The 72089-nt window shown below is 39.9% G+C and overlaps 2 protein-coding genes and 2 long non-coding RNA genes across 9 annotated transcripts; 2 read left to right on the top strand and 2 right to left on the bottom strand.

Annotated features, from left to right (window-relative positions):
* The first annotated feature begins 13436 nt into the window (after positions 1 to 13436).
* Positions 13437 to 14094, top strand: LOC131220417 (uncharacterized). Its single transcript, XR_009158572.1, has 3 exons — positions 13437 to 13646; positions 13729 to 13836; positions 13922 to 14094. It is a non-coding gene; the product is annotated as an uncharacterized LOC131220417 (long non-coding RNA).
* Positions 14095 to 39780: 25686 nt separating this feature from the next.
* LOC131221135 (26S proteasome regulatory subunit 8 homolog B-like) lies at positions 39781 to 63636 on the bottom strand. The gene is made up of 3 exons (XM_058216287.1): positions 63489 to 63636; positions 50978 to 51087; positions 39781 to 40111 (listed from the first exon to the last, which is right to left on the bottom strand). The coding sequence occupies exons 1-3, from the start codon at positions 63531 to 63533 to the stop codon at positions 39928 to 39930; spliced, it is 339 nt and encodes a 112-aa protein (XP_058072270.1). The 5' UTR covers positions 63534 to 63636; the 3' UTR covers positions 39781 to 39927.
* Positions 58784 to 61844, bottom strand: LOC131221136 (uncharacterized). Of its 6 annotated transcripts, none has more exons than XR_009159019.1 (6): positions 61110 to 61844; positions 60373 to 60539; positions 60022 to 60174; positions 59721 to 59770; positions 59504 to 59607; positions 58784 to 58907 (listed from the first exon to the last, which is right to left on the bottom strand). It is a non-coding gene; the product is annotated as an uncharacterized LOC131221136 (long non-coding RNA). The 6 variants fall into 6 exon arrangements; XR_009159021.1 differs by having other exon boundaries at positions 60373 to 60530; XR_009159020.1 differs by having other exon boundaries at positions 60373 to 60516.
* Positions 63637 to 65834: 2198 nt separating the features above from the next.
* LOC131219990 (organic cation/carnitine transporter 3-like) lies at positions 65835 to 67397 on the top strand. Its single transcript, XM_058214971.1, has one exon. The coding sequence runs from the start codon at positions 65835 to 65837 to the stop codon at positions 67395 to 67397; it is 1563 nt and encodes a 520-aa protein (XP_058070954.1).
* The last annotated feature ends 4692 nt before the right edge of the window (positions 67398 to 72089 follow it).

Raw genomic sequence — 72089 nt, 5'->3', positions numbered from 1 at the left:
CAAACTCGAACCCGAACCCGAATTCCTAAACCTCAACCTAAACATATAACCTATAACCTATAACCTAAGCCTATACCTAAACCTAAACCTAAACCTATAACTTAAACCTAAACCTATAACCTATTCTCAAATCCCTAAACCATAACCTATAACCCAACCTAAACCTATACTTATAGCCTAAAACTATTCTCAAATCCCAAAACCTATAACCTAAACCTAACCTTTCCGTAAACCTATAACCTAAACTTATCATCTAAACCTAAATCTATAACCTCAACCTGAACCTAAAACCTAAACCCTAAATGTATTCTCAAATCCCTAAACCTTAACCTACACTTAATCCTAATCTCAACTCCCTAACCTAAACCTAAACCTAAACTTAAAAACCCAAACCTAAACCCAATCCCGAACCCGAACCCGATTTCATAAACCTAAACCTTAACCTATAACCTATACTTATAACCTTAACCTAAACCTATTCTCAAATCCCAAAACTTATATCTATAACTTAAACCTAGACCTTAACCTAAACATAAACCTATACTTATAACCTATAACCTAAACCTAAACCTATACTTATAACCTTAACCTAAACTTATAACCTTAACCTAAACCTATTCTCAAATCCCAAGACCTATACCTATAACCTAAACCTAGACCTTAACCTAAACATAAACCTATACTTATAACATATAACCTAAACCTAAACCTAAACCTTAACCTAAACCTATAACCTACAACCTATAACCTTAACCTAAACTTATCAGCTTAACCTAAACCTATTCTCAAATCCCAAAACCTATACTTAGAGCCGAAACCTAAACCTTAACCTTAACCAATAACCTATACTTACAACCTAAACCTAAACTTATAACCTTAACCTAAACCTATTCTCAAATCCCAAATCTTATACTTATAACCTAAACCTAGACCTTAACATTAACCTATAACCTATACTTATAACCTATACTTATAACCTTAACCTAAACCTAGACCTTAACCTAAACCTATAACCTAAACCTAAACCTAAACTTATTGTCACGCCCCAAACTCAGAAACTGGGCTCACAAAATTTTCGATTGCCAGATCCGGTGCTGACAGCCACCATATTACTCCATTCTCGGCTCCCAGCTCGCATGCGCCAGATTCCGATCCTGAGATCCTACAAGGAGGATTTTCAGTATGATTTTTTTTGTATGGAGCATAACCACAAGTTTACCCAAATCACAAAGGCAACATCATCATCACATATCCACTAATATAAATATTTGAATACAATGCTGAAAGGGAAATATATATGTCAAAAATCAAAACTCCAGAAGACCGTTGCACGCCCCAAGCTCAATGCTGCTGCAACCCAACGCCACCTGCACGCATCTATCGTGCATAAGCTTACAAAAGCTTAGGAGGTGGTGAAAGTGTGTGTCCAAGATAAGTATCAAGTATACCATAAAGCCCATAAATCATACACCATCGAAATAAGCGAAAATACTAATAAGATCATGAATCATACAATATCAAAGTAATGCAGAAATACGCGGTAAGTCCATGAATGCTATCAGCTGTACCAAGGCTATTTGATGTAAGGCATGAATGTTATCGGCCATACTAAGGCCATGCGATGCGAAACATAAAAAGACAATAACAAATGTTGAGGATGCAATGTAATATGTAAATCCTGATGAGTCGTGAATACCATCAACCTCATCTAGGCTATATAAGTACAAAAACATAGTAACCAAAAATACTAAGTGCTGCAGAAGCAATGTAATATGCAGTGCTAATGAAATGACCATGCTGGAATGTGAAGTCGGGATGATAGTACGAAGTATCACAGGTTATGGGGATCACAAGGGACTTCTATCCAAACCAGTCCCATACCTAAATTTGGATAGTCAGACACAATGTGGTAAACTCCTGATCTCAGGTTAGTCGCACGTCCAACCAAAATCCTAGCCATGCGATGGTACACGTAACAAATAGTTACGCACCACTAGCCCGAGTGGATAGTGAATGAATGAATGAATGGATATGCAATTCCTACTCAATAAATCCACATATCAGTACGGTTGCTTTCTGGGGAAATCACTAGGGTCTATTACACTCAACACCGATTGCCTCCTCCCTAGCTGCACAGCCCAGCGAGCGGAATAGACCTCACATTTGCCTGACCAGTAGTCTGCCAATACCTACCCGGCTCGTCGATAGCAGACCCATTTACGAGCTGGTCATACTCAGCCTAGCTTATAGCCCCCTCACTCGGGCGGATAAGGCCACACCCCCTCTCAACCGACCACGACACAATGAGAGACGCGGCCTACTGGTATTCGGCACTCGGGCGCTCATGTTCCACTCGGTCTAGACATTGGGGCTACTCCTGGCCTCGGAGGTTCTGGAATTTTCACCCAAGGACATCCTAAGTGCCCATAGTGTTAGAACCAATATTTTTAGTGTCCCATATGGCCATCCATGATGTGTCTGTGGAGGCCATGACCCTGATATCGCTAGGGCGTACAATGATCAAGTCACATATATACGAGATGCATGAGTCACACTATCCAGTCATGTAGTAATCCTGTGCATACAGCACGATAATGTGGGCACTATCTCATAAGGAGTCCCGTAAATAGTCTGCCCAATGGCATATGCAATGATCAGTCACTACTCATATCTAGCACACGGATGATGCATATGGCATGAGTCATGGAATTATACTAAGTATGTTATAAAGTAATGAACTAGCCTTATAATGCAAATGGGCCTAGACGGCTAACACATAACAAGTATGGGCCTATCAATGGGCCTTAGGGGAAGTTATAATACGGACATTTAACTAGCGTTATTCTTACAATGTGGACGTCAAACTAACATTGATCCCAAGGCATGGCCCGCCATAAATGTCATTAAATAACCCATGGTGGAATCACACAATGCAATAGACCTTGTATACATCCCAATGGGCCTCGACCCATGGGCCTCAAATACATCAAATGAGCCTCATCATATGGTCCTTATATATGTCAAGGTGGGCCTCAACAACGGGCCTCATACACATCACGATGGGCCTTAATAACGGGCTTCATACATATCAAGGTGGGCCTCAATAACAAGCCTTGAATACATCACAATGGGCCTCAACCCATGGGCCCTAATACATCACAATGGGCCTCAACCCATGGGCCCTAATACATCACAATGAGCCTCAACCCATGGGCCCCAATACATCACAATGGGCCTCAACCCATGGGCCCTAATACATCAAATGGGCCTCAACCCATGGGCCCTAATACATCAAATGGGCCACATCATATGGGCCTCATATACATCAAGTGGGCCTCAATAATGAGCCATAAACATATCAAAGGTGGGCCTCAGATGGGCCATAAACATATCAAAGGTGGGCCTCACAGATGGGCCATAAACATATCAAAGGTGCGCCTCACAGATGGGCCATAAACAAATCAAAGGTGGGCCCCATTGGATGGGCCATAACTACATCAAGATGGGCCTTAGAATACGTCAAAATGGGCCTAATCACATGGGCCACATGCATATCATATGGGCCTCAATGGACGACCACAAATAAATTAAGATGGACCTCATACACATACCAAGGTGGGCCTTAAGGGACGGCCATAAATAAATCAAAATGGGCCCCATACATATACCAGGGTGGGCCTCAATGGACGGCCATAAATAAATCAAAATGGGCCCCATATATATACCAAAGTGGGCTTCAATGGGCGGCCACAAAAAAATCAAGATGGGCCCCATACATATACTAAGGTAGGGTCCACTTGAACTATAGATCTGTCTAATCCTTTAGCTCATGCTACAAAATGAGCTTTTAAAATGGTTGAACAGCTTAGATGCAACACAGGCATCATGGTGGGGTCCACACACATGGACCATCAATTAAATGGGCGGTTTGGATATAATACAGATGTTAAGGGTGGGGCCTACTAGCCGTCCAGCAACTGCCTGGACGGCATTAATAAAACACATGCATCATGGTTTCCATCGTCCACTGCCGTGGACGGTGTGTGAACAAAACACATACATCCTGGTGGTTCCACTTGAGGCCCACCGTAATGTTTATTTGCAATCCGTTCCGTTAATAAGGTCACACAAGCCTGGATGAAAAGGATAAACAAATTTCATCTTGATCCAAAACTTCTGTGGCCCAGGAAAGGGCTTCAAGGGCAGACGTTCAACCCCACTGTTTCCACTAATGTGGGCCATCTAAGACTTGGATTGGCCTGATTTTTGGAGGGGGCCCACTTTCGGAAGTGGCCTACCATATGAATGGGTTGGATGACACATATACATCATGGTGGGGCCCACAGATGGAGCCGTGGGTCCCTGCCCGTTTCACGCTGACGTTAGCAACGTCCTGCTGCATAGCGGCAGCAGGCGCTACACCTAGATTTAATTATATATATATTTTTTTGAAATGTCATTTTTTCGAGGTTTTTCATATGTGGGGCCCGCTTAAGCTGAATCCACCCCAGCCACTGGATTCCATGGCCCGATACTGTCTAAAGGAGTCCAATATCCAGTATGATTTAGCTCAAGGTGGGTCCTACTCGACTTTTAACGGTAAAAATCAATACTTTCTATGCTATGGCCCACCAAAAAAATCGAATTAACATCATTTTTCAGCTCCACGCCTAAAATGATCCGTGGAAGGGAATGGACGGAGTGGATTGAATACTTACATCAAGGTGGGATCTACATAAGCGGAACACCTCAAAATCTTGTGAACCAAGCTAATATTTGTGCTTTCCCAAACCACGCCCAGCGTCCCTGGACACTGGACGGTTGGACGGAACACATGCATTCGAGGTGGGCCCGGCTTAGGTGGGCCACCACATGGAGGATGGTGTGGGTGCAACACATATAAGGTGGGCCCCACTTATAAATGGCTTAGGTAAAAGTCATGCCTCATGGTGGGGTCCATCCGGGTGGGCCACAAGGCCACATCATCACAAACAATAGGAACAAAGAAAATGAAAGAGAGAGGGAGAGAGAGAAAGAGTGGGACACATGTGTGATGGAGGGATCCCGACACTATGGGCCCTCCTTGCATTCAATCATACATCAAGTGGGTCCCAATACATGTGGGCCCACTAAAACAAAAATCAACAGTGGAGATCCTTTCTCCACCAAATGTAAGGTCTAGATGACCTCTTTTCATGTAAGGAAAATAAATATCATGATGGGGTCCATGGAGAATGACCCCATATGGAATGATCATGAGCATCAAGGTAGGCCATCGGCCACACCTAGGGTCCAAAGTGAGATCCATACCATCAATCGATAGGCTTCACTTGGCCCATCATCAAAAACATGAAAAATCTATCCTAATAAGCACCCACCATCGATCTTCTTGGTCCGTTGGAAAGCCGATCTCCTTGTGCTTCACTTAGATGGAGGGAGATAAGAAGTGGATGGCTTAGATGAAGGATTTTTGGGATGGAAAGGTGGGCCACCAAAAAATCATTTTTTTCTCTCCATGGGAAGGCTTGGACGTGTGCCTCTTCTCTTGCTTGGGAAAAGTGATGAGAAATGAGAGAGAGAGAGGGTTGTAAGGAGAGAGAGTGTAGCTTAGGTAGGCCATGATTACTTGTAAGGGAGGGTGGCTAGTAATAAATGTTTGCAAGAAGGCTAGGGGGTAGGGTGGCTATAACTAGGGTGATGTCATCCATCACCATCATGATTACCTAAAAATTGGTCCCACATGGGATGGGTGGGTCCCGCAATATGCTGTCCAGGCCATTATAATGCACGGTCCACATCTTATGATCTAAGCGTCGGGTTGGCGCACAAGACGCGGCGTTGGAACCGCGGCGACGGTGCGGTCGCAATGATACAAGTCTCAGATTAAGCCGACTCAAATCTATGGAATATGACTTAGGGTCATGCGTAAACATCGATTATACATCACAGGTTACCGAAATTCGATGGGAAGGATCCCGGGAGTCGTCGGAACAGTATAGGCTAGGATACGGGTCTTACACTTATAACCTAAACCTATTCTCAAACCCCAAAACCTATAACCTAAACCTAACCTTTCCCTAAACGTATAATCTACACTTATAACCTAAACCAAAATCTATAACCTAAACCTAAACTTAAAACCTAAAACCTAAATGTATTCTCAAATCTCTAAACCTTAACCTACACTTAAGCCTAATCTCAACTCTCTAACCCAAACCTAAACCTAAACTTGAAAACCCAAACCTAAACCCGATCCCAAACCCAAACCCAATTTCATAACCCTAAACCTTAACCTATAACCAATACTTATAACCTTAACCTAAACCTAATCTTAAATCCCAAAACTTATACCTATAACCTATACCTAGACCTTAACCTAAACATAAACCTATACTTATAACCTATAACCTAAACATAAACCTAAACCATAACCTAAACCTATAACCTATACTTATAACCTTAACCTAAACTTATAACCTTAACCGAAACCTATTCTCAAATCCCGAAACCTATACTTATAACCTAAACCTAGACCTTAACCTAAACATAAACCTATACTTATAACCTATAACCTAAACCTAAACCTAAACCTATAACCTATAACCTACAACCTTAACCTAAACCTATTCTCAAATCCCAAAACCTATACTTATAGCCGAAACTTAAAACTTAACCTTAACCTATAACCTATACTTAGAACCTAAATCTAAACTTACAACCTTAGCTTAAACCTATTCTCAAATCCCAAATCTTATACTTATAACCTAAACCTAGACTTTAACCTTAACCTATAACCTATACTTAAACCTAAACTTATAACCTAAACCTATTCTCAAATCCCAAAACCCATAAGCTAAACCTAACCTTTCCCTAAACCTATAACCTACACTTATAACCTAAACTTAAATCTATAACCTAAACCTAAACCTAAAACCTAAAACCTAAACCTAAAACCTAAATGTATTCTCAAATCCCTAAACCTTAACCTACACTTAATCTTAATCTCAAGTCCCTAACCTAAACCTAAACCTAAACTTGAAAACCTAAACCTAAACCCGATCCCGAACCCGAACCCGAATCTGATTTCGTAACCCTAAACCTTAACCTACAACCTATACTTATAACCTTAACCTAAACTTATTCTCAAATCCCAAAACCTATACCTATAACCTAAACCTAGACCTTAACCTAAACATAAACCTATACTTACAACCTATAACCTAAACCTAAACCTAAACCATAACCTAAACCTATAACATATACTTATAACCTTAACCTAAACTTATAACCTTAACCTAAACCTATTCTCAAATCCCAAAACCTATACTTATAACCTAAACATAGACCTTAACCTAAACATAAACCTATACTTATAACCTATAACCAAAACCTAAACCTAAACCTTAACCTGAACCTATAACCTTAGCCTAAACCTATTCTCAAATCCCAAAACCTATACTTATAGCCGAAACCTAAACCTTAACCTTAACCTATAACCTATACTTACAACCTAAACCCAAACTTACATCCTTAACCTAAACCTATTCTCAAATCCCAAATCTTATACTTATAACCTAAACCTAGACCTTAACCTTAACCTATAACCTATACTTATAACCTTAACCTAAACCTAGACCTTAACCTAAACCTATAACCTAGACCTAAACCTGAACTTATAACCTAAACCTATTCTCAAATCCCAAAACCTATAACATAAACCTAACCTTTCCCTAAACCTATAACCTACACTTATAACCTAAACCTAAATCTATAACCTCAACCTAAAACTAAAACCTAAAACCTAAATGTATTCTCAAATCACTAAACTTTAACCTACACTTAATCCTAATCTCAACTCCCTAACCTAAACCTAAACCTAAACTTGAAAACCCAAACCTAATCCCGATCCCGAACCCAAACCCGATTTCATAACCCTAAACCTTAACCTGTAACCTATACTTATAACCTTAACCTAAACCTATTCGCAAATCCCAAAACCTATACCTATAACTTAAACCTAGACCTTAACCTAAACGTAAACCTATACTTATAACATATAACCTAAACCATAACCTAAACCCATAACCTAAACCTATAACTTATACTTATAACCTTAACCTAAACCTATTCTCAAATCCCGAAACCTATACCTATAACCTAAACCTAGACCTTAACTTAAACATAAACCTATACTTATAACCTATAACCTAAACCTAAACCTTAACTTTAACCTAAACTTATAACCTATAACCTATAACCTATAACCTTAACCTAAACTTATAACCTTAACCTAAACCTATTCTCAAATCCTAAAACATATACTTATAGCCGAAACCTAAACCTTAACCTTAACTTATAATCTATACTTACAACCTAAACCTAAACTTAAAACCTTAACCTAAACCTAATCTCAAATCCCAAATCTTATACTTATAACCTAAACCTAGACCTTAACCTTAACCTATAACATATACTTATGACCTTAACCTAAACCTAGACCTTAACTTAAACCTATAACCTAAACCTAAACCTAAACTTATAACCTAAACCCATTCTCAAATCCCAATACCTATAACCTAAACCTAACCTTTCCCTAAACCTACACCTAATCCTAATCTCAACTCAAATTTCCTAAACCTAAACCTAAGCTTATACCTATTCTCAATTCCCTAAACGTAAACATATAACCTAAACCTATAACCTAGCCTAATCTTAAAGCTATTTTCATAAACTGACTTTAGTCGTTTCATTATAGCATGGATAAGAGTTGGATGCGAGTTAAGAACAGGTTTGGCCCAAAGTACAAAAAGGGGTTCAAGAATTCATGAAATTTGCCCGAAATCAGGCAAATTTGAGGAATAGGATTAGGTGTCCATGTCTAAAATGCAAGAACATGATATATAAGACTTTAGACAAAGTAGAGTATGATTTGTTCATAGTTGGGATTAACCAGGGTTACACTTGGTGGATTTATCATGGTGAAGATATGACCCATAGAGTTGAGCCCATTGAAGTCCTTACTGACTCAATTGTATCAGATGACAAGGATGAAGATGTTGACGAAATGTAAGATATCATAGGGGATGTGTTCAGGGGAACAGCTACGCATACTAATTTTGCAGCGACAAGCAGTAGCCAAGATATTCCTCCAATGGGTGATGTCAAATCAGAAAAGTTTAGTAGGTTGTTGAGGGATGTGCAATGTACACTTTATCCGGGGTGTGAGAACTTCTTCAAGTTGAATTTTCTTACAAAGTTACTTCATTTGAAGACAATAAATTGTTGGAGTAACAAATCGTTCGACATGTTACTTGAGTTGTTAAAAGAAGCATTACCGAACGGTGAGACATTGCTTAAGTCTCATTACGAGGCAAAATCCTTGATGCGAGACTTGGGCCTTTGTTATAAACTCATACATGCATGTATAAATGATTGTTTATTATATCGAAAAGAGCATGAAAAACTTAAAGAGTGTCAAGAATGTGGAGAGTCTAGGTAAAAGTATGACAAAGCCAATGGTAAGAAAATCCCGCAAAAGGTGTTAAGGTACTTCCCATTGAAACCCGGATTGCAAAGATTGTTTTTGTCTCATAAAATGGCTGAAGATATGAGGTAGCAAAGGAGAAACGAGTTTATGATGATAGTACACTGAGGCACCCTGCGGATTCTGAAGCCTGGTAAAATTTTGACAAGCAACATGACTGGTTTACAGAGGATTCGCACAATATTCGACTTGGTCTTGTAAGTGATGGTTTTAATCCATTTGGTAATATGAGTAGCTCGTACAGTATGTGGCCAGTAGTACTTATGCGCTATAATTTACCTCCTTGGTTGTGTATGAAGGAGTCATTTTTCATGATGTCATTGCTTATTCATGGACCCAAGTCACCTGAGAATGACATTAATGTGTATTTGCGATCGTTGGTAGATGAGTTAAATGAGTTGTAGAGTTAAGGTGTAGAAACGTATGACACAGTAGGACAGACATTTCGATTGCATGCAGCGGTCTTGTGGAGAATAAATGACTTTCCCGCGTGTGGAAATTTGTCTGGGTGGAGCACGAAGGGAAAGTTAGCTTGTCCTACATATGGTATTGAGACTTGTTCATTGTCATTGAAGCATGGTAGAAAAACGTGTTATATGGGCCATCGTCGTTTCCTTCCGAGCGATCATAGTTAGCGCAGGAAGACGATGATCTTTGATGGCAAACAAGATCATAGCCCACCCCCGAAAGAGCTATCTGAAGAAGAAGTGATGCAACAACTGAGTAACATTGGAAAAATTAGATTTGTAAGGCATCACACTTGAAGAAGAGGAAACGTACAGTATTGGACTATAACTGGAGGAAGAAGAGTATCTTTTTTGAGTTGCCCTATTGGAGTAATAAGAAATTGCGACACAACTTGGATGTCATGGATATTGAGAAAAATATATGTGACAATGTCTTTGAAACATTGATGAACATGGAGAAGAAAACAAAAGACAGTTTCAAGGCTCGATTGGATCTACTAGAAATGGGTTTAAGGAAACAGTTGCACTTGCAACCACATAGAAATTCGTATACTATACCAGCAGCTTGCTACACGTTGACAAAACTAGAGAGAAAGAGTTTATATGAATGGTTGAGATTGGTAAAGTTTCCCAATGGATATGCGTCAAACATATCTCAGCACGTAAACATTACAGACTGTAAGGTAACAGGAATGAAAAGTCATGATTGTCACGTCCTTCTGCAATGCCTACTGCTAGTTACGATTCGTAGATTCCAGAGCAAGGATATCAGTGCAGCGCTGATTGAGTTGGGGATATTCTTTAAGGATTTGTGTTCGAGATCGTTGAATGTAGATATTATTAAACGATTGGAGAGGGACATTACCGTAATCCTTTGCAAAGTTGAAAGAATATTTTCACCTGCATTTTCGATGTCATGGTACACCTAGCAATTCATTTATCGCATGAGGCGAAGCTTGCAGGCCTAGTACAATATCATTAGATATATTCGATCGAAAGGTGGTAGAGCCTATTAAAATTTTTATTCATTCCATAAACTACATATATCCATGTTTTCATACATATAACATAGTGGTTTTATGTACAGATACATTCACAGACTGAAACGATTTGTGAGGAATAAGGCACGACCGGAGGGGTCGATAGCTGAAGCATACATTGATAATGAGTGTCTTACATTTTGCTCCATATATCTTCGTGGCATAGAGACTAGATTTAACCGAGATGATTGGAATGCCAATGAAGGGCAGGAGCATGAACAAGGACTCATATCTGTATTTGCATATAACATTCGTCCTTTAGGATCCTCAACATTTCAGGATATGGACCTTGGGGATCTAGCAAAGGCACGGTGGTATGTGTTGCATAATTATAAAGAAATAAAGTCATACTTGGAGTAAGTCTTCCCTCAATTATTTTTTCTCTACATACAATGATCTTAATGTTTCTTGCTGATGACGTGCCATTTATGTGTAGCAAACACATACACGAGATGAAGTCCAAATTCCCCACAAAATATAATCAAATACATCAGGATCAATTTTCAGAATGGTTCGCCAAACGTGTAAGATTTCACATTGTATCTCACCACACTATGAAATTTTCATTGTATTGCACATTATTTCAACCTAAGAAAATCACTAAACAATTATATTTTGTACATGATAATAGATGAAGACGTTGTGCATGAGCAACTCTGTGGATGCATCTGATGCACTATACTCACTAGCGTGTGATCCTAATAGATGTGTATCTAGATATACAAGTTGTATTGTAAACGGGATTCGGTTCCACACCGAAGAACGTGAGAAGTATAGGACCACACAAAATAGTGGGGTGGTTATGAAGGGAACAAATGAGGAGGATGAAATTGACTTTTATAATATTTTGACGGATATTATTGAGTTGAGTTATTGTACGAGAAAGCGGGTGTACTTATTTAGATGTGATTGGTAGGACATTGGAAATAAGAAGTTGGAAATATAAACTGACAACTACTTTACGAGCATAAATTTATTTCGGAAGTGGTTTAAGGACAACCCATTTGTCCTCGCCAGCCAAGCCGATCAAGTATTTTACCTTGCTGACACCAAGTTAAGCGGCTCTTAGCACGTGGTGAAGAAAATAAAGCCCAAGAACGTATTTGACGTTCCCGTGCCAGAAGTTGAATATAGCGAGGATGGGGGAATGACACGTCTAGGGTTGAACAAGCATATCAAGATAACATGCCATCTAGGGATATAGGGACTGATTCAGGTGTTGATATTGATGTGGTGCAATTAGACAGAGATGATGTGCCACTTGATCATATTGATGCCTAAATAATACATCACATTGTTAGAGATGATAGCAGTTTTATTGATGATGACGTTACAGATAATGAGGAGGAAATACTGATCAGTGATAGTGATGGTGAATAAGAAATACCCCTAAGCGATAGTGATACAGACAATGATTATTAAATGTACACATGATTTACATGTCATTTTTCAATTCGAATAATTTATAGATTAAAGTTTACAGTTCTAATATATTCTGCTTGCATTATAGTGTAATGGTCTAATCATATTTTAATCATCTCTCTAAGCATAAGTACAAATGCATTGTGCCGTTAACTCTACTTGTATAATGTTTTAGTATATTCCACTTGTATTGACATCGTTTAAATTTATAAGTTCATAGCTCGCACATATTCAATGATGGCACCAGGTGGGAGAGCATGTCGTTCGCGCACTGGATCTACCCCTTCTACCCATGATGTGATGGAGCTAGCATCGCCATCACATGTTGCATCGCAGGTGTCTGATCCCTCAGTCGCGCATACACCAGGCACTGCATGTAAGTCTAGACATATATTTCTTTTAATGATTTCTGTTTATGTTTAGATTTACATATTTTTTTTACAACAACGTCATCAACCAGTTGACAAGGACATGGACCCACGCGTGGGTTACTTTTAGAGCGACTTACGTGTAAGGGTAGGGTGACGGTAAAGTTCCCACAGGACTGCATTAGACCTGTTGAGAACAATGTCATGTTGTTTACGTCAGAGGTCGATATCTTATGCCGATCTCTGATCCCCCCACCACCCTCTGTTGGGGAGACGTGATAGATGATGTGCAACAGCTCATTCGTCAGCGCCTTCAGGTAAATTTTAGTAAATTAAAATTTATTTTATAAAAGTTCATTTACAGTTAAGTTATTTTCTTAATAAGTTTATTGCCTTAATCTATTATTTACGAAGCTGCAGGATAAATTTGACTTAGATTTGAGTCTTCCACACATCTCCCATGTCGTCGACGACATGATCAAGGAGCGGTTCAAGGATTACCGCGGTAAGTTACACCAACGGTATAAGCGGTGCGCATGCTACGAGGAGGTCGGACAATCCGCACTAGAGCACGTGACCAATAAGGACTGGCGGATACTCTGCGATAGGTTTTCATCTGATTCTTTTCAGGTAATATTTACATATTTACGATATCTTAACTTAATAATTAAATTCGTAATTAATAACAATGTATTATGAATAATGTCTTCAGAAGAGGAGAAAAATAAATTCTGATAATAGGGGAAAGTTAGAAGTGAACCACGTAGCTAGTTCAAAGTTATTTGTACGACTTCGTCACGACATGGTAAGAAAGTACTAGTAATTATTACATTTATATATACTTTCCATGCATTTATATTAACTCTATTGTCCTTTTGATTGCTCAGGGAGATTCCGTCACTGGCCAGGAGCTCGGACCAGTAGACTTCTACAGAGGGACTCACTATCGGCAGGCGACAGGATCTTGGGTACATCCTAGAGCCAGCGAGATTTGGGTAAAAATCCTTACATTGTAAAATTTAATTGCATTAAATTATAATAATGTCATTTATTATAAAAATTTATATATTTTCATTACAGGAGGAGATGGACACCTTACGCAGTCAACCCACTCCCGATGGTACTTAGCGGAGTGAGCCAGAGATCTTGAGTCAGGTGCTTGGCACCCGTTCTGGATATGTGCGTGGGCTTAGCCATGGTGCCAAGCTCATGACACTCGCTAAAGCTACCTCTAGTCGATCCATCGTCGTTGGTGACAGTGCCATATGCCGAGCTGATATCGCAGAAAGAGAGGTTCAGCAGCTACGGGTCATCGTCGATAACATCAGAGATCAGTTAGACAGGCAGAGGGAGGAGCAGGAGAGGAGGATGGAGGAGGATATAGCAAGGCAGAGGGAGGAACAGAAGAGGAGGATGGAGGAGGAGATGACGAGGGAGAGGGAGGAGCAGGAGAGGAGGATGGAGGATCAGTTGGCGGGGTAGAGGGAGGAGTAGGAGAGGAGGATGGAGGAGGTGCGGGTGGAGCATGAGTGACGAATGATGGAGATGTTTCAGGCTCTCGCTTCACGCTTACCCACCGATGCCCCACCACCTCCGCCTTCATCTTTGTGATTTTTTATATATTTTTTTATGATGTTAAGTTTATATATATTTATATGTGAATGAATGTGATGTGGATACGATTGTTTGTTTTTGGATGAATGTAGTTTATGTTTGGATGGATTTACTAGTTTGGGTTTAGATGGATGTGAATGTGAATATGATGAAATATATTATATAACAGGTGTATATCAGGATGAATATGATGAAATATATTGTAACAGGTGTATATCATGAATTTTTTATGGAATTTGGTGCTGGATTATTTTTTTAAAAAAGAGACTTTTTACCTACGACAATTTCTTACGTACTTTTTAGTGTCGAAAATGTTTGTCGCTAAAAGTCTAACATTTATTTTTTAGCAATGAAAATGTTCATCGCTAAAAGGTTTGTAATTTTAACATTTATTTTTTAGTGACGAATATGTTCATCGCTAAAAGTTTTGGAATTATTTTTAACGATGAAAACTATCGTCGTTAAAAGTCTAACATTAATTTTTTTAGTGACAAAAATTTTTGTCGCTAAAAGTTTTATAATTTTTAAGATTTATTTTTTAGCGATGAAAATGTTCATCGCTAAAAGTTTTGGAATTATTTTTAACGACGAAAATTATTGTCGTGAAAAGTCTAACATTTACTTTTTAGCGACAAAAATTTTCATCGCTAGAAGTTATGTAATTTTTTTAGTGACGAAAACTATTGTCGCTAAAAGTTTTAACATTTATTTTTTAGCGACAAAATAATTCGTCACTAAAAGTTTCGCAAAAGTTTTTTAGTGACGAAAATTTTCGTCACTAAAAAACTTGCCTTTGGCGACGATTAAAATTTTCCGTTGCTAAAAACCATTTGCTTCGGTCTTTTAGCGACGAAAATTTTCGTCGCTAAAACTTTTTAACTACGAAAATTTAGCTTTTAGCGACAAAAATTTTCGTCGCTAAAGGTGGGATTTCTTGTAGTGCAAGTTGAGCCCATAGATAATTACATGAGCAGAGAAATCATTTTACCCCACATTTTCATAGTTCCATGTTATTTCATTCTTTCGATAGACGGTTCTTCGAAAATCTTATTTCTTTAACATTCAAATTAGGTTCAAAGGTGACTATTACATGAATTGATTGATGCACCATGGTTCACGTTGTTTCTAGTTCTAGCACGCTACTGGAGAACATTTTTTTTAGTGCACATAGGCAAGAGGATCTTCAAGTGCTGGGTTTCATCTCTTTCATTGTTTCACTATTTACCATAGTAATGCATGCCAAGAATATTTTATTAACATCTATAGAAATAACAATAAGCATTTACAGTCTATGACTTAATTAACAAATGTAAGAACTTCATCAATTCGGCATTTTAACTACTAAAAAATTCACCAAATATCCAATACCATTCTAAAAGAACCTTGTCACGCCCCAGACTCGGTAACCGAACTCAAAGGGAACACGATAATTGGTTCTGGTTGCAACAGCCTCCGTAGTATCCCATTCTTGGCTCCTAAGATAGGTTTCGATCCTGGGATCATATAAGGAAGATTTTCATAACAGTATAACCATTTCCAATACGAGCATACCCATGATTACAGCAAGTACATCTAAGAAAAACAAAGGCTTACATCACAAAATCCACTAGGAATTTGAACTTTCACAAGTTTTCATAAGGTCCAGAAGGACATACATAAGATAATAAAAGAGGGAGAGAAAAGTCTACAACACTGGGTTCCTCAAGCTCAACTCTACTCCAGGCTCTACCCCTACAACTCTTGCCTAGGATCTACTGCACGCATCAATCGTGCATAAGCTTATAGAAGCTTAGAGGGTGGTGAAAGTGTGTGACAATAGTGCGTAGAAGAATAATAGGAGGTACAGGAAGGGAAACATGCTCGATGACAATATCACCAGCCTTACTAAGGCTTGTCATGAATACAATGCAATGAGTACTGGGCGCCTTACCAAGGCAATGCATGAAGGGGCTTACACAACCTATGCGAATGCGATGCAAAGTAATGTCAGTGCTCATAACCAATCCACATATCAAGTATATTTTCAATCATAAGGAAATCACTAGGGTACATTACCCACTTGTGGATAGCCAATCACTAGCAAGGCCTAACGGTAGTAGACTCATTTATGAGCTAGTCAGACTTAGCCTAGCAATGCCTCCTTACATCAGGCGAGTAAGGCTACCCCCTACCCAACCGACTACACGATAGTAGGAGTCGCGGCCTAATGGCATAAGGCCCTCGTGCGCTCATAGTTTTCACTCGATCACGGTGTTGGGGCAGATCCGTGATACCAGGGAAGTTTTGGGAATTTCACCCATGGGCATCCTATGCACCGTGTATGCTTAAGTAACATTTCTGGTGTCTACACATACGTTCATCCATGAATATCCATGTGGAGGCAAAGCCCTGATGAAGCAAGGGCGATATCATCATGAAATGCGATGCCAATGTATGAGTCAGACATATTAATCATGCACTAGCTTCACGCACTCAATGTGCACAATGGGAGAAACTCCATCCCTCTATGACCACCACACAATGTAATCAATTCACACAAATGATGCATATGGGTTACAATGATGTAAGTGTGCTACCTGTAGAATACCTTCCTCCTTCCTAAGGAGGGACAAGGTCTAGATACATAGACAGGTATTCTAAGAAGAAGTGAAGTCCTCTAGTGGGGGCCCAATATTTTGGGATGACCCACAAGCTAAGAGAGTCATAAAGCCTCAAGGAGGAAACGGTCCTATTAAGGTCTAAGGTGGGCCTTCAACCACCAATGAGGACCCTATGGGCCTACCTTAGGGCCACCAAGGAGGACATCCAAGCTCAACTGGGTCCCAAAAGGTAGCCTGTTACGCATATAAAGTAAAGTTTAAGGCTCAAGTAATCCACGACCTAGTGGGCCATACACTAAGCCCAATACATAGGCAACATAGTAGGCCCTGAAGCAAGGTTTGGGCCCAACTATAAAAGTCATGAGTCCACTCATTGTGATGAGCCTAATGGGTAGCCCATTATTCCAACATATGGGTGATCCTTATATTAAGAACAAGTAAGGTGGACCTCACATCTTGGCCCACGTATAAGTTTATTTTAATGGGCAAGCAAGGGCCCAACTACTTGAGTATTTGGCCCATCAAACCCATCACAATGGCATGATAATATAGGCCCCAAAGGTCCAATGGGCCTATCAAAAAGTTTCAAGACAATAGGCCTAGGAAAACCCAACAAATAACTAAGAAGACTAGTCCAATAAAAGCCCAATTGGAATGAGCCTTAAATATGCACGAATTAAGCTCAAAATTTAATTAAAAAGAAGGCAAGATATTTGTAACAATATCCCCAAATTTGGTGGACCATGCTGCCCCAAAACATCCATTTATGGGCAGTAACCATGGGCTTATTGTTGAAATTCCAACCCACCCATAATCTAGCATTGCTGGAAATTTAAAAATTAATTAAATTATATATTTATTTTAGTTCCTAGTGACCCATAAATGTCACAGGGGGGTCCACCAGATAAAGGGAGTGGAATAAACACATAAATCAAATGGGTCATGCTGCTTGACTGGACGTCCAGCAGCAGCCAAATGGGCTGAGCATCCCATGTGTAGGCAGCTCTATGGGCCTAGGTATTTGGCCCAAAAACTCATCCAATGGGCCCTAATTAGATGCTACCAAAGGGGAGGATGATCAAGTCCCATATGGACCCCACATGGATGAACGGTGGGGTACACAATACATTTAGGTGTGCCCATAAAATAGCCTGGACGGCAGGCCAAGGCTAGATGCCCCAGCTTGGGCGTCCCAGCCTAGTGGGCCACTTCAGGCCGCACCATGGATAGTACAGGGGCCCGATGGCCCTGAAAATTTGTAGGGTCACTACACCAAAATAATCATTTAGGAACAGTTTAAAACTGTTCCTAAATGCTTCATGAACAGTTTAAAATCGTTCCTAAATGAGGTGTCGCAGAAAATCAGGAACATTTCAGAATCGTTTTGAGTAGCGTAATGGAATTTTAGGAACGGTTTTAAACCGTTCTGGTGCCAACGGTCACATTTTAGGCACAAAATTTTAGAAACAGTTTTGAACACTTATTAATGTTGCCAATGATCAAATTTTAGGACAGAATTTTAAGAGGAATTTTAGGAACAATCTACTTATATTATGCCAAATAATTGCACAACTAGAAGAAAAGGACAATAGAATGATTCACACACATAATAATATTTTCCTTCTTTTCTAGTACACATTTCAATTTCAATTCCAATTTCCAATTTCAATACAACATTTCATTTCCAGGCTTCTATAATCCAACAAATCTTTGCTCTTTTCTAGAATGATCATTGCCTTAAGATATGACATCTGCTACAAATCATCGTCTTCAATGTCTTCTCGTCCATCCACCACAACCCGATCGATCTCTTCCACCAGCTTGGCCTGCACATCCTGATGCTTCACCAGGTTCGCCATGATCCACTGCAGTGATGTGGACGTTGCATTCCATTGAGAGGGACAAAAATCTCTTCCTATCTTCTGCATATCGCCAAGACATCGTTCCACTGCTTTCGAAAGATAATCTTTTCCAGCATTGGCAAGAAAGTGAAGATGAATGGGAAAAAGCGCTCAACAGCAAGCAGTCCTCAGCGTTGGCAATTTGCACACTCTGAAAGAACAGAACAGACTATTTCAAAACTTATCCCCTTATCAACCTGCCACAAAATCATCACAAATATGTATGAAGTTCATCAGGATATTTATAATCAGTCCTGCTGCTTAAAAATCTAAAATGGCCAAGATTTGACTGTAATCAACAAAATTGATATTCAGAAAGTTGCCCTTCTTCCAAACATCAAAAGAAATGTAGTGAGAATGGCAAGCCTCACTCCAGCAAAGCAAATACCAGAAGTTGCTCTAGTCTTCGCGTGACAAATTGATGTGCCTAAAGTACAATCATTCAAGAGCCTTGAATTCCTTCACCTTACAGGTAATTTACTGAGTGGCGAAATCCCTCCTGAGCTGGGGAACCTAAAGACAGTGACCCATGTAGAGATTGGCTACAATTTCTTCCATGGAAGCATCCCTTGGCAATTGGGAAGCATGACCAAACTTCAGTACCTTGATATGGCCCATGCCAATCTCTCCGGCCCGATCCCCAACTATCTCAGCAACTTGACCAATCTTCATACTCTGTCTCTTCAGGAACTAACTCAGCGGATCGATTCCATGGAGCTTCAGCAACATAACCTCTCATGAACATAGACCTGTCTGAAAACCAGCTCTCTAGATCCATATTGAAGAGCTTCGCAGGCTTGAAGAATTTTCGTCTGCTCAGTCTCATGTATAACAGCATGAGCGGTTCAATTCCAGATGGAATTGCAGACCTTCCACTCCTTGATACACTTCTAATATGGAACAATCTCTTCTCAGGCCCGTTGCCACAGAGCTTGGGCAGGAATTCTCAGCTAAAGTGGCTCAATGTTTCTACAAATGGTTTTACAGGGATTGTTCCACCTGATCTCTATTCAGGAGGTAAGCTGTTGAAGCTCATCCTTTTCCAGTCTGGCCTTCCTTCTTGCAGTTGTTGTCCCATAAACGGGCCTCATATCTACCAGTCCACCTATGCCTGATATAAATAAAACCAAATAGCCTTATTATAAGCAAAATAGAAAGCAATGAAAATAAAATAGAAATGGGAGCAACCCACATGAAAATAAAAATGTATCATTGGAAGCATCACACATGAAAGAACAATCATATCCACATTCTCGTTTTGTTTTGCTCTTGTTACATTAGATGTGAATATAATAACAAAAAGTAAGGAGGGCACAAAGGCATTCACCAAAGATCCTTACTAAGGATATTCATGAAAAGAGAACTAAGGACCCTCATGTGGTTACATGGAAAACATGCAAGATCTGGGCCATTCGTTAGGAAACCAATAAGACCATTAAACTAAATCGACCAACCATCCACATTCAATTCTAATCTGCACCAAATAAGCAGCCTGGATGTCACTCACATGTGCCTTATGAAGTCTCAATCCTCTTTGTGCAAATACACTTAGAATTTTTCTTCACCAAATAAACATAGTTTGTGAGAGAGTACACACTATATCATTGACTGCATCATCAAGGGAATGACCGTAGCCATGAAGCCCACCACTTCCACCATGTCCTAAAGGGAAAAAAAAATCATAAATAGGGAAATGAACCAAATTCAATAAAAATTTGCACGATTCAGCTCTTCAAACTGTCAATATTAGGATGTTATCAAGTCTTTATAAAATCTATTAAATTATTGAATCCATGCAGTTATGCTTCACTGAAGGGGAAAAAGGAAGAACCAAATGCATAATGTAAAACTATCGAAGCAAATCAATGTACATCTGTATCTGTGTGCATGTGTTTGTGCATGTAATGTAATTTATGTATGTGTGAATACTTGTATCTTACAGTTGCATTAAGAAGTGGTTCTGATAAGAATGATCATCAACAAAAAAAAATTAAAAAATACAAATTAAGCTACATCTGTCATTTAATACCAAGCAAAGGAACTGCAAGATAGATATGAATAAGAACAACAGGTTCATGCAGAAATGTTCATTAAGGGCCTGTTTGCAGGCCTCCCACTCGAATCACATTGTAGATTTGCCTAATACGTTTCATTTTGAGTGGGAGAAGATCGAAACTGGTTATGTTTGATTTTACAAATCTGAATTTCTGAATCTATTATGTGGTTATGTTTGATTTTACAAGTTGATTGCTTAAATTAATGTGTAAATCGATCTCTCATCTTGCATCATAGGGTAGTTTCCATCATCCTACAAATTTATTGAAAAGAAAATTCTTTAGAATGAAAAAGAAGCATATCTCAATTTTTGCACTCAAAACAGCAGGAACCTGCAAGAAAGCGGGACACTTACTGATAAATACAGGCACATAATGAGTTCCTTCATATAGTAAATAGCTAGGAGGAAAGGAAGAGTCCATTAACCTCTCATATCATCTTATGCAAGCATGTATCCTAAGGGGCTGTTTGGGATGCTAGAAATGGTTGGAAACAAAATTGCTTGCCATGGATTTGGTGTTTTTCGTTGTTTGTATTGAAAAAAGTAGCCATTAGATATTGATTGTCTTTTCTTTTTATAGGCAAATTAGGCCCGAACCCAAGACCTTGATGTTGAAGCATGCCTTGTTCACCAATGAGTTATGAGCTTGAACACGAAAATTGACCGATACCATTACACATTTACACTTATCCACAGAAAATAAGTTAATTTATTTTCTTCCTCAAAAGCTAATCCACGGGCATTTCCATGATTATGAGAGATGCCTCTCACCATTGACCGTTGACCACTCAACATCCCAGGGAAACTAACCATGCAAGTCAAAATAATGTATTTTCACCATTGACCTTTGAACAATTCCACTATTTTCAGTATTGTCGGATTTTTAGGGGTTTTCCATATCTACATTTTGGATTGATGCTCTTGAAACACTTCCTAATATCATGTGAAATTACATAAGTTTTTGCTAACATGAAATGCTTCTCCCAGCAAAAGTGAAGGACTATGTGTGTTATGTAATTGTACTCATTAGAAGGAAAAAAAAAAAAAAAAACAGAGCATGTTCTTGAATGGGGCATGACTAGGACTCAAAATAACCTTACAATAAAAAAAAAAAAAACCTCAAAAGCACAATTAAAATTATCTCTCAACCAGCTTGTAAACTCAACCAAAACAAATGACCACTCACATAGTTTAACTGAAAGAAGAACAAGATAGAGATACCTTTGGGATGTGCATAGGATTTCTTGAAGCATATTCACATAGTTTTCCAATCTTATGATCATTTGGTTCTTCATCCTGCCAAAATATGAGACAAGTCACATAACCAGAAAAAGACCAATAAGGAGCCAAAATTTTAGAGCACAAAAAATTGCATCATGACCACCACTTGATCTTGTTTACTCAACAAAATAATCCATTCATTCCTCATGCAGCTTCATAAACATTGTACATGACCTAGAGTTGAAGACCAGCCTACCAAATTAGCTGATAGACACCTTCTACATAAAGCAGCTTTACACATCATAAGTCCCAATCTTCCAACTAAATAAGAAACATCAAGACAAAAACCAACTACCAATTCTTGTTTGCATTCCACTTCTTCCATAGTGCCAAGGCTAATGTTTGCATTGGTACAAGGGTATCATAATGTGCATTTTTGTTATCATCTACTTGTAGCAATGTGGGTGTTGGCACAATAGGTTCCAAAAGTTAGCTAATATGAAAGATTTGGTGTGGAAGTCAGCATAAAGTTTGGTAGAACTATAACAAAGAACTATTATTCAAATTAAAGAACCCCTCCTGCATCAAGTGGTATCAGATCCCAATTCGTTCTTTGGGTTTTTGATCGATTGCTAGTGCAAATTTGTCCACGAGTGTCGAAAATTTGTTGGATTTGTGTCTTGCTTGTCGAAAGAATCTGTTAAACTTTGAAATGATATCTTGCTCGGTCCAAGGTATCATCATCCATTTCAACCTTATTTTGGCCATTCTCTACCTAATCATAACCATATCAAAGTAGGTGTACTAACAAGCTAACAAAATAAATAAATAACCATATCAAGATTTGAGACACTTATAACAACAACTGCAACAAAACCCCTACAACCCAATTCACTCAATTTCCAACAACTGAGACACTTGTAACACAACTAGATTGAGAACCAGGGCTCATAGACAAGCTCAAGGATTACAAATCACCATACCCCATTGCACCACCAATAGACTCTGGTCCACCATGTAAATAGTGTAATTCAACAAGTGGTAGAACCTGCATGTGCATTTTGTGAGTCGGGCTAAACTGCTTGATCGAACATTGTCAGTCTCCTCTTTGAATAAAAGTAGACAACCAAAATGCAACTAAGCATGCAAAGATTCAAGTCACCGTGTATCATGGACTAAGCATGCAAAGATTCAAGTCACTGTGTATCATGGATTTCAACCTTCCACACCTGCAATTATTAAGACTCATCTTCTTCTGCATCGCCTTTACTGACAAAATTTGTTCAACCACATGAAGAATTTCTCAAAATTGAAATCGACAACAATGATATGGATTATGAATATCTCATCTAATACCTCAATACCATGACAAAAACTGCTAGTACAAACCAATACAACAGGGTACGGTTTAAGCCACATTTTACAAGTCTTCATGCACTGTTTGGTATTGATATCGCATTGCCAAAACAAGATACAGGTATTATAAGCATATAAATATATCTGGCTATCCTAGCTCATCATAATAAAAAGCATTAAAAAGACAAACGACCATATCAATGTTGGAGTAAAAGAAACTCTGTATAAATGGAATCAGTCAATCATTTTATAACACTCACCTCAAGGTCCAAATTGATGTTTACCCCCAATGCCTCTAACACATCAGCACTTCCACAGGCAGAAGAACTGGATCTGTTTCATTGCTGCTACCATAACATAGAATTCTAATTAATTGCAATACATACTAGAATAATTTCAACATTATTCCTTATGTGAAAGGAGCATCACCTTAGCAATTTTTGCACCAGAGGCAACAGCTAGAATACAAGCCCTTGTTGATATGTTAATCGTGTTTGTCCCATCACCTCCCGTTCCAACAATATCAACCACACCGGTCATTCCTTCAACCTTCCTATAGCATTTAAACATTGCCCTTGCCAATCCCACAACCTGCAAATACAGAGATCTATAAATCTATAAAGGAGTAATATGCTTATCAATTTCAATCTATGAATCAAGCTTATGGAGCTTCTCTCTCAATCATGCTTGTGTTCTAGGATTCAGAAACATTAGCTCCCCTTTGAAGCACTGAGCTTAAAGAGAGAACTCAAACGAGCTTTGTACACAATCATCTTAAACAGTCATTCTATCAAAAAAAAAAAAAAAAGAAAAAAAAAAAGAAAAGAAAAGAAAAAGAAAGAAAGAAAGAAAGAAAGAAAGAAAGAAATAAGAGAATAAAAATAAAGTCCTCATTTAATAAATCTGCAATTCAAGAAACCCATGATCTTATCAAGGACCTAAATGGGAGAAAAAGCTTAAAAATCAAAACCCATCAAGCAATCTAATGTTTCAGGCCAAACGATCAATAGATAAACAACATTATATTGAACTCTTGAATTGACAAACCTGACAACATATAATCATTAATGACATTGAACTCTGATGCAAGAAGCAAAACTCTCCTATATGATGCCATAATCCAAACATTCAGTGTTCCATCAATAGAACCTGGCCACCAGAATGCTCAACTAACACCATTATTAGACAATCACTGAAATGCAACCATAAAATGCATACAGATGGTCCAAAACCAGCAATTGCTGCTCCACCAATGACTGAAAAGTGGAATACCTTCATAAATTTTTACAACCATCTGCATCTAAAAGGTGAAGCTCCTCTAGATTTTCTAGCCCTGCTATGGAATCAGGAATTACTCGTTTCCTTGGACAAAAACATAGCGAATTAGGATTGATGCAGGAGGCTGAATCCCAATGAACAAGAATTCAACCAATTAATTTACCAATATCACAAGCAGTTAATGCATTCTCTTCCCAACCATCTGTGTGATATCAACTCTCAAACAAGTATCAAATAAAAATAAATAGAACTGCTCTAACTAATTAGCCTATATTCTTTTTGAAAGGGTAAGTAAACACACTATATAATATGGTTAGCTACATGGGGTGCAGCTGCAGTCATGGAATCTGAAGTTTCATAAGCTGACCTGATATACCGCATTAATTTTTTTAAATTTTTTTTTGAAAAGTCACATAATGTATTACAAGGAAAGAAAGAAAAATGATACCAGAAATACAGGAGACGTTCAGAAGTAGAAGAAACAATAATCCATTATGTGCTTATGTCATGTTCTTCAGAATATCAATGTAGACATGGGTGCCAATGCACGCATCATGCATGTGGATGGAGGATTTCACAGTATGGAATTTTGGATGTAATGCTCTATCTATGCAGGTTAATATTTTCTTTTATTACGAATTAAAAAGCAAAAAGAAAAAAAAAAAGAAAAGAAAAGAAAAAAGAAAGGTGTTGCTGCTGTGCATGTAACTGCTCTACTTTCTTTTTTCTTTTTCTTTTTTATTTTTCTTTTTTTTAAGGATTTAATTTTAATATATGTCAATCTGTGAAGCCTAGTTTGCTGGATTGTTTATCAAATGTTTATTGATTTTCTTATTTACTTCTTGTTTTTGAGGTCAAGTTCTGTCCCCCTCTCCTGATGTAATTTTTCTTTTTCTTTTTTTCTTTTTCTTTTTTATTATTAATAAAGCTTATAGTGCTACTGTCCACCTTCACACGCTCGCGCACACACAAAAATAAATAAATAACAATGATGTGACCATGACTGCATTGCTTCCTTTTATCAACGATGAGTAATATAAGATCATGACATGGGCCATTTGTATTTTAGATAGTTGGATCACTTTCTCTTATCTGTTGTCCATTTATTTTGTACCACGCTGAAATGACTTCAACTGGTTTTGCTCCTTTTGTCGAAGCAGATGCACCATTGAAGTATATTAAGTTGATGCTTCCTGACTGTATCAGATACATACCATACACTCCTAGGGGACGTTCATACGCCGTATTGTGTAGACGTGTCTATTATGAGTGCAGATCTCATCCCGAACCCAGACCTTATTCTCGACCCAGGCCAACCACCTATGCTGCACTCTATGAAAAAAACCTTGTCGTCACCATTAAAGGAGAAAACTATAGTCAGAGGGTATCCACCGACTCTGTGGTTGGATCCTATCAGTACCAGAGGCTGGATTTTGATGGGCATTTGAGGACTTACCAGTGGCAGAAAAACGATGTTTTCCGTGAGGTTTATGATTTTGTAGTTCAACGTTAGGATGATTTCCAGTATCCTCACGACTGTGGTGATTATGAAGTTTGCAGTGGAGAAGGCAATCGCAGTTGTCTGAGGCGGTAGATGGGTTGGACTACTTCAAGTGAAACAGAGGACCATTGCCAAACCAGGGATGCTCTGCAATCACTCCTTTGTCTTGCCAGAGTCCATTAGATCATCACGATCTTGTGGATTTTGGAAACCTTTCCTACTTCAACTTCATTGATTCAGGTGCTGCCGTTCTGAAATTGAAAGATCTAGAAGGATACAAACAGGCATGTTTGAAGAACTGCACTTGCAAAGCTGCTTTCTTCAAAGTGATCCAAAAACTGCACTTCCTTTTATCAAAGATGAGTAATATTAGCTTCTACAGTACTAGATACACCATGTGTGGGGACTGTCGTGGGATGGTTGATGTTGTAGGGAGAGGGAGATCGAGAGAGTGAGGGAGAGTGAGAGGGAGATCGAGAGAGAGGGTTGAGATCGGGAGAGGGAGATCGAAAAAGAGGGAGATCGGGTGAGGGAGATCGAGAGAGAGGGTTGAGATCGGGAGAGGGAGATCAAAAGAGAGGGAGATTGAGAGAGAAAGAGGGAGAGTGAGATCGGGAGAGGAAGATCGAAAGAGAGGGAGATCGAGAGAGAGGGTTGAGATCGGGAGAGGGAGATCAAAAGAGAGGGAGAGGGAGATCGCGTTTCGGTGTTTTGGAGGGATTAGGGCGTTTTGGCGATGGAAATAATCTAGTTGTCTGCGGAATATTTATATAAATGTGACTCTCAGGCCTTGTGAGGTCCACTTAGAGGGTTCTAATAGAATCCATTCCATCCATCCATTTCAAAATAATACAATAAACTATAATAATAAGAAATGAGAATATACAACAATCAATCAGGACACACCAACAAAAAAGTGAAAGTAATAATGTACAACAACCACTATTCGAGTACGGTTCACTACCGTTTCAAATCAGAAACGACTTAACGCCGTTTCTGAACCAAAATACTGACCGTACCGGTTTGGAGATTTTAGTGTAGTGGGTGGTACTTTCATGGGTGGGCCACACCTCCAAAAAATTTCATGATATTTGGATAACTAGAAGTATTTTAATTCATTTAAAGAAAATAATTTGTCTAGAAAATCTGTCTGACCTGGACGTCCCAACATGGTGGGTCGGTCCAGCCCTTGCCACGGTATACATAGGGGTCCATTGGCCCCAAAACTTGGTAGGTGGGTCCTACCATTGGTGGGGCATACCTCTACAAAATTTCATAATTTTTGCATACTCAGAAGTATTTTAATTAAATTTAGGAATACAATCTGTCCAGAAATTCTGCTAAGTGCAGAATTCTGGATAGACCATGATTGAGCACCCAATGGGGTGGGCCCTGGATGTTCAAAAATTGGGAAAATTAAATTAAAACCTTCCCACATATATGTAGTATAAGGTAGGGTCCACCAAAGTGGCCCTCCTTATCAGAAACTATTTTAAAAATTTGAGTTTCCAAATTACAACCATGCTGGAATTACAACAGAAATTTCAGTAAGGTGCCCATATTGGCCCACTCTTTTGGAGACCCAAATGAGGTCAGTTGAGGCTGAAATTTGGCATGCTTACAGGTGAGATATGTACCTTCAAAAATAATATATTAATTGGTACAAAACTCCTCATCAAAAGCCCCAAATTCTGGCCTCAAGTTGGCCCAAAAATCTGTCAAGACAGATTTGGACAGCAACATGTAATTGAAAGATATTAAATATAGACACCATTTAAGATGGGATTTAACCTCCAAAAATCATGTTGTGGACTACCCAGTGGGCTACATGAATATCCAGACCTTCCTCATCATCAAAAACCCCTCACATGTACCCCATTCAGGAGGATTTTGGGGCCACATGTCTAAGGATGGACCGCCATAGACATCCAATCTCCATGAATGGTCTGAATTTTTGTTGGTCCACAAGTTGGGCCACACATGCATGATCAGAATGTTAACATTAGAAAAATAAAGGATCGGCCACAAGAGGAGGGGCTCCGCCACATTAAGGCCCTTCCCTTCATCAATCACACCACACATTTCATTGATTTACATGATACAACATAGATCAAACACATGCATGTCCTAGAATCATGATCAATGGTTAGGATACTATCCCAACCATGATTCTAAGGTCTAGATGACCTATCATGCAATGGAATCCAAATAATCCTCCATGATGGTGCCCATAAAGGTAAAACCCATACATGGGATATGCATGCATGAAATAGGCCATTTGGCAACATCTAAAGGATAGCGTAGGATCTCCACCATTGATTGGTAGGTCCTACACTTCTCATATGAAAGAAAAAGAGATCTAAGAACATAAAAATGAAAATCCTACATCCTAGAAGTACACCTACCTTAGATCTCTTCAAACTTGTATCGTTTATCTTATAGTGCACCAAGGGAACCATATCAATGGGTGAGATGGGCTATGGATGGTTAGATTGAGAGAAAATAGGGAAAGATGGGACTGGAATGGGGTGAATGTCCCACCCTCTCTTGCTAAGGAGGAATGAGAAAGAGAAAGGGAGAAATGAGAGGGAGTGAAGAGAGAGAGAGAGAGAGAGAGAGAGAGAGAGAGAGCCTTTTAAGCTAGGTAATCATTTCTCTCTTGCCTTAGTTAGAGAAGAATGATAATTACAATAATGAGTTACAACCAAAGTTGTAGGGTTAGTAGGTTTTCTAAGCTCGTGGGTGGTATTTAGAGGTAGGTGGTGTAGTAATAGGGCTTAGGTAGTGTGTGTGTGTGTGTGTGTGTAGTGTGTGTTGGAAATAGTGCCAAGAGATGGGACCTACCTAGAAATCCGTGCAAACTATCCTTATGTAGGACACATGACCATGATCAAGGGCTATAAATGAATTGCACACAACTTATGATCTACACGTCGGATGGATGCACAAAAGACGGCATCAGAACCGCAACGACGATGTGAACAAGATAACACAGGTTTCATCTCGATTCGAGTCGGGTCTACGTGACCAGACTTAAGGATGACCGCAAATATAATCCGAGGGTCGCGGGTCGCCAGGATTTGACCAATAGAACTGTGGGACCAAGATGAATGAAATGCATGATCACACACATACATGCACACATGCGAACTCGGTTCGGGTCTTACAACCCTCCCCACCAACAAAGAAATTTCTTCCTCAAAATTGACTAATGCAGGATAAAAGGAAAAACAAAACACCAGCATCATAGAGCAATCATCAAAAGAGAAGGTAATACAAGCAATCATACATCAATTAATCATCAAACAAATGGGGATAACGCTCTCTAATATCGGCCTTGCATTCCCAAGACGCCTTGGATTCCGAATGATGACCCCATTGCACCTTTACCAAGGGAATGACCTTGGTCTTGAGACCTGCTCCTTCCAATCAAGAATACGAATCGGTTGCGCAATGTAAGAAGCATCCTCATGGACCTCGAGGTGTTGTCAATCATTCACAAAAATGGTGTTCGATCCACACTTTCACCACATAGAAACATGGAGCACATCGTGGATCGCGGACAACTCAGGAGGTAAGGCAAGCTAATAGGCCACAGCACCCATGCGCTCGGTAATCTCAAAAGGTCCAATAAATCTCGGTGAAGCTTGCCCTTCACACCAAAATGAACCACGCCTTTCATAGGTGAGACCTTGAGAATACCATATCCCCGACTGCAAACTCGAGGGGTCGACGCTGACGATTAGCAAAACTCTTCTGCCAGGTCTGAGCTATGCGCATCCTTTGCCTGATAACATTAATAACCTCCAATGTCTGTTGCATAAGCTTGGGACCTAAGAGATGACGCTTTCTAACCTCAGTCCAACAACTAGGAGATCTACACGGTCTACCATAAAGTGCCTCAAAAGGAGCCATGCTGATAGTCACTTGATAGTTGTTGTTGTATGCGAACTCGGTGAGGCGCAAATGCTCATCCCAACTACCTGCAAAGTCAATCACATAAGCTCTGAGCATATCCTCAGAGATCTGGTTGACCCTTTCGGTCTGCCCATCCATCTGTGGATGATAAGTGATGCTGAGACGCAAAGTAACCCCCATCACTTACTAGAAACTCCTCCAAAACTGAGACGTAAATCTGGAGTGTCGTTCTGAAACGATCGAAACTGAGATACCGTGCAGTCTCACTATCTCCTTAATGAACACCTTTGCAAACCGGTCCATAGACCGGGAAGCACGCACCAGGATGAAATGAGCCGACTTTATTAGACGATCGACGATAACCTAGATGATATCGTGACCACGCTGAGTCCTCGATAAATCTGCGATGAAGTCCATCGATACTTGCTCCCACTTTCACTCTGGAATGCTCAACGGCTGCAAGGGACCGGAGGGTCTCTACTGATTGGCCTTAACACGCTGGCATGTGTCACACTCGGCCACAAAGCTAGCAATCTGGCGCTTCATCTCCTACCAAAAATACTACCTCCTCATATCATGATACATCTTCATGGAGCCCGGGTGAATAGTAAGTCTCCATCGGTGTGCCTCGATCATCAAATCAAGACACAACTCTGGCACGTCCGGGACACACAATCGGCCTCTGAAGTGTAATCCACCATCGGAACCAATCTGCCAGTCTGATTGCTCTACGGATGTGGCCTCTACTCGGTACTCCTAAAGTGACTCATCCGTCTGCTGAGACTCGATCATCCTAGCTACCAAAAAGGGTTGAATCGATATGCTAGAAAGTTAAACAATGGAAGACTGTAGACTAAACTCAAAGTCATACTCTGAAATATCCTCGAGCATCTGTCACTCTCGCACCATCATCTGAGCCACCAGGCCTCGTGGCTGATGGCTAAGTGCGTCCGCCACCACATTTACCTTGCCCAGGTGGTACTAAAGTTTGAAATCATAGTCCTTCAATAGCTCCATCCATCACCCCTGACGCAGGATCAACTCAGACTATGAAAATAGGTACTTCAAGCTCTTGTGATCTGAGAAGAGCTCGAACCTAACTCCATATAGATAATGCCTCCACACCTTCAGTGCGAAGACAACCGCTGCAAGCTCTAAATCATGGGTGGAGTAGTTCAGCTCATGGACCTTGAGCTAGCACGAGGCATACGCTACTGGCTTCTCGTGCTGCATCAGGACAACACCCAAGTCAACTCTAGAGACATCAATAAAAATAACAAAACCCTCATTTTCATCAAGAAGAGTGAGAACAGGAGCGGACGTGAGATGGTCCTTCAACTCTGTAAATGCCTCCTCGCAGGCCTCACTCCAGACAAACTCGATGCCCTTCCACGTCAACCGGGTCAGCGGTGCAGCAATATGGGAGAAACCCTTAATAAACCGTCGATAATATCCCGCTAGACTAAGGAAGCTACGGATCTCGGACGCGTTCATGGGCTGGCCCCACTGACGCACTGTATAAACCTTTAAGGGTTCTACAGTGACACCCTCCCTCGTCACAACATGACAGAGGAACTTCACTTCCTCCTTCCAAAACTCGCACTTCTCCAGCTTCGCATACAGCTAGTGGGCAAAGAGGGTCTCCAGCACAATTTGTAAGAAGTCAACATGGTCCTCCCCCTCGAACATACAAGAATATCATCAATGAATACTACCACGAACTGATCAAGGAACGGCTGGAAGACCTCGTTCATCAGTTGTATGAACGCGGCGGGCGCATTGGTCAGTCCAAATGACATGACCAGAAATTCAAAGTGACCATACCGTGTTCGGAAGGCCATGCATCTTTGAAATGTCCTCCTCTCAGACCCGAATCTGATTGTAATTGGAGTGCAAGTCTATCTTAGAAAAATATTGTGCACCCTACAACTGGTCGAACAGATCATGAATACGGGGAAGAGGGTATCGGTTCTTGATGGTGACTCTGTTGAGCTCACGATAGTCCATGCAGAGCCAGAACGAGCCATCCTTCTTCTTCATAAACAATACCAGGGCTCCCCAAGGTGAATTGATGGGACAAATGAAACCTAACTCCTGGAGCTCATCCAACTACTCCTGCAATTTCCTCAACTCCAACGGTGCCATCCTGTAGGGGGCTTTTGAGATAGGCATGGTATCGGGCACCAAATCAATCTGATGCTCCACTTGTCGATGTGGCGGTAAACCCAGGATCTCCTAGAACATATCCGGGTACTCACAAACAACTGGCAGCTGCTTAATACACATTGCCACAGAATCCTCGATGACATAAGGCAAGAAACTAGATAACGGCTCTCCCCTGAGCTCGGTGACAAACTAGAACACTGGCAAGCTTGGAATGCGAAAGGTAAACATCCTCGCGGCATAGTCTAAGACGGCACAATACTCCTCAAGCCAGTCCATGCCCAGAATGACATCAAAGCCTGTCATCGGCATCATGAGCAGATCGGCGAGACGAAACATCTCGCCCACTAACACCAGGCAAGAAGGGCAGTGACAGGTCAACACAACGGACTTCTCATGGGAGTCAAAACGACCAAGGCCTCAAACACGTACTCCCACAGAATATTGGTCGATCGGAAAAATTGATCGACGATAAAAGAATGGGTGGCACCAGAATCAAATAAAACATGAGCAATGCACGCAGAAACAAGAAGAAAACCCTCAACGACTCCACTAGTCGATGACTACGGGTCCTGGCCTGGTGCCATCTACGCAGGATAAAATCGGCCTTGAGCTAGTAAGGGGAGCAAACGGGAAGACTGCGGATCTGGAGTCTGTGCCTGCTGGGCTGCAATACACACTTGACCCAGGGACTGGACATATGGATATCCCCTCTGCTGCTGCTGCTGCTGTTGTCTCTGCTGAGGAGGTCTACCTGGCTGCCTCTGTCGCTGAGGAGGAGCCTTAGGAGGGGCAGTTGGAAGCTGTGCTCGTTGCTGCTGAGGAGGACGAGGAGGAGGCAACTGCGGTGGCCTCTGCTATTGTATGGGGAGAGGGCACTCACGCCTCCGATGCCCAGCCTATCCACAACTGAAGCAAACACCAGAAAAGGGCCGAAAGATGGAGTGGTTGGCGGTGCTGATGATGATGATGGAGCTGCTGATTGAGCCGCAGGCTGCCAAAACTCTGATCTGCCCTTCCATCTATGCTGATGGTGCTGCATAGAACTGCCGGTTGGTGTTCTCCTCTTCCGCTCTCCACCGGAACTCTACTCTCTCGATCTCTAGGTCATAGCCCAGTCCTCCTCATAAATTAGTGCCTGATGAATGACCTGGTCGAACGTCTCCAAGCAATGTCCCACCACATGGCTACGAAGGGCAGGACGCAAGCCAGTCACAAAACGACGAGCCCTTATCTTCTCATCGCTGGTGAGATGAGTAAATCTAAACGAGGCCAAGAAAAGGGCCTCATACTGTGACACTAATAAATCACCCTGAACTAGGGTCTCAAACTCGATCGCCCTCTGGATCTGAACGTGCTCAGGAAAGAATTTCTGGTCAAAACGGACCACGAACTCCTCCTATGTCTAAATGAAATCTGGCCCAGCAATCCTGGACACGGACGAACACTAATGACGAGCCTCACCCTGAAGAAGATAGGTTGCAAGGAATGCCCTCTGATCAACTGGACCCTGCATGGTGTAGAAAATCCTCGCGATCTCGGTGCGCCATGCCTCAGTGGAAGAAGGGTCAGGATCACCCCTGAATCTCGGAGGGTCATGCTGTCTAAACTCCTTAAAAATTGTGCCAGTGCATGGCAAATCACCCTAATCAGATACTAGAACAGCTGTAGGCTGATGAGTCTATAATGCGATAGCGACAAGTTGCATCAGCTGCTGAAAAAGTTGGGTACCTATAGGCACCATAGGATAAGTAGGAGCGGCACTCACCTCGGACGGAGGCACGGGTGCGGCTGACGGAGTAGGAGCCTCTGTAATCGGAACAGCAGGTAGAGGAGGGGGAATCGATGGGGGAACTAGAGCAACTGAGGGAATGGGCGCTACGGGCTCAACATGAGGCTGAATCGGGGCCTTGGGAATCTGATCCTCAACAACGGGAGCAAGATGTGCTTAAGTAGAACAGGTATCTCGGGCGCCTCGTCCATGGGCAGCAGCGTCTACAAAATAATGACGACGCAAGGAATCGAGACATTATAGGCTCAATACGGAGCAAAAGGAAGGGTCTTGGGACACTACTTGTCCTAAGCTTCTAGCAAACATGCGATTTTATTGCGAGTTATTCCAGAATTACTTACTATGTTCTAATACTAACTCCTGTCACGCCCTAGACTCGGTAACCAGACTCACAAGGAACCTGATAACCGGTTCTAACTGCAACAACCTCTGTAGTACCACATTCTCAGCTCCTGAGGCAGGTTCCGATCCTGGGATCCTACAAGGAGGATTTCCATAATAGTATAACTATTTTCAATACAAGCATACCTAAGATCACAACAAGTATATCTGAGAATAATAAAGTCTCACATCACAAAATTCACTATGAATTTGAACTTTTACAAGTTTTCATAAGGTCCAGAAGGACATACATAAGATAATAAAAGAAAGAGAGAAAAGTCTGCAACACTGGGGTCCTCAATCTCAACTCTAATCCAGGCCTTGCCGCTACGACGCCTGCCTAGGATCTCCTACATGCATCAATCGTGCATAAGCTTATAGAAGTTTAAAGGGTGGTGAAAGTGTGTGACAATAGTGCGCAGAAGAATAATAGGAGGTACAAGAGGGGAAACATACTCAATGACAATATCACTAGCCTTACCAAGACTTGTCATAAATATGATGCAATAAGTACTGGACGCCTTACCAAGGTAATGCATGAAGGGGATAATATAGCTGATGCGAATGCGATGCAAAGTAATATCAGTGCTCATAACCAATCCATATATCAAGTACATTTCCAATCATAAGGAAATCATCGGGGTCCATTACACTGCTGGATGACTGTCGCTCTACAGACCCCGCACAGTCAAACAAGTGTAAGAGACCTCACTACCCGCCTGTGGACATCTAATCGCCAACAAGGCCTGACGGTAGTGGACCCATTTACAAGCTGGTCAGACTTAGCTTAGCAATGCCTCCTTACATTAGGCGAGTAAGCCCACACCCCTACACAACTGACTACACGACAGTGGGAGTAGCGGCCTAACGGTATAAGGCCCTCGTGCGTTCATAGTTTCCACTCGATCACGACATTGGGGTAGATCCTTGGTACATGGAAGTTTTAAAAATTTCTCCCATGGGCATCCTATGCACCGTGTATGCTCAAGTAACATTTTCAGTGTCCACACATACGGCCATCCACGAATATCCCTGTGGAGGCAAGGCCCTAATGAAGTAAGGGCGGTATCATCATGAAATGTGATGCCAATGTATGAGTCACATATACAGATCATGCACTAGCTTCAGGGACTCAATGTGCACAAGGGTAGAAATGTCATCCCTCTATGCCCACCACACAATGCAATCAATTCACACAGATGATGCTATGGGTCACAATGATGTAAGTGCACTACCTGTAGAATATATTCCTTCTTCTCAAGGAGGGACAAGGTCTAGATACATAGACAGGTATTATAAGGAGAAGTGAAGTCCTCTAGTGAGGGCTTAATACTTTCGGATGGCCCACAAGCTAAGAGAGTCATAAAGCCTCAAGGAGGAAACGGTCCTAACAAGGTCCAAAGTGGGCCTTAACCACCTATGACGACCCTATGGGCCTACCTTAGGGCTACCAAGGAGGACATCCAACCTCAACTGGTCCCAAAAGGTAGCCCGCTATGCATATAAAGTAAAGTTCAAGGCCCAAGCAATCCACGGCCTAGTGGGCCATACACTAAGCCCAATACATATGCAACATGGTAGGCCCTCAAGCAAGGTTTGGGCCCAACCACAAAGGTCATGAGTCCACTCATTATAGTGGGCCTAATGGGTAGCCCATTATTCCAACATATGGGTGATCCTTATATTAAGAACAAGTAAGTTGGACCTCACATCTCGGCCTAAGTATGGGTTTATTTTAATGAGCAAGCAAGGGCCTAACTACTTGAGTATTTAGCCCATCAAACCCATCACAATGGCATGATAATATAGGCCCCAAAGGTCTAATGGTCCTATCAAAAATTTTCAAGACAATGGGCCTAGGAAAACCCAACAAATAACTAAGAAGACTAGTGCAATAAAAGCCCAATTGGAATGGGCCTTAAATATACACTAATTAAGCCCAAAATCCATTTAAAAATAAGGCAAGATATGTGTAACAATATCCCTAAATTTTTTAGACCATGCTGCCTCAAAACATCCATTTATGGGCAGTAACCATTGGCCTATTGCTGAAATTCCAGCCCACCCATAATCTGGCATTGTTGAAAATTTAAAAATTAATTAAATTATATATTTATTTTAGTTCCTGATGACCCATAGATGTCACAGGGGGGGTCCACCAGATAAAGGGAGTGGATTAAATACATAAATCAGATGGGCCATGCTGCTGGACTGGACGTCCAACAGTAGCCCAATGGGTTGGGCATCCCATGTGTGGGCAGCTCTATGGGCTTCGGTATTTGGCCCAAAAACTCATCTAATGGGCTCCAATTGGATGCAACCAAAGGGGAGGATGATCAAGTCCCATATGGACCCCACATGGATGAATGGTGGGATATACAATACATTTAGGTGGGCCCACAAAGTAGCATGGACGGCCAGCCAAGGCTGGACGCCCTAGCCTAGGCATCTCTACCTGATGGGCCACTCCAGGCCACACCACGGACAGTACAGGGGCCCGATGGCCCTGAAAATTTACAAGTTCATACTTTCATAGGTGGTCCACACCTATAAAAAATTTCATGATTTTTGTATAACTAGAAATATTTTAATTAATTTAAAGAAGACAGTCTATCCAGAAAATCTGTCTGACCTGGACGTCCCAATGTGGTGGGCTGGTCCAGCCCTTTCCACGGTTTGCACAGGGGTCCGTTGGCCCCAAATATTGGTAGGTAGGTCCTAACATAGGCAGAACACACCTCCACAAAATTTTGTAATTTTTGGATACTCAAAAATATTTTAATTAAATTTAGGGATACAATCTATCCAGAAATTCTGCTAAGTGCAGAATTCTGGATAGACCATGATGGTACACCCAATGGGGTGGGCCCTGGATGTCTAAAAATTAGGAAAATTAAATTTAACCTTTCCAAATATATGTATTATAAGGTAGGGTCCACCAAGGTAGCCCACCTAATCAGAAATTATTTTAAATTTTTGAATTTCCAAATTGCAATCTTACTGTAATTACAACAGAAATTTCAGCAAGGTATCCATATTGACCCACTCTTTTGGAGACACAAATGAGGTTAGTTGAGACTGAAATTTGGCATGCTTATAAGTGGGACATGTACCTTCAAAAATTATATATCACTTAGTACAAAACTCTCCACCAAAAGCTCCAAATTCTAGCCTCAAGTTGGCCCAAAACTCCGTCAAGACAGATTTGGACAACAACATGTAATTGAAAGAAATTAAATATAGTCATCATTTAAGATGAGATTTAACCCCCAAAAATCATGTTGTGGACCACCCCAGTATGCCCCACAACTATCCAGACCTTCCCCATCATCAAAAACCCCATGCATGTGCCCCATTTAGGTGGATTTTGGAGCCACATGTCTAAGGATGGACCGCCATGGACATCCAACCTCCATGGATGGTCTGAATTTTTGTTGGTGCACATGGTGGGCCACACATGCATGATCAGAATGCTAACATCAAAAAAAATAAAGGATCAGCTATAAGAGGAGGGGCTCTACCACATTAAGGCCCTCCCCTTCATCAATCACACCACACATTTCATTGATTTACACGATACAACATAGATCAAACACATGCATGTCCTAGAATCATGATCAATGGTTGGGATACCATCCAAACCATGATTCTAAGGTCTAGATGACTTATCATGTAATGGAATCCAAATAATCCTCCATGATGGGGTCCATAAAGGGAAACCCCATGCATGGGATATGCATGCATAAAATAGGCTATTTGGCCACATCTCAGGAATGGCGTAGGATCTTCACCATTGATTGGTGGGTCCTACACTTCTCATATGAAAGAAAAAGAGATCTAAGAACATAGAAATGAAAATACTACATCTTAGAAGTACACCCACTTAGATCTCTCCAAACTTGTATCTTCTAGCTCCTATTGCACCAAGGGAACCATATCGATGGGTGAGATAGGATATGGATGGTTAGATTGAGAGGAAATAGGGGAAGATGGGGTTGGAATGGGTTAGATGTCCCACCCGCTCTTGCTAAGGAGGAATGAGAAAGAGAAAGGGAGAAATGAGAGAGAGAGAGAGAGAGAGATAGAGAGAGAAAGCCTTTTAAGCTAGGTAATCATTTCTCTCTTACCTTAGTTAGAGAAGAATGATGATTGAAATAGGGAGTTACAACTAAAGTTGTAGGGTTAGTAGGTTTTCTAGGCTTGTGGGTGGTGTTTAGAGGTAGGTGGTGTAGGAATAGGGCTTAAGTAGTGTGTCTGTGTGTAGTGTGTATTGTAAATAGTGCTAAGAGATGGAACGTACTTAGAAATCTGTGCGCACATGATAATGATCAAGGGTTAGAAATGAAATGCACTCAACTTATGATATACACGTCAGATGGATGCACAAGATACGACATTAGAACCACAACGACGATGCGAACAAGATGGTACAAGTTTCGTCTCGATCCGAGTTGGGTTTACGTGACCGGACTTAAGGATGACAGCAAACATAATCCGAGGGTCGCGGGTCACCGGGATTCAACTGGTAGGACCGCGGGACCAAGATGAACGAAATGCATACTCACACACACACATGCACACATGCAAACTCGGGTCGGGTCTTACAAACCTCCGAAATCAACCAATACACACCCAACGATCAAGCAACCAACTGCAGTTAAGAGCTGTCAAACTGTGAATTGGCAGGTGAATTGTAATAGAAGGGAGAACCAATGAAGAACAAACTTTATCAATTCAATTGACTTAAGACACACCAAGGATCGAATGTCAGTACTAAGCAACACGCCTCTTGTGTTTGTTTATAAAATATTACAATAACCCCAAATTCATGTGCTTGTGATCATGCAAATGCTAGATGATTAAAAAAATCATATCATACTTTATATTAAAAAAATCAATAACATGGAAGGGCATGTTTGTTTTGAGAAAAAACCATGGAAAAGAACAAATGCGACAATTTACTCTGTTTGAGAAACAAGAGAAAAGGAAAAAAGAGGACAGAAAATTTAACTATTAAGTTTCATGTGACAATTAAAGCTGGCATTGGTGGAATTATTAGGAGAGATCCAAACGAGGAAAGAAGATTCAACTATTAAGTTTCATGTTCCGGGGAAGAACCAAAATGTAGTTTATACCTCTTCATTGGGATTTGGGAATTCAATCTTCCTATCAATCTAGTCAGGCCTGAGGAGGGCTTGATCCAGAATTTTTATATGGTTGGTAGTCATCAAAACCTGGATAGAAGATAAATTTCTGCATGAGTACGACATAGAGATAAAATAGAACTTTGATGGTTTCAAGCAATTCACAAGAAAAAAGTAAATATAAATATTTTAATCTTGTTGGATGCTTTAAATCCATCAAGTTGATTAAGAAGCTTAAGCATAGTACGCTGAACTTCACTATCACCATTGCCAGTCCCTGATTCCATACGAGCAGATCCAATACTGTTGATCTCATCCATGAAGATGATTGAAGGGGCATGTTCCCTATAAAAATAGTAAGAAGCCACAATTCACTACATATCATTGTGAAGAGCAACTCTAGTGGACGGTGTGATCTGTCACTACAAAAAAGGGCTTTGCTTCACCCCCAATTCATTGAAATACTATGTATTCCAAACAACAATTGTATGTCAACCATTAATTGTTAATATGCATATGTAATAAACAATCAGTTTTATGTTAATTTTAAAGTTTTTAAAGTTTGACAAAGAGCATCATCATTAGCCCTGCAGATATAAGCAAACCAGCCAACTGCCTAGATCCTACTTGTTCAAGCTTTACATAGTGCCTTTTGATGGCCTACATACTTGTAATGCCCTGACTTTTCAGGACCCGATTATACGACCCGTTTCTCAAAAACCTGAGTGTTAACTTATAAAGAGTAAAATCCCGTGTGTATATATATATATATATATATATATATATTGATAGCTTTAGAGTAAGCAGATGAGCGTAGAATAGACAAGTCAGCATAAAGAAAAATTTCATTTACGTTTAGGGTGTACAAGAGGTTCCTTATAATGACTTATACCAACCAATGTCCCAAACTTACAATTACAAAGTGAAATGTTATTCCATGTAAACAAAGCAAATTGTAACAAATCTAGAATTATAAAACCATATAACAACTCTTGACAATACAATCATACATCTTCACAGTGGTACTTTGCTCCTCATCAGTCTAAACTTGAAAATCAATTAAGCCACCTGCGCCACTTGTACGGTTGTATATTTGATGGATGAGTGACCAACTCAGTGTGAATTTCCATCAAACACCACCGCATTAGGTAAGAAATAGTATAAAACATCCAAGCAGCTAAAATAGAGTAAATGCAGTCCTATTATATGAATGGATGCATGAATGCAATCATTGTCCTGGGTAAAACATCCAGACGGACATTAGGCTCATCACCATGTAATTATTGACCTAAGTAAAATATCCAGACAAGCAAATACGTATGATAACAATAGATGATGGTTTGTGCCCTGGGTAAAACATCCAGTCAAGCGAATCCGTATGTCACGTATGACAACAATATATGTTGGTCTATGCTATACATGCATGATTAACCAACCCGTTATTAGTCCAATTACAACCAGACAATTCAAATAAGCTCATGATCACTACGGGGAGCACATAGCCCAGCGTAGGATGACGGTTCGGGCATAGTGTTCCATGACCACCATTTCTGGCCCATGAGACTACCATCTTAGGATGTTTAATGGAAACCCGTCGACTAGTGGCTAATCATATTAAAGTATATGGAGCTTACCATCACATGGTTGCACTATAAAAAATATCGAACCCATCTAGGGCAAGTACCAAAATAAAACCACGTAGGGCGAGTATCAAAATTTTCCACATAGGGCCGATATCAAAATCATATGATAAAGACCATCCTTAAAAACCATTGGACACAATAACCCTAGATGGTAGGCCCACATCAATGATCCATCTAGAGCACCACTTAATAACCACTAGATCAAAGGTCCATTGTCATCACTATCAATCGAGTTACACCCAAGTATGGGTGTACATTTATAAGTGGGGGTTCCCCCACTAATGTACTAGTTTAAATTCCATAAGCAATCCATAAATAATCCATAAGGATGAACAAATATACAAGATGAACATTAAGCATATAATATAGCAATTCAATTTTCACCAGCTAACACATATGATTATAAAAGGGAGATATCAATTATAAATTAAAATACAAACTAAAACTTAAGCTAATAGGAAGATGGAAAGATCAAGAGGAAGAATCATCATCTTATATTTTGAATCACCTTCTAGTGTTATTAGGAAGAGCGCACGTCCTTAAACTTGGATCCTATCACGAATTGTAAGTAGTATGGTTAGATCCATGTTCTACATACTATTTATGGTTGAGATTATAATCCTAGGGTTTGGATCATTTATTTTTAATTTTGGGTTTTGGTGTAAAATTATGATTTTCATCCTAGGGTTTAGTTAAATGCTTAAATGCTAGGATTTAAGTCCTAATTTATTATTATTATTATTGTTGTTGTTGTTGTTGTTGTTGTTATTATTATCATTACTATTATTATTATTGTACAATGGATCAAATAATATTCGAAATAGGAGTAGCAATCCACCAATATTAATAATGATGGTTCACAAGTGGTTACCTACATATACCAATAACGTCTAATGTACTTATAGCAACTAAAAATCCATTAATAGAGGTATTAGAGATAGAATATTTACTAACAATAATGTGACAATGACTATTAATAATATTCATATTAACAATAATCATACTAACCCCATAAAGAAAGTGATACTATTCCCTATTGCTAATAGTAACAACTATCAATACCGAGTCTTTCCATGATAATACTTAGGGATAGTAAATAGATATAAATGTCTAATAATCATCGTTCTTGTTATAGTATTCAATGTTAATATGAAGAATCTGTCGATAGTTAACCCTGCTTAAAACGTTATTTGTGGTTAGAGTCCTAAACTAGGGTTTGGATTTTATAAGTCTTGAGTTCATGTCTACGATAATTTTTAGAAGTTGAACTTTAGTTGGTGTATTATTAGTTACAATAACTATTAGCATTAGTATTGTAATTTATATTAGCTAACATGTTAGTAAAAATCATTATAATAGAATTAAAATTGATGATAATAATATCCATAACACTAATTAGTGCATTGTAATATTAATCATTATTTCTAGTCGATATTATTAAAATAACATTAATTATTACAATAGATAGAAAATAATGGAGACATTATTAATAACAAAATAAGTGATGACGAATCTGAAAAAAATGGGAATTCTCACCTTGATGACCCGGTTCGAGTCGAGTTGACTAGGTTCAACACAAGCACCCATGCATCTATTCTCTCTCTCTCACTCCTTCTCTCCTTCTTTCTTCTTTCTTTCATTCTTCTCCTCACTCAAGACCCTCTTGAAGCTAGACCTAGGCTAGGCCCATGTCTAATTCGATCCAACTGACTCGGCAGTGAGTCAGCCAACATCTCAGCCCCAAACTCTCTTTCCCTACCTTATCTTCTTCTTCTTCTATCTTTTCTCCTTTCCTTTATTTCTTTCCTTTCTACTTCTTCTTCTTATCTTTTTTTTTGAATATGTAGAGAGGCTTGAGGCACTTGGCGGTGGTTCGGCCGGGCTCAAAACTCAGCCTAACTCGAGCTCATAACTCGGCAGTGAGTCAGGCTCGGCTCGATTCGAGTTAACTCTGAAACACACCCATTCTTCTTTCTAATCCTTTTCCTCTATTTCTTCCTCCTCTTCCTATCTCATGGACACTGTTAACACTCCCATTACAGGGAGACCCAGGTGCATTTTGAACACCACCTGGAGCTCCGCCACAACTAGCAGTGGGCGTGCATTTACAAACTCGCCTGCTGATGCCCTTGATGTTAATGGATTTGGTTGCACTTGCATAAGAGAAATGGGGTCATCATGTTTGGATACCAGCACATGTGCATCATCAACCCACAACACCTAAGCAGACCGCACTCGCGCTATTGTTCGAAGGAGGAGAAGACGGCCATCAATGACATTTTCGCCTCCACCACTTCTTCCTCCGATCTGAATCTTGTAGATGGTCCATATGGACTCCATAAAGCTCACGGACATGAGGTATTGATGCTTGGGAGAGATCAGCCGGTGGGTTTGGAAGGAGAAGAAAATGATAATTTTCTTAGTTGCGGCTGCAAGAAACGGATGAGGAGGTGTGTTTGCTCAATTCTCTCCCATTCTTATGATTTGCCCTAATGTTGCTGGACCGTTGTACGATAAACGAAGGGCTCGGATGAGGTCTGGTAGAAACTATGTTCTGTTACGGCCGGTTTTAGCAAAACCGGATGTGGTTTTGTTTTACTAGGGTGAAAACCGGGTCTGGACGACTGAAATTTCAATAGATAGACATCTGAGATGAGAGGAGTTCTCCTCACTCGAATCACTGAGCTGGCAAACTGCAAGAGAAATAGAAGCTTTCCATTTTTGACAAGACAGCTGCATGCACGCGATTGCTGCGCTAGGGATTGTGCACATGCACGAACACCTGAACGTGTATGGACGGCGTGGATAAGTTTGGGCCCACCTTCATGATTAGATGAATGGTTTGGATCCACCGACTGGGGTGAGGTGGTGGGCCATATCTTGCTCCAACATGGGAGAAGAAAAACAGATAGCTGTTTTTGAATGGCTGAAGGCGGGAGACGTTTTCCTTTTCTGGAAAATGTTGGGTCATCGCTGGTTGACCGTTCCAGCAATGTTTGGTGCATTGTGGGTGCATAACACGTTGGTGCACACCCACCATAAATGTGGGCCCCACACTAATGAATTGTGATCCACCCCGTTCATTCCCTTTAGGAGGCTCAAGTTAGGGCCGTTGTCTGGAAATCAGGCAGATCCCAGGGCCCAGGTGGGGCTCACCACTTGATTTAGGTTCCATGTATCGATTTTTGCCAATCTGATGGTCGGACCATCCCGAGTTTGATCATCAATGGTTAAAAAACCCCAATGGGCCATTTGTAAGGCTCACATCATGCATTGCTAACCAATACAAATTTAAATTTTGTTGTTATTGCATATTACTTATAATTAAAGTCTCATATAAATTTAATTTTAATATTAGTATACGACTATATACATGCTATTGATCGCATGTTTATTAATATATAATATTATAATATACATATAAACGAATTGAAAATTGTATAATATTATATTTGATTAACATCGTAGTTGTGTTCAATATTGTACAATTTTTATTAATTGTCTATAAAATTTTGTATACATATTCATAAAAGATATTTATCACTACACTAATATCTACAATTCAATTATGTATTGTAACATTTTTACTCATTATGTATATTTAATATAATATTATTTTCATAATATTTTATATACTTTAAATGTACACATATCCCTCTATTACAGTATATTTCCTGCATTGTTATATGACAACTAAATTATCAAAATGCATCTATGCTTCCTTTTTTATCTATGTTTGTGTAAAATATAAAATAAAAATAATATAATTATTAAATATTATATGGCCACTGGATAGTTTGATTTACCTATTGAGGCGATCAAGTCCTAACGATGGGTTGTGCTGATGTCGTGATGATTCGTCTCGAGCATTAATGGACGGATGGGTCAACACATGGATGGGGACCATTCTAACGATCAGATTTAAACTGTAATGAATGGGAATATCTAATTAGAAATAGGTTTGTGTTCATACTAAATGGTAACACTCAAGTACTGGAGAGTATAGGGTGTTACAATACTGGGACTCCACCTTTTACTAATCCCAACAGAAGTGGTAAGTAACTTTAAGAGCCTGTTGAAGATCAACCAATGTTGAACCTCCTATAAATTAGTTTCATCTAGTTCTATCAATCTCATGCTTAATCTAACTAACTAACCAAGATTCTTCTAGGTTCAACTAACCATGGCATGTCATTTAGAGAACTATGCAAAAACAGAGGAAGTAAAAGTTAAGGAGCTTATAAAAGCAGTTGCAGACTTAGGTATTATATGTTCTATTTACCAAAAACATACTGATTTTTAATAGAACAAACCAACAAGAAAAATTAGAACATACATGGGTTACCTTAGCATCTGAAAGCTAGAAAGAAAAGTCCCACTCTTCGAAGAGTTATACACCATTGATAGGAAAATCGTGTTAGAAGCCTTACGCAAGGGATGAGGAGTAAACTAGGGAAATAAGGGTCTCTACTCATGGCTTAGTGGTAGACTCACTAGAGTTTCAACACTAAGGTCATGGGTTCAAGTATCCACTGTGGTGTGTGTGGGTGTGATGGTGTGTGGTTTTAAAAAAAAGCAGTGGGTGATGCCATTGGAACTAACCTCTCCTGACATGATTTAGTTTTAGTTCTGTAGAAATATAAATGACAACAGACAAGTCACCTGACATCATTAATGCATGCGCTAAGCAAACCTTCTACCTTCTACTGTTGTAACGTCTCGAAAAAATCCGTATAAGGACTCAAGTACCACCTCAGGCAGAACCACCTAAGGACCGTATCCTGTCGTAATTTGGGCTGAAATTAGTTAAGTACTAAACTAAATAATCGGTGGATTTAGCTCGGGCCACCATTTTCACTATTGAGAAGGCCTAAAACCATTAATACCATTGACTTATATCATATAAAGTCCTCGGAGAAATCCCAAGAGCCTGTTGCTCTCGGGAGTACATTGAAACTCCGTATCGGACCTAGATCGCACGTCAAGAGTCCAATGACCACGAAATTATAGGGTTATGTCCGTCCTTCTAGGCTTGAGAACCATCACGGGAATCGAGGCCAGATAGTGTCTAAAAACGTACAACTTGAGCCCTGAGTGAAGTGTGTGAGAAACACGAATATCTTTAGAAATGAAATGAAACTTAAGTGAATTGGGCCATTCACTCACACGCGAAATTGAAGATATCAGACCATCAGTTTCTGACCAAACTTCACCCATGGAAAAGAAAATTTTCCCTACACATATCCGTATAACTGTGGGCCCAATCAAGTAAGTACGACCGTTGATCTGACACAGGTCCTCCATACTCGATCGGCCTATCCGATCTCACCGAAACCACATTCTAGCATAGATCCATTATCAGGGAACTTACCTTATGATGTATGTGAGTTGTGGGCCTCCCTGTGAGCCTTGTTTGTCAAAAACAGCTGCCCAAAGGGTATAACCCATGTATATAGTGGCCCTGGGGCCATTTGCATCACTTATGGGCTTATAAATAGCCCTTATATCACCCCACCTCTCTCATATGCGATTTTCCCCAAAACCCTAAGGGAGAGAGAGAGAAAAGAAGAGAAAAGAGGAAAGAGAGAAGAAAGGATTTTTGGTGATTGATGTTGTGAATCTCTCCCACTACTCCACGCACTAAATCACCTTTCCATTACGTTACACAATCTGTTTCGGCTACGATTTTGGGTAAGAAACCCTAACCCTAATCTTTTTATAGAGATCTGGGCTGATTATTTGTCAAACTAGCTAACCGTTTATGTTATTTAGGTGCTTGAAGTTCCGTTCTCGGGAACATAGTATTCAAACCGAGTCTAAATCGAGTATTCCGATGAAACAGACTATAAGCATTTAGGTTATGGTTGTCAATGTTTTCAATGTCGGTTAATGATTTATGTCTGACTTGATTGCTGCCATGTTGTCTCAGATATGCCGATTTCGATATAATATACATGTATGAACTATGCCGAACAAAAGATGCATCTCATGTGTTTGTTGAAATTTTAAATGAACATGTAAATATGATTTGTGCTTGCCATGACTACTAACCTAGGATTCATCATTTTCATATGCCTGTTGACTTCTCTGTATAAGGATTTACTAAATCATACGTTGTAACTAACCTAGTCTATGTATTTGGTGAAGTGTAGCCTATGTGTTTAATAAATTGTCTAAATGAGAAATTGTTGATGATTTGTATTTATTAAGAGTATTAAGATAGGATTCTCAATTTTCTTATTCATATGTATAGTTTTCTTCATGTAATCTTATTTGCTTCTATGCGATTTATGGATAAAATGCAAGTATTTGGTAACATGATCAAGGTGTTTGATGAAATGCTCAAATGAGAATTTTCACTTGGATTATTTGTTAAATGCTGAATTGATTATCACGTGTACTTAATTGTTGCATTTGAGTAAGATTGGGGTTACAACCTAGCCCAGGCAATCGATAATAGTTCCTGTTCGGGTGGCCGAATTACTCTCGCCACATGGGTATACTTGATAAATTCGGGTCGCACGACGATTGTCGACAGTGGTTAGGCCACGAGGGGTGTTTTTGCGCTCCATGTCGATTAAGTCAGCGTGTGTCCTTACCTATCAAACTTGCCTAACAAACCGATCGGCCTATTGTGTGTTTACCATATATGGACATTATTGCTTGAATTTAAGGTACCCCTCTATATTGTAAAGGCTCACTTTAACCATGGTACCATGATCCCCTAAGACTCATGAACCGGGCATGGTGGTATGGGACACTGTGTTCGAGTTGTCAGCCTATGTTGGGGTGATGAGCCTCCCCGTAGTGACCAGTGAGCAACACAGACTCGTGACCCGGGCATGGTGGTATGGGACATCGTGTTCAAACTGTTGGCCTATGCCGATGTGATTAGTCACCCTGTAGTGACCGCGAGTATAAACTTTTGAATTTGCCTATCGACTACTTTTCATTGGGAGTGATGACCCTACAACTTGCCTATCGTATGTGCTTGACTAGGAGTGACGAACTTAGATGGATCCTTCAGTTCAGGTCAATGATATAAAGGGAGGTACCCTAGTTTCCCAAATTTGCTGTATGAATAAGCTTAATTAACTATTGGGCTAACATTATCATGTATTGCACTACATTAGTTAGGATGTACTTTAAAGGCGTGGAAATCGCATAGGAGGCAGTGTTGTCATATGCGAAATTCGCTGTTGGAGTCGCTTGTTGAGGGAGCTTTGATGTGAGGGTATACATCATTACTTGCATTCCATTCCTGCATTAACTAAAGTAGTTAGAAAGTGATTGTTAAGTTGTTTTATCATTACTGCTTGATTGACTTGATAACATGTTAACCTTTGCCTTATAGTACCACTAAGTTGATCACTCACTCCTATGTTGGGACGGTGTTTTAAAACACCAACCAAACTTTGGTTTAGATATAGGTGATGATGAAATCTATGCAACGGAGTAGGACTTTATGGATGAGGAGGAAGAGTTCTCCTACTTTCAGCTCCCGGGCGGGTCTATGTAGACCTCGTGCTGATTCGCCGGGAACACTGGGATACTTGTCTTAGTTGGACATCTTATATTTTCACATTTTGAAACAATACATATATATATTCAGCCTGGTTACATACTCATACTCTGGAGGTTGTGAAACACTTACATACTTATATATATATATGTTTCAGACTTCTGCTTGCTTAATTTAATTATATCCAGAGTATGATATGTTATTTTAGTATAATCTCACTCATGTTTAACTCATTAATATGGAAGAAATCTGAACATCATTATCCATGTTGCATAAGTGATGCGCTGGATTTCAGGAGTAGAGCTTTACTCGACCCTCGAAATTCAAGACGTTATAACTGTACAAAGGACATACATGAGAAATAGAAATGACTTGTAAAGGACCAGAAAAATACTGTTATATAAGAACCTTGGTATGATAACCTTCTACTGTACAAAGAACATACAGGAGAAACAACAATAATAGAAACTTTCTCAATGGAGCAAATAAAGGTCTTTTGACAACACGTGTCATTGAGCGAAGTGTTGTGTTTCTTTTATCTAAATCTCTAGAAAGCATTGGAAAGACAAAATAAAGGATTTCGATGCAAAAAAAAAAAAGATTCCATCAATTCCTCTCAACTTATCTCTGAATTTAGATATGCCATTCCAAATAAGATAGCCCCTTTCCCTCATCACATTATCCAAAGTTCAAACCCTTACTAATTCATTGTACCTATTGGCTGTAACCTTTTTCCAAAGGCTACCACATTTTTAAGTAATTTAATAAGTGTCTGCGTATCATCCATCACATTCTGCTAGAGTTCTTCACAGGAGTTCATTTCCGATTAGTAAGCTCGGAAGGAAATTCGCACCAGGCCAATAATTAATGCCGTTACACACTGATAACATCTGCCAGAGCTGTAATACAATGCCAAGGCCTTTAGGTTGTATACACGGAAGTAGATTGCACATGGCACCCACCGTAGGAATATCTCTATTACATATCTAGGTTGTTTATCCATTTTTCTAGCTCCTATTACGAGATGACTGCAGAAATGATAGCGGACAGCCATGCCATGTGTTCAATTTTTGTGTGAACTAAAAAAATAGAGCACTTCTACACTATGCAAGAAGTAGAATCATATTACTTGTTGTTGTATTTCTGTTCTGTTATGTTCTGTTCTTTTCTTTTTTGCTGCTGCTAGTGGTTGCGGCGGGTGGTGGTTATATATTTAATGCACAGTGCATAAAGCCACTACTAAGTCTCTGGTGTTTCTGGTGTGATGTCATTCTTAGGGTAGTATCAGTTTTTTGTCTTCTTTTATTACTTAGTTACTATTCAATGCTGCGAAATTATAGTATCCTTGACCTAAGGATTTGATATAGCGTTCTTGGGCCCTGAATTCTACTCTGCATAGGTGGGGTTGCAGTGAGACATTAGACATATGGTTGATCTAATGCGTCCACCATGGATAGGAATGCCTCAAAAGTCTCTCATATTGGAAAATCGAAGCCAAATCTTCGGCCTTTTTGCTATTGGATGTTGTCTTTAGCTATTTTTTTTTCTCAGCCATCTTTTGACTGATCACAAGTCTAGAGGTTGTACAATTCTCGTGCGATGAGACTTTTGGGGCATTGCCTATTCCACCGGTACAGATCAAGGCTGAGAACAATGCATATCCTTGAATCATAGTCATCTAAGCCATATCCTAACTGATTGAGGTCAGTCGCATGTATCCTTTTGATGCATATTCTTGAATCAAGGACCATATAATTCCTCGTCAACATTTGGTTGGGCTTAATTTTCTTTCATCTTTTCTATTCTAGTTTTCAGCTCCCTTTTAAGTTACCCAACTGTCCATGGCATCCAAAATTGGGCCCACTTCCAATTACAAATTTGTATGAAGTACTCACATGATTCTTCATATATGTAAACAAAAATAGTTCCTCATATACATATATAGGTAGATTTGCAATCTCTCACAGAATAACATTATAACAGAATCAACTTGCCAAAATTGCTATAAAAGAAAATGTTGATCATCAAAATCAGATGAAAGCTTACTTAGGACTAGTGCAACCCATCGTAGCCACCAAACCTCCATTCAGCTTTAGCACAACAAGCTTGTCAAGAAGTTTCTTAGTCTCGGAAAGATCTGCATTTTCATTGATTGTCTGTCACTGCATTTCAAAAAATACTTCTACCAAATTATCAATATTAGAAGAATAATGCAATAAAGAACTAAAAGATTTTCCTTCACTACCAGAAAACAGGGCAAAGGCTACGGATAAAAACCGTAGCTAAAAGTCTATGGCTACGGTTAAAATACGTAGCACGACCGTAGCCATTGGTGCTGTAGCCATAGGTCTAAAACCTATGGCTACGGATCAAATCCGTAGCCATAAAGATAATGGATATGGATTAAATCCGTAGGCGTTGCTTCTGTAGCGCTAAAGTATTTATAGCTACAGATTATATCTATAGCTAAAAGTTGAACAAGAACCGTAGCAATAGGCTGAAATTAGCAATAGCTATGGTTTTCAGATACAAGGCTACGGTTAATAGCTGTAGCCATTGAAACTATAGGTACGGATTAAATCCGTAGCAATATTGTCCGTAGTTTAAAATTATATACAGCTACAGATTTTATTTGTAGCTAAAAGTAGAATGAGAACCATAGCAAAAAGCTGAATTTATCAAGAGCTACGGTTTTCAACAAAGGGCTACAGTTAATAGCCGTAGCTAATGTTTATTATTAATTAAAAATTTAATTAGTAATGGCAGCTCTTACCATTGTAGTACACCCTGATAATTCATATAAGCTAATATAGATAAATACTTCATGGCTAAATCATTCATTCATTCAATCAAGCACAATCATTCATTCATTCAATCAAACATAATAATTCATTTCCATTCACAAAAGTACAATGCCAACATAATAGTTATATGTCTATTTAAAGTTCTCATTAACGGCAAGATCTAATGCCTTCTCGCAGCCCAATAGCTTCTCAACAATCGCAAGCAAAAACTCCGTGGATGTGCATCTACTGGTTATCAATTTGCAATCAACTAACACTATTCTCAACTTCGCTTTGATCTGAAAGCTTACTGCACATGGATGATCATATACCTGTTTGATCTGAAGGAGAATTAATGTTATATGCTGCCAATCATTCTTTCAGCTCGAGCACCTCATCATCTTCCTCTTCACTATCAACGCAGTTGGCATTTTCTGCTGAAAGATCCAAACCAAAAAGGCAATGAGAAGTCCATAAAAATAGGGAGATGCTTGGGAAATAAGAAGTTTCAGGATTTGCAAGCACAGCTTTCTAACAGGAGCCTTCTTCGGAGCTCCCCTACCTTTGGGTTTTACCCCCTCAGAAACATGTCCTACGGAGAGAAAAATATAACATGCATTGAGATGAATGAAATCTTCAAGATGGGAATAAAATGGTAACTAACAATCCACCCATTTCCGGTTTCAATTTTTGTGCTGCTGATTCGCGTGTACGTTTAAACACACCAATTGGGTTTCAATTTCTGTGTTGCCGATTGGCGTATACATCCAAACACTGGCTTACTGACAAACATGATTTTTTATTCATCAGAAAAGAATGATGCCTACCAGTTTTAGCTGTAGTACTAACTGATGCTACAGATTCAACAATAGTATCTGCTTCGTTGGCTTTCTTGGTGTTGCTCTTTCTTGGGTTCTTTCCAACTTGTCTAGAAGCCTTAGCGAGAGGCTTGCCTACCCTACCCTCCATCTGTCCTGTCACCTCCTCCACCTGGGCTTCTTCCTTCTCATGCTCTTGCATCGATTGAAAATCAGATAAGAAAGACCCCCCCCCCCCCAAAAAAAAATAAAAATAAAATAAAATTGGAAAGTCATGTCCTCAAAATTGGGATGAGACAAGACACACATCAAGTGTCGTAATGAAAGCATCAAGATCTTTCATCCACAGAGACTTTGGAGTTTCCTTCTTCAATTCCTCCACCCCCATTTCTTACTTTCCCTTTTCAGCCAACAGCTCTTGAACCTTTCTAACGTCAAGGTTTCAATCGACATCAATAGTAGATACTCATAATCACTTGCTCTTGCAACTCTTCCCACCTTTGGTGTCTCTTCATTTTCTTCTGTTTCCATTGCCTCATTGGTATCAATGCCTTTGGTTTTAGGGAACGGTGTGAAACCCTTCTGTTGCAACTCGAGGACCAGATAGCATATCAATGATCTTACTGAGACTGAACATGGCCATCCCAAGAACTGCATTTGACAAGATCATGACAAAATTTTCCATGATTTGAGGCTTCTTAACACCCCATCTACAGTAAAAAAGATGTTAAAAGAAAATCAGATTCACATGGAAAGAGCAACACATCTGAAATTCAAATCTCTGTTGGAAAAAAAAAAAAGAAAGAAAGAAAAAACTATAATTCTAAATACCTACTTCCAGTTCATGAAGAAAGACTAAAGATCACATCGAAATCCATCACTTTCCCCGAGGACCTGAAATTCCAAACTCCCAACCTCAAATTCAAGAAAAAAGAGCAAAAGAACAAAGCTAAATTCAAATATCTCTCTGAAAATCTGTAAAACCCTTCACCAACTGTTCTATACAACAACAATTGTTCAACTAAACCCTTCAGGCTTATATTTTTATTTAAATGGACCACACCACATGAAACAGATAAAATGAACTACTATGGTTAAAAATTTCTTGGGGGGCACAGAAGTTTTGGATCAAGCTTATATTTTTATTTTCCATTCATCCATGTCTGTATGGTCTTATGAACAGGTTAGATGACAAATAAACATCACTATGGGGCCTAGCAAGGTTTCAATAGTGGAAATCATTATCTCCACTGTTTCATGTGGTATGATCCACTTGATCTTTGGATATGCTTCAATTTTGGGCTCAGCCCCTTAAATTATATGGAAAAACAGATGGACGGAGTGGATAGACCACATACATTCAAGGTGGGGCCAACTAAGTTTCTGAGTAACTCAGTACGATAAGAGCGTACTGAGTAACTCAGTATGCAAATCGATTTCCTTAAAATGTCATGTCCACATTCAATTGGAAAAGTTAAACTGCATGTGCAAGATTTTCTAGAGGTGAACTTTGGGAACAAATTCATGATGGCGCCACCAGATGAATGGTCAGGGTCATAGAAATGTGGAGGCCAACAACACCATTGCTAGTAAAACCAAAAACACCTTTTTGTTCGACCAAACATCATCTCTAGTTTCTCACTAAGGACCCAACAATTCTCAAAGTCTATCCTTGTAAATTCTTTAGAAATTGGGTCAAGTAAAAAAGAATTGATGTACTTTTTAAACAGTTAAGATTTATCCTTCAAACTTCATCAAGTTTGAGAAATCAAGTTCTATTTTCAACTGTTCTCATTCGAGGAAAACATCAAGATTCATGCATTCCATGTGAAAGCTGACCCCAAATGGCTGGGACAAGGCTACTACTATGATGACAACATCAATCAGCCTTCACAGTGCATCCTTCTCTTCTGATCGATAAACTAAAGCAGAAAGATTTTAATGCAATATCACAATGTGGCAGAGTCAGATCCATTTATCTGCTACTACTGGGGCCAACTAAGAGTCTAGACCAAGACAGTGACAAGAAAGGAATGCTAATAACAGTTCATCTATGACCAGAAGACGCTTGTTTTTTGTCCAGTAATGACAAAATTTCATTGTTAGGAAATGAATGAATGACCAGCCAAGTTTTCAAATAAATCAAAGTTAGATTAGGCTACATTTGGACTAAAATACCTAAGAAAAATTTATCAACAGATAGTTAATCCCATGATATACCACATAAGAAAAGCGTTTGTTGTTTCAAATGCCACCCATTCTTTACAATATTAGTAACATTGGACTAGACTGGACTGTCCCGCATGAATTTTTTTCTTGGGGATTTCAGTCCAAAAGTAACTGAAACCTCTAGCTCTATAATTCAAGTAACGAGAGAATGGAGACTTACTGCAATACATCTACAACATGACCATGGTCCATTAAGAACTCCCATAGCTACAACAGAGCATCAAGACGATCAGACAATGCTATGAATTATATTAGTCTTTGTTGCTCGTAGCTGTCACCTTTATCATTACCATCTCATTCTCCTCTTCCTCCTGCTAAAGTTTCTTTGACTCTTGGACCACCCTTTCCATGATGAGTTCTTGTTTAGCAAAGCCTTCTGTGCAGATTCCTCCTTTTCACGCTTCTCCTGTTCAGCTGCTACCCTTTCTGCCTCTGCAGCAGCCAGTCGGGCTTGGAGATCTCGGCACATCTGGTATAAAATGCATGCTAAGGTTAGAGAAGAGGTGAGGTCTGAAAATCTTAATATATTTCTATCAAAATAGTGGGTGGCATTTGAAACAATTGATACTATGAAACATAATAATTGCTTAAATTAAATATATTATTTAAAACATAATATCTTTTTATCAAAACAGTAAGTGGCATTTGAAACGCCAAGTGCATTCGCACTTTTGTCAATCCACACATGCTAGTTCTAGCATATCAAAGACAATGGGAGTTGTCCATAAACTTTGGGTAGCCTAGTTTTGCATAAATCAAGGGAATGGTGAGAATATAAAGAGGGATATGTGTACACAACTTACCTGCATAGGGAAACTTTCGATTGGTGAGTCGATACATCAATTTCTTCTTTGGTGATTTGTTTGGGGCTGCAAATCACTAGGTAGGCTTTCAATTTTGGAACAATGATTTGCTTGGGCCTGCAAATTCCTGTAACCCAAATCAAATTTCAGGATCTTCGACAAACAACGTAACTAGCAAAAAAAAAAAAAAAGAATCTACTGTGAGACAATGTTAATCTTTCCATTTGTGGACTATAGTAGGAAAATCAAGTGACCACACATTGAATTAAAAAAGAGAATTGATAACCTCCAGGCACCTCTACCACAGTTTGCAGTACGGGTGTTTAGCCACGAAATGGAAAAAGAAAAGGAAAAAAAAAACCTTTTTTACATCCCAGAGCTAAAAAATGCCTTGTACCACAGATAACAGTATAGGTGCTTGTAGGTGGTTCGTTCTGATTGAGAGAAGTCCCAGATTTGTTGCTAAAAGGATGCAACAAATCCAGGGGATTCTCAGGGCACAATCTATCCACTGGGACACAATGGATGAATGGTCTGGATTACTGATCCATGGCCATCACTTATCCTAATTGAAATTCGACACGCAATAAGCAAAGTCGCAAGTTGCATATAATGTGTTACACTAATACTATGTTCTCGAACAATACCAAAGCTGCAGGTTGCCTGTAACATAATCCAATCCACCCCTGTAACTATTTTTTTTCTCTGGAAACAACAGTTGCAAATTGCTTACTCTAAGCTCAGATACGTTTCCTGTTAATTATTATGTAGGCCATATTTGGTAGACACTTAAAAATGAGTTTATTTCTTCTTTATTAACAGTGATTATGTATTACAGATCAGGACCTGTAATACATAATTACTGTTAACTAAAATAGGATGAACTCATTTTCAGGCCTCTGACGAAAAGGGCCTTAACATTTCCTTCACAAGTCTATGATCTTTTATTCTGTCTATGAACACCAACGTGTACAAGCTCAGTGGGGCATCAGAGACATGAAGATATGCTTAACACAGATTGCAGCCCATGGATTATGGTGAATTTCAGTTCTCTTAGTTGCAGTTTTGAGAACTCTCACATCCCACTGTGGAATATCCTCCAAAATAATCAGCTGTATACACCTCAGCTTTCTATTGTGAACTGTTTCAAGAAGTAGTTGTCAGGAAGTACTCAGAACTTCTTTTGTGTTTTCTTTTTCTCATAGATTGGCACATCCAAACAACTGATATGTTGCTGAGTTGCAGTTGCTAATTTCTTTTGGGTTGCAGGGCTGAGAAAAATGAGAATGGAGAGGTGGCATTCTCTTAGTGTGCTATTATTACTCTTAATGCAAGCCTGAGAAAAATGAGAATGGAGAGCCGTCCATTAATTTATGAGCTCATTTTAGACATGAAACAGAAAATGAGGCAATTCCAAAGCTCAAGTAGACAACACCACAGGAAGTAGTAGGGATAATGACACCCACCTTGAAACATTCACAGGGCTACTATGATGGCTAATTACCATCCAACTTGTTCATGAGGTCACAAAATTTGCTTACAGTCAAGTAGTCCAAAGTGGATCAGGGTCACTACCGATCCGGTTTTAAATGGATCATGGTTCTTTTTTCTTTTTTTTTTACCCATTTAAAATTCAAGTTAGTCATAGGTCCACAATGTTAGACCTGATTTTTTATTTTTTTTTGTTTTGTTCTTTTTAAGGGTCATGTCAGGTCTCATGTGATAATTTGAATTGGATCAGGTTCAGTTCAGATGGGTACATCAACATAAATTAATTAATCCAAATTATGGGACTCAAATATAGATATGTAATAATACCAAAATCATTTTGGTTGAAAAATCCTAACCCCAAATTCATGGATGCTTGCTGAAATCATATTGGTGCTAACATATTATAAATCAACATATTGCACATGATAAGTTAAAAATCTTTAAATACCTAATGATGAAATCAATAGTTTTCCGAGTATATCACATGAAGGAATGAAACAATATACATGAATGGTTAAATCCAAACTAGAACAAATCCAAAACCTAACCAAATACAAGGTCCCAAGACAAGAGGGTATCCAAACCCAACTAGATTTGGGTTTAAACACAGTACCTGGAACTAAAAGCAACAACCCAAGCACAACCACTTCATGCAAGTCTAGGTATGAATACACTAGGACCTGACTTGAAACCAACCAGTTAATAGCCTTACTTGAGAGGGAGAGGAATGAGGAAATCATTCCAAATCATGGTCTTAAGACTTGGATCGAGTCCCATGCGATATGTCCGAGTCAACGGACTTGCCTAGACCTAATCTATTTCAACAACACAAATCACCTCCGACTCTAAGTCGACATGTCCAAGCTGCTGAGACTCAACCATTTAAAACAGCAGACCCGAGGTTGGCTTCAGCCTAGACTCTAAACTGGTAGGGCCGAGCCATCAGGACGGTCTTATTTAAAATTTGTTTTTGCTTGGCTTGGGCCTGGTTCGTTGACATTCCTACATGTGGTCGCCTAGAATCCAATGATTTCTGTAAAAGAAAATGGTCATTTGTACAAAATACAACCTCAAGTGTATGTTGAAGTGTGGCCCCATGGCATGGGTTGTTGAATCAGGCCATTGAGCTGTTTGGCCCCGCCATAGTTGTATCCAGCCCTAAAATCACCCTTGAGCTATTTGGTTCCACTTATTTGATTATTTGACTACTGGATTCCAACAAATCAAAGGTTAGGATTGTTCAACCAATCTGATTTTGGGATTGACTTAGTAAACAGTCACCTTTAGAGGTATTCAAACACATGACATATCTTAACCTTAACTTCACTTGAAATATTTAACATTGGAAAGTTATTTTTCTCCCATTTGTTCTATTTTTAATTGATAAATTCTATTACGAAAGCACGATCATTACATGTTCTTAGGCCACAGCACCTATACGGTGGTGGGACCCAATTTTTGCCATTAAAGATCTATGCAGCTCCTGCACAGTGGACCTGAAAAACATATGTTGCAATTGGGACTGTTGATTTGGTGAGCCATATATGGATGGGCTAGAGGCCAAAAATTGCAGTGATCAGATGGTTCTACCCATCCAGTTGTCAGCTCTCCATCACTAACAGCAAGCTTCAATGGCTACTGAATTATCCACGATCAATAGCAATGCATACAGATATATATTACAGAAATACAAAGAAGTACTAATAATATCAATTTAGAAAGGAAAATACCTGTGTTTTTCGCTTCCAATCTTTGATGGCCTCTTTCACCATGCTGACCCCGATCATGAGGATCAAAGGGGCAAGAGTGCTGGCAGCAGATTAGGGAGCAAGCGGAGTGAAAGTCAAGCATCCTGCAATTAAAAAACCAACTTCAATTCTCCAAATCCATAACCAAAAACACCAAAGGGACCCCAAATTTAGACAAAAGACCCCATCTTTTAAGCTAAAAACCTCTAACTTCAAGTCCCCTTTTTCTAACAAAAACCCAAAAACCAAACACCCCTTCAGACAAAAAAGGTCCAAAAAACAAAGATTCAGACCAAAAATAAAAAATAAAAAATCCCAACTTTCAATGCCAAAAGCCTCCACCAATAGAAAAACTCTCAAGTCTCAACCAACTCCTCAAAAATCCAATCTTTCCCACATTCCACTCCCTCAAAGACCTATAAAACATCAAATAAAGGGACCTAATACTCAAAAAACACAAACAAATTCAATCCCCTCAAGAAACCACTTCTATGCATGGAGTCTTTGACCAGACTTTCATTTTTTATTTATTTTTTTTTTTTACCATTGACTAGTCACCACAAAGATGAGAAAAAGGCATTTAAAACTTAATAGAAAAAAAAACCAAGATGAAAAAATTGCGGGAATTTTTCAAAAAGAAAAAAAAAAAGACTAGTTCAGAGTAAAAGAGAATCACAGAAGTTGAATTGATGAAGACCACCTGTTCTTTTGATGTGGCCATTGTCTTTGGAGCATTGGGAAGGACCTTGTGGATGCACTTCATTCTTATCCATTTGTTCTCATTGGATTTTGATGCAGGAGTTTCTAGATTTCATGTATCAAGGCCATCAATAACAAATCATTAAGTGCTTCAAAGAATAAACTAAATTGGAAATGAACATAGAAACAATAGATTTTATTCTTTCATCCAATATAACCTGCTCCGATCACTCCAACTGTCTGCCCCTTGAGTAAATTACCAGCAAACCTATTGAAAATAAGAACCCAATTAATGAATTTATGTTGGCTACATTTGGGTTGCATTTGGATGCACTAATTAATTGAATTACAAAAATCCATAAAAGGGAAATATATTTTCATTCATGACCATTCTCTACATCATGTCCGATCGCCTCAGCATTCCTAGTAGATTATCCTATAAAAGCAAGAACATATATAAAAAATAATAATTAAATTAAAACGTAAAAATAATGTGCTGCTATTTGTGTTAAAACATACCATGAGCAAAACAGAAGCAATGGGCACCATGGTGCATTGGGGTGTGAAAACTGTCTTGGGTCAATTCTCTACAAGTAGTGCAGGTGGTAATCCAGACTTGATTTGATGGATCTCGGTGTGGATGGAGCATGCCCGTAGACTTCGATTGACAGCCTATACATAAATGATTGTGTAAAAATAAAACAAAAGCCTGGAAAAAGGACAAATTTGATGGTCAAGAACTTCCATTTAGATTTGACATGTTGAGTCTATGATACAAGTCGGCATGGAGAAACAGGCCAATTCCATTGCTAAGATCACCCCAACTAGTTCTTTCTTAGATTACTATTTAAGATTGTGATATGAAATTACCATTTTCATCCAATATGAGCTTCAAACCATGTAGGTACTAGTGCAGGTCAAGCGTTAATCAGTCCTAGAAATGGCGGCAGCGGAAGTGTGAATCAACTTCAAAAATATCCAAATGCTTTGGCCCCTCGATGAGATTTCTGTGGACTAAAAAATTTACACTGCCACAACTAAAAAATATACATTAAAGCCAACCATCATATAGAAGGACCAAAAAATTCATCAACTCCCACCATTTAATGGCAGCTGGAAGGAATCCATAAGCACTTTGAAATTTGAATTCTCAATACTCAAGTTTGAAATGCATGCTACTATTCCCACCCACAAATTGTTGGATGGTGGGACTTTGAAGATGTGTTTGCACCAACTCTCTGTGCACACTGAAAAAAAAAATCTTATCTAAATCAGCAAGTAAAAAATACTGAGGCAATTGAGAAGAAACTGAGTAACTTAACAGAAACGAGTTCTATATGTTGCCCCAGCTATGGGAGGAGATTGCAAACTAGAACAATGGCATCAACACTTGCTGACACCAAGCCAACTCATCCAAGTCGACTCAGTTTCAGCCACCACCATTCCAAGTTAAATCCCTTATAAATCATACATGCCTGGATTCTGACCATACTGAAATGTGACATTTAGGATCTGATAGATAACTGAGTTACTCTCCAAGACAATTTTGATTCCCTGAGTGGAACATCAGGGATCACAATACGAGTATAATACAGAGCATAGATTACCTGGGTTGCAATTGAGTCAAGCTCGTCAAAGAAAAGCATGCACGGAGCTGATTGGCGAGCTTTATCGAATATCTCCCTCACATTAGCCTCACTCTCTCCAAACCACATAGTCAGCAGCTCAGGTCCCTTGATGCTTATGAAGTTAGCCTGACACTCATTTGTGAATAATTCATAGCTGGCAGATAATTTGTGAATTACTCAGGAAAATCCTTTTTCCTAAAAAATTTCATGAATTATCCATGATTGTTTCAAAAGGGCAGAGCACTCTGTATTATAATACAATCAGAAGAATATCTATAGTTATTCATAAACAGTGGTGATTCCATGCATGCATGTGTTAGAAAAGAAGAATTGTATGATACCAAGGGCGGAGTATGATGGACCATATTGTGCATGAATCCACCTGGAAGATACAGACATGTACTCACTCCAGTTAGTCCAATGTGTGGACCCACTGGGGTGGGTCATTGCTACAAAAACACACTGACTTGACTATCATAATGTCCAATCAATGGACATGCCCATTGAATTCTGTCAGTTGGCAATTTCTTATTCTAGCTAGCCAGTTGATTCCCATTGATGGAAGAATTATAATCAATCCAGCATACACTCCATTAAAGCACTACCATAATTTGGACAATCGGAGTTGAAACATATCCACAAATAGCAAAATGCAGACCATGTGCATGGTGGTTGCATGAATGATTATCATCCACCATACCCTGCCACAGTATCATCCAAGTCAACAGAAAATGCTGCAGTTCTTGGAGTTTACATAGCAATATCAAAGAATATTAAACCAATAAAAAAGAAAAATCAAAATTGCAAAAAGCTTCCAGCAACATTCTTTGATGCTGGATACCATTTGGGTGCTATAATCCATCCACCCTGCAATCTCCTTGGTGCCGAAAAATCAGGCCAACCCAAAGCTCCAGCGGACCAAACCATACGGGGCAATTGAGGTGAGGTTGCTCATCATTAAAAACTTTCCACATTATATGTAGGGCCATCGCGTTTCATATCTGCCATCCAATCCATTCGGAAGATGTGCCCAAGTAGGATAGACGAACACACCAAAGATTAATCCATTCCAAGACTAAGGTGGGCCACACCACGTGATTTGAGATGCTTTAGGCATGCTTTTACATGGTGGCCCACCTGAGTTTGGATCGTCTTAAATTTTTATTTTGGCGTATTAAGGATATATTGAGGGGGTTCATATAATGCATGTTATCAAAGAGTTTTAACCACATAAACAAAACCCTAAATGGATAAACGAGAGCAAAAATGCAGGGAATGCAGCAAATGAGGCGATAAATTCAAAAATCATGACAGAAAGATCCGATTTCTTCACTGATAAGCGAGATCTTTGGTCGAGAATCAGAGAAGATTCGTAAAACATGCATAAGGAAATCAATAAACAGAATAGGAGAAATCGCTCGCCTTTCCACGTCCGTTGAGATGGCGAGAGAGAGAGAGATTGCAAGGGCTTTGAAAATGGGATATGAGAGAGAGAGAGAGAGAGAAAAGGGAGGCGTGAGATTGAGATTGAGATTGAGAGAGATAGAGAAGTGGGGTGCGGGAGATTGAGAGAGAGAGAGAGAGAGAGAGAGAGAGAGAGAGGAGAGAGAGAGAGAGACAGACGTGAGAGGGAATAGGGGTGAGTGAGTGGAGGGAAATGAATTTCGTGATTGGGGGAAAAGACAAAAGGCAGCGCGGTTTTTCGTATTTTTACCTGCTACGGTCTTACTACTGTTTTCAACTATAGTTAAAAGCTAAAATGACCGTAGCAATTGAACAATCCGTAACAGGCCCTCCACGGCTCATATTTGACAGGATCTGGATGAACGGCCTTATCAAGGGATTTGTGGGGTCTATATTGATGCAATCGATATATCCACTCCGTCCATTAATTTTGTAATATTTTTTTATAGGAAATAAACCAAATATCTAGGCAAATCGAAGGTCTAATTGAAACACACCATCGATCAATGGATTAATCTCCACTCTTTCCTACCATGTGGTCCACTTGAGCTTTCGATCTACTTCATTTTTTGGGTTCACGCCTAAAATATTCTTAAAAAAATGGATAGACGTATTAGATGGAGCACGCACATTTTAATGGGCCTCGTAGAGTCCCTTATAACGTATCCAAGGTTGTACGTACGTCTGGCGGAGTTATCTTTTTGCTACGGTTTGGATAGTTTTAGCTACGGTTTATAGCCGTAGCTAAAAACCAAAATAGTCTGTAGCCTTTGGTCATTTTTTTGGTAGTGCTTTTTCTATTGATAATTAAAAATTGCATTTCCACTCACCAGATCTTGTTTCCACTAGCGTACATTTCAATTAAATACAGGAAACATGAAACCAAGAGATCACCTTCATGAGTCGGTGCCAAGCTATCATAATGAACGATGACTTCATATGTCGGAGTAGCTGGGTCTTACTTCATTCATTTTGTTACGCTTCTCCATTACCATATAACAAGGTAGAAAGAAAAATCAAGTGATGAAATTGCAAGATCTGGAGAAATCGACAGAGTTTGATTCATTCTACCTCAGATAATGAGACACCAGATTCACGAATCTAGATTTCTCATTTTCACTTCAAAAAAAGAAAAGAAAGAGAAATAAAAAAGACATGAAATCTTATCTTGTTGAGCCATTTCATCAAATAGTTAGCATTCATGAAATCTGAAAGAGCGACAGAAAGAGATAGAGAGAGGAAGAGATCAACTTGTAGAGAGGAGCTTTAGATTGCTTCAATTCTAAGAAATGCCACGAAAATTTGAAAAGGGGCTTTTGAATGGTGCGTGGTTCCTTCGGGTGGCTGCTCTAATGGAGATCTGAGTAAAAAGATGATGCGAGGGAGATAGAAGAGATGGTGGACAGAGAGAGAGGGAGGCAAATGAGAGAGATGGAGCAGGTGAGAGAGAGAGAGAGAGGAGAGGGAAATGGAGATCAGGAGAGAGAAAGAGAGGGAAAGAGGAGAATCGGGAGATGAGATCGGGAGAGAGAAAGAGAGAGAAAGAGGAGAATCGGGAGAGAGGGAAAGAGGGGAACGAGGGCGAGAGAGAGAGAGAGAGAGAGAGAGAGAGAGAGAGAGAGAGAGAGCAAATGAGGGGGGCGGTTAGGGTAATTGATATATTCAGCCCCCTTTGCCGGCAGTGCATGTTGGGCGGCCGAAAAAGTCAGCCGGCAATGTCGCACTTTGTTGTAGTGTTATAATATATTACTTATAAATACTTTTATTCTGTACACGATGGAGAAAGTCTCATACTCAAATAGCTGCACAGTCCCACTCTGGCCTTTGTATGGCATCCGACCAATAAAGCAGAGTGGCCTCACCATGAACATGGGATGCCTTAAAAACTAGGCCAATCCAACCATCAGTTGGGCCATTATGTGAATTTGTAGGTTTTTGGGTGGGTGATTGTAGATTTTATTTTATTTTTATATATTTTTTCTATTTTCTTGAGCACTAGATGATTAGATTATGCCTCATTTCAGGGCGTCTCATTTTCATGGTGAGGTGACCTTGCTTGATGGTTTGGATGCCATCCAAATGCCACGGTGGTCCGGATATGTGGCAAGTGGCACAAAATTCTCATCTACAACTAGTTGTTTGTGACTTTCTTTGTACAATGAACTAGTTTACTGGGCTCGTTTGGTTGCCACTTGATGTAGAGCGGGTCACAGACAATTTCATGGCCAAGATGGACCAAAGAAGGACCTATCGGAGGTGTAGGTGATCTGGACCATCAAAACCTTAAAACGGGCATATCTTACAAACCAGAATGAGTTATTCGACGTACTATATGATTTTGGGTAGGAGAAGCTACTTTAGCCAAGCAACCTGGCATAGCTGGGTAGCCCACACCAAATTTGTGAGATTTTATCAGATTGATGGTCAAAAATCTATTTTATTTTCATTTTTACTATTTCTCATAAGTTTTAGTTTGATTATAACTCTTCTTGATCCTTTGAGCTATAGGAGTTGTGTACAATACTAAAAGTGCTTGGAAAAATTAGGAGAAAAAAGTGGTTAGGCCAAATAGGACACTTAATATTGTTGGCTGAAAACCATTAGGTCCAGCAGTAATCATTTACCAAGGGTTGTAAAGTGTTTTTGTTTTTTTTTTTTTAATTTTTTAATTTTTTAATTTTTTAATTTTTTTTTTTTTTATGATCAATCAATTTATTTCAAATTAAAAAATATATATATTTTTATTTTCTTGTTTCACTCATAGATTCAAGGTATCTCAAGGAGTCTAGATAAGCTTCGTGGACTCAGAGTAGTTAACCCTCCATGAAGAGGGGTGCTTGACCTCAACACGTCCTTCCCTTGGTCGCCACTTAAAAATAAGTTATCTCACTTTAGTTATGTATTAGACATCATATTTTATGTAGATTTTAGTCTGTGTTTTAAATCCCTACTAAAACATTCATTTTTAATACGTGAATTCACATGAACAGTTGACTAGTGCTAATAACAATAATTTGAGAGATCTCACACTATCTTCCCAAGTATCACACATGCCGAAAGGAAGTTGATATGAAGTTGCTGTATTATTTATTTTTTTCAACTTTAGGTTATATTATTATTGTCGTTTAGGGAGAAGCTTCCTCAGAAATGGGACCCACGTGCAGTGGAATCTGATCCCCAACACCCTAAAACCCCCAAGCCTCTCTCACTATCTCTTCCTCACACCAGTTACTTCACCAAATGGCCAACTCAACTCCTCTTCTCTCCCGACTCAACTCGTCCGAGCCAGAAGCTCACCCAGTGCTGCAAAAAGTTACGCCTACCCTCGACGATGCGATTGAACAGTGCATCGGCAGCTTCGGCCTGTCCCAGCTGATCCAAGCCGTCCTCGTGTCCTTGGCATGGATCTTCGACGCCCAACAGACATTCATCAACATCTTCACCGATGCACATCCATCATGGCATTGCACATCTGCAAACGACACTACATGCTGGTCGGCTTCCACTCCATGCGAGCTACCGAAGCATGCATGGGCGTGGGACCAGCCCACGAGTGCGTCGATCATCTCTCAGTGGGACCTGATGTGCTCGAGCCCACTCATCTCTGGGCTCCCATCATCGTCCTTCTTTGCGGGCTGCCTTGCCGGTGGTTTCCTCCTTGCCACACTCGCCGACTCATCGCTCGGCCGAAAGAAAATGCTCCTTCTCGCATGCATAATCATTTCAGTTACTGGCGCACTGACAGTGGCCTCACCCAACTTGTGGGTCTACTCGGCCTTGCGGTTCATCAGCGGCTGTGGGCGTGCAACTATTGGAACATCCGCACTCGTGCTGTCGACTGAGATAGTTGGGAAGCGGTGGCGGGGTGAGGTCGGTATCCTCGGCTTCTTCTGTTTCACGCTCGGATTCTTATCTTTGCCCGCCATGGCCTACCTAGCCAGGGGTTCCTCATGGTGGACCCTCTACCTGTGGACGTCAGCCCCCGCGATCGTTTATTGCATAGCCGTCCATTTTCTCGTGCATGAGTCCCCACGTTGGCTCTTCGTGCGCGGACACAAGGATGAAGCTATCCAGACGCTTCGAAGCATCTCGTTATCGAATGGCAAGATATTGCTTTCCAGCTTCTCGGAAGTGGTTGTCGAAGAGGAGTCGTGGAATGCCGAAATATACTCGGCAATGAAGATTTTGTGGGAGAAGAAGTGGGCATTTCGGCGGTTATCGATGGTTATGGTGGTTGGTTTCGGAGTAGGCATGGTCTACTACGGGATGCCGCTTGCCCTTGGAAATTTGGATTTCAACCTCTATCTGAGTGTCACGTTCAACGCACTATCCGAACTTCCTATGGCCTTACTGACCTTCTTCCTGATAGGGAGGCTGAACCGTCGGAGTGGGGTTCTGGTGTTCACTATCATAAGCGGGTTGTGCAGTGTCCTTTGTATGGTGATGGATGGTAGCGATCAGAAGGAGGTGCAGATGGGGCTGGAGCTGGTGTCCTTCTTCAGCGCCTGCACCGGATTCAGCATACTTTTGATATACACCCTTGAATTGTTCCCAACATGTGTACGGAACACGGCATTGTCGATGGTGCGGCAAGCGCTTGTGCTCGGTGGCGTGATCAGCCCCATGCTTGTGGCGGCAGGTAGGAAGCATGGGTCCTTGTCATTTGGGGTGTTTGGGGTGGTGATTGGAGGGTGTGGATTGTTTGTGATGGGGTTGCCAGAGACAAGAGGTGGGCCATCTTGTGATACAATGGAAGAAGAAGAGAAAAAGGGTATTGTGGCTTTCAGTGGAGATCATGCATGAAAATGAGAACTTAGTAATTTTGTCTCATGGTGAGCTTTGCAAGGCGCATATGCGTCTGCAATAAGATCATGTACAAGCTACCCATGGGAAGCGGATTGCGTAGTGAGTAACTAACTACGGTTATCGTACTGAGTAAACTCCTTGAGGTCTACATGATTTATGTATTTTATCCTGTCCGTCCATCGATTATACCTAATAATTTTAGGGCTTGAGCTCAAAAATAAAGTATAAACAATGTTCAAATGGACCACACAGGAAAAGAGTTGAATTGAACTTCTACCTTGAAAATTTCTTGGGGGCTACAGAAGTGTTGGATCAAGCTTGTATCTGTTCTTTCCATTCATCTATGTCTTCATGATCTTATGAACATGTTGGATGACAAATAAACATCACTGTGGGGCCTAGCAAGGTTTCAACGGTGGAAATCATTATCTCCATTATTTTTGGTCTTATGATCCACTTGATATTTCGATATGCTTCAATTTCAGGCTCAACCCCTTAAATTAGATGGAAAAGAGATGGACCGCGTGTATAGACCACATACATTCAAGGTGGGCCCAACTGAGTTTACTGAGTAGGATAAGAGCCTACTGAGTTAGGTGGGCCCAATTGAGTTTACTCAGTATGATAAGAGCGGACTAAGTTACTCCTTACGCAATCCGATTTCCTATGGAAATGGATTGGCTGCTCCCCTTGTAGGCCCCACCATGATGTATGTGCTTCATAAAAAAATAGATGAATGCCATGGATGAAATTCATACATTATGGGGCCCACATAGCACCGATTGGTTGGTGGTAGGGGAGTAGCCAATCCGTTTCCATTTCCTATCCATGTGCTTTCAAGTTATGATATGTAGGGAAGTGGATTGGCTCGTGTACCACACACCGGCTATATAATTGTGTAGGTACGTCTCGTGCGAAGACGAGCGCTGAGGCTTCATGAGCTCCAAGTTGTACGAACGGTTCAAAGGAGATCAAAGTTACATGGGGCCCCACAATGATTCATTTATTATATCCACACCGTTCATCCATTTTTCGAGATCATTTTAGATTAATATCCAAAAAATGAATCATATCCAAAGATCAATTGGACCACACCACAAATAGCAGCATAGATAATGATTTTTACTGTTAAAATTTTCATAGGTCCCACCATAACATTCATTTTCGATCCAATTTGTTCATAAGGTCACAAAGACCTAGATAAAGAAAGACCTGGATGAAGAGTAAAAAAAATATTTCATATTGATCCAACGTTTATGTGAACCCTAAAAGGGTCTCATTGGCAGACATTCAATCCCCCACTGATTTTTGTAGTATGGTCCACTTGATTGTTAGATTTGTCTTATTTTTCGTCTCAAGCCTTAAGACAAGCTCACAAAATGGATGGAAGGTTTGGATATATCACATGCATCATGATGGGACCCACAGAACTTGTTGGCGCCAATACATCAGCTATATGGCTGGTGTGTGGTACACTAGCCAATCCGCTTTTGATATGTAGGACGCGGCTGCACTGGAAACTTAGGTGGCCCTATCGAGATGTTTTTTAAAAATCCATCCTGTCCATCCGTTTTGTAACTTATTTTAGTACTTGGGACAAAAAGTGAGTAGGATCCAAGACTCAAGTGGGTCGCACTAAAAGAAAAAGTGGTTAGGGAAATTTCTACCATTGAAACTTCCCTGAGTCGACAGTGATGTTTACATGCCATCCATACCGAAATATTTGTCTAATTAAAAACTTCAGTGGCTTGACGGATATTTCAATGGTTGACGTTCAATACTCACATTTTTAGCCCACTTGAGTATTGGATTGGGTTCATTTTTGGTCCCATATCCTTGAATTGGATAAAAAATAGATGAACAGGGTGGTTTTCTCACGATCATGATCAGTTAACCCCATCTAAGTTCCCAACACAGGAACTTCCTGTGAAATGGCTGAAGGAGGAAATCCACGTTATGATACGTCCCATGTATGTGTTTCATCATGATGTATATGGGTTTCATCCATACAGTTCATTTATTTTTCTAGGTCATTTTATGGTATGAGACAAAAAAATGATGTATAAATCAATCTCAAGTGGACCACATTACAGGGAACAGTGTTGAAGGAACGTAGAGTATTAAAAACTTTTTGGGGTTTATAAAAGTTTTGGATCAAGCTGATATTTGTTTTTTCCCCTTCATATGGGTTTCTACCATTTTTTTTAAAAATAAAGGAAAAAGGTCGTAGCCTTTAAAATTCATTGATCAGCAATTTTAGAGACATTCAGTTGGCCCCAACAAAAAGGAAAGGCAGTCGCACCTATTGTATACCTCAAAGAAGAAAAAACCCGGAGAGAAGGAAAAAAAAAATAAAATGAAACCAACGAGGAGAAATGGAAACTGCAAATAAAAAACAGAAAAACCATCGCCTCCTTCAGTGGCCTCAGAGGGCTCCAATCCCTACATTATCTAGGAATAAAGCCCCTTTGACTAACTTTGGAAGATGAGAGCGGAGAAAAAAAGTTCTGTCTAGGCACCCTTCACTAGCAATCCTTACTAGAGCATTTGCCACTGTATTCCCCTCTCTGAAGGTATGGTTGATCACTAGGTTTATGCTTTAGGACTTGTCTCTGATCTTCCCCAAAGTGTACCAAATGTTTCATAGATTAAAGGAGCCTGACTCCCTCACCTCATCAGCTATCACGCCCCAGACTCGATAACTGGACTCACAAGGAATCCGATAGTCAGTTCTGGCCGCAACAGCATCCGTAGTACCCCACTCTCAGCTCCTGAAGCAGGTTCCGATCCTGAGATCCTATAAGGAGGATTTTCATAACCATATATCCATTCCAATACGAGCATACCCAAGATCACGGCAAGTATATCTAAGAAATAACAAAGGCACACATCACAAAATCTACTATAAATTTGAGCTTTAATACAATACTTAAAGGAAATACATCTGATGACAAAAGAAGAAGGAAGAAGACTTGCAACACTAGGGTCCTTGGCTCAACAACTATCCAAGCTCCGCTGCTAAGACGCTGACCTAGGATTTCCTATACACATCAATCATGCATAAGCTTATAGAAAGCTTAGAGGGTGGTGAAAGTGTGTGACAATGGTACGTAGAAGAATAATAGGAGATACAGGAGGGAAACATGATCAATGTCAATGCCACTAGCCTTACCAAGGCTAAGCCATAAATGCAGGAAGTTATACCAAGGCTTACAATGTAATGAGTACTAGGCGCCATACTAAGACGATGCAATATAAGGTTTATACAGCCGATGCAGGTGCAATGCGAATTGATGTCAATCCTCATTTCTAATCCACATATCAGTATAGTTCCATCATAAGGAATCTACCGGGGTCAAATGCACTACAGGATGACTACTGTTCTCCAGACCCACCTAGTCAAACGAGCGTAAGAGACCTCACTACTTACTCGTGGTCAGCCAATCACCAGCAAGGCTCGATGGTAGCAGATCCATTCACGAGCTGGTCAAACTCAGCCTAACTATTGCCCCCTCTCACAGGCGGGTAAGGCCACACACCCCATCCCAACCGATTACACGACAGTGGGAGTCACGGTCTAACAGTGTAAGGCCTTCGTGCGCTCATAGTTTCCACTCGGTCACGACGCTGGGGCAGATCCTTGGTACCATGGAAGTTTTGAAAATTTCACCCATAGGCATTCTATGCACCCTATATGCTCAAGTAACATTTTCAGTGTCCACATATGGCCATCCACGAATACCCCTGTGGAGGTAGGGCCCTGATGAAGCAAGGGCAATAATATCATGAGATGCGATGTCTGATGCATGAGTCACGCATACTAATCACGCACTAACTCCAAGCACACAATATGCTCAAGAGGGGAAAAGTCCATCCCTTTATCATGTCAACCCAATGACCATACACACAAATGTAATCTAATCACTCAATGATGCATATGGGTCATGAGGGTGTGCCATACGACGATGATGACTTAGAACATACTCCTCCTTCCCAAGGAGGGAATCAAGCCTACGTACTTAGATAATTAATCTAATGAACAAACCTCTAATGGGGGCCAATACTTTGGGGTAGCCCACAAAGCTAAGGAGGACAATATATATGCCTAAGGGAATAAGCAGTCCTAAAGAGGGCCTATGGTGGGGCTTAAACCACCGTAGCAACCCATGGGCCTACCTTAGGGCGACCAAGGAGGACATTCAACCTCAATTGGGTCCCAAAAGGTAGCTCGCCACTACTTAAATATGAAACAAGGCCCTAGGCCTAAGCAATCCATGGCCTAGTGGGCTATATACTAAGCCCAACACATACACTACTAGAAAATTGGGCAAAGGCTATGGATAAAATCCGTAGCCAAAGACATATGGCTAAGGTTTTAGTCCGTAGTACAACCGTAGTTACAGGTACCGTAACAATAGGTCTAAAACCCATGGCTATGGATTAAATCCGTAGCCATAGATTAAAATAGCTACATATATAATCCGTAGCAACTATTTATGTAGGGAAAAGCACGTACAGCTACGGATAGTATTTGTAGCTAAAAGTAGTGCTAGATCCGTAACAATATGTTGAATTTAATAACAACTATGGTTTTGAGATTACTAGCTACGGTCAATATTGAAAAGGCCAAGCTATATGTCCCAGAGGGGGGGGTGAATAGGACAATGCCAAATAAAACTTATAACAGCG

Source organism: Magnolia sinica, chromosome 12, assembly GCF_029962835.1.
Source record: "Magnolia sinica isolate HGM2019 chromosome 12, MsV1, whole genome shotgun sequence".
Classification (NCBI taxonomy): Eukaryota; Viridiplantae; Streptophyta; class Magnoliopsida; order Magnoliales; family Magnoliaceae; genus Magnolia; species Magnolia sinica.
This window is presented reverse-complemented; position numbering and strand designations above follow the sequence as displayed.

Excerpts from the sequence above, each read along its gene's own strand:
- LOC131221135 (XM_058216287.1), bottom strand. The coding sequence starts at position 63,533 with ATGAAGTCATCGTTCATTATGATAGCTTGGCACCGACTCATGAAG. Across the intron at positions 51,088-63,488 it reads CTTGGCACCGACTCATGAAG|ACAATCAATGAAAATGCAGA; the intron begins GTGATCTCTTGG and ends ATGCAGTGACAG. Across the intron at positions 40,112-50,977 it reads ATGGGTTGCACTAGTCCTAA|GGAACATGCCCCTTCAATCA; the intron begins GTAAGCTTTCAT and ends CTATTTTTATAG.
- LOC131219990 (XM_058214971.1), top strand. The coding sequence starts at position 65,835 with ATGGCCAACTCAACTCCTCTTCTCTCCCGACTCAACTCGTCCGAGCCA.